Source organism: Anolis carolinensis, chromosome 4 (genome assembly GCF_035594765.1).
Source record: "Anolis carolinensis isolate JA03-04 chromosome 4, rAnoCar3.1.pri, whole genome shotgun sequence".
In the NCBI taxonomy this organism is placed as follows: Eukaryota; Metazoa; Chordata; class Lepidosauria; order Squamata; family Dactyloidae; genus Anolis; species Anolis carolinensis.
In genome coordinates this window covers 40,584,864-40,652,740 of record NC_085844.1, presented here as the reverse complement: position 1 = coordinate 40,652,740, position 67,877 = coordinate 40,584,864, and the positions used below count along the sequence as shown (strand labels likewise).

General features: G+C 39.0%; 1 long non-coding RNA gene across 1 annotated transcript; it reads right to left on the bottom strand.

Annotated features, from left to right (window-relative positions):
* Positions 1-8,574: 8,574 nt before the first annotated feature.
* LOC103278518 (uncharacterized) lies at positions 8,575-40,632 on the bottom strand. The gene is made up of 2 exons (XR_010005964.1): positions 39,553-40,632; positions 8,575-8,954 (listed from the first exon to the last, which is right to left on the bottom strand). It is a non-coding gene; the product is annotated as an uncharacterized LOC103278518 (long non-coding RNA).
* Positions 40,633-67,877: the final 27,245 nt, after the last annotated feature.

Sequence of the window (67,877 nt, the reverse complement as noted above, 5' to 3'; positions counted from 1 at the left end):
ACTACTAATACATTTATTTTTTACCCACTTCTCTCCATGGCTCAAGATGGGATACAACATATCACAATGGGAATAGGACTTTGTATGGGTACAAAGGCCGCTCCGAGCCCTAGGGGAGTGGCGGCATATAAGTCCGAAAAATAAATAAATAAATAAATAAATAAATAAATAAGTACATTTACTTAATTATCACAACAATCCCAGTACATTTTGATTTTTTTTTTTTTGCACAGAGCACCATGAGAAAGCAGGGGAGTGAGTGAGAGAGACACACACAGAGAGAATAGAGAATGAACTGGAATATTAGAGGGGAAATAGTTTTGAATACCAGAGAAAGAGTTAGAAAACGCGCTTTCAGAGTGTATCGAATCTAGAGTCTCTAATACCAAACACTGGAAATGCTACTTAAGACACTCCACAATTCCTGCACTTAACTAGTAGTGGCAAGAATTCCATATGCACACACAGGAGTCTCTCACAGCCCTATGCTCACCCATTCATTGTGACAGAGTGAGAAATGCTGAATGTAAACTGTCATGCAACCATATAGATTTCTTCCCTTTATCATGACGTATAAACTAATGGGGGATATCTGTTGTCTTTGTTCTTTCCTGAATGATTCTTGTCTGCCAATAGTGGAATGATCATTATGATAATTAGTGAATAACAGTAGGAACTGTAATTTTCAAAAGTCACTTCCTATTGCTTTATCTTTTAGAAGCCGCAGTTTTGAGACTTTGCATTGCAGACTGGACTTTTTGGGGAGAGAGCGATCCCATTTAAAGCAGCTTGACCTGTAACTTTCATGCTACTGTTCCACTGTCAGTTGAGCCGCATAACTCACCAAGGGAGACTGACAACCCCACCTATAAAATTATGTCTTCACCTCACCCCAGTTTTCTGGGATTAGTCTCCCTGCAAATGCTAACAAAAGCAAAGCATATCAGATCACTACCCAGGACACCAGCGGTGATGTTTGTGGAACCGTGCACTGTCTCAGAGCTAATCTCCAGGATAATTTAGATTAACCTTTACGGTCTCTGGAAACCACAGCGCTTCTCCCCCGCCCAGCATTGGCCGAGCCAGACTATAACCATTTTGGATCATAAAAGTTTATGTAAAGCTGACATCCAACTTGTCTAACAGACTCAAGACTCAATCAGAGAGATACCAGTTTGGACTGCCTTCTCCTAGATGTTCCTTTTTTAAAATGGCATTGGAAATCTAGCTTGTACTGTGAATAATCCTAACCAGAAAAGGGTAGGGGCTTCTTTGTGTCTTTTTTGTGTTTAGCTTTTTCACAAGATAGATAACTGTGGCAAATAGATGTTATGTATCAAAGGCCTGTGCCTTCTCAGGTTAGGAAGGGTTATAAGTTGAGCCACTTGAAGACGGCAGGAGGGTTCATTTTGTTAGGGGGTGGCAGATGTACCCGTCAAGAGACCCTCAAGAGAGGATATGCCTGCGGGGAGGGGAGGACAAAATTGATCTCTTTCAGTTGGTGAGCAATTCGCCCATTTGTTCCTGCTTTTCATGACTGTAATTCCTTAGAACTTCAAATTTATAGCACATGCCTAAAGGTCTCTAGATGCTTGGGCAGAATTTAACTGAATCCATGACTTCCCTGGCAGGGTAGCTGCGACTACTGTGGAAATGCTCCTGAATGTAGAGATAAACAGATTATCACAAGAATTGCTGTGTACTCTAAGAGGGAATGAAAGGAAACACAATATTTTTTCAGACAATAATAAATCTGTTAGTCTTAAAGATGCTACATGACCCTTGCTTGTATTGTTACCAAAACCACTGTGGCATTTATTATTTCATAATGTTATTATTTATCACTGTTATCAAGCATTTGAAAGCCACAAACAACTATTAAAATAGAATGGAAGGGAATAGATAGGCCTCTGCCAGAAAAGCTTCCAGGCACATAATAAAGGAAGAGAGCAGTATTGAGAGAAAAGGGTTTTAAAGGTATATTTGGATCACACAATGGCTAGAATTAATAGCCTCTAATTGTCATTCTGGGAGGGAACTAGCAGTAGGTCTCAAACAGGTTATTACTTGATGGTAAAAAGCTAGCAAATGGGTTTGTTGGGGTTGGGTTGGGGTATAACTTCAACAATATCCCTGCTGGGAAATTTACATTTTTGTACTTTCCCAATGTAAGTTTTCCAAACTCTGTTCCAAATACTCACCCTAGGCACTGAATTAAACATGTGATATGTGATAGTATGTGCAATACGTGGTAGGGATGAAAAACCTTTACTATTATCACATGAAGGAATAAATAGTTACAGTAGTTTTCTTCATGCTGTGGGAGAAAACAAACATTCTCTTGCAGTATTCTCACCACGTTCAAATCTCTTGAAGTGTTGCGGAGCAATTAATCTACAAAGAAAAACATGGAGGGGATTGTCAGTTTTGTTATTAGGACAGAAGTTTGGTTGTCACTTCCCACTATATGTTTTACTTTCATAATGTAGTCCTTTATTTTATCAAAGGCCATCTTAACAGCAGAAGATGTAGGTTGTGTGAGCATTTTCTTAGATCTTTGAGTGCTTGGTTACACCTGGCAGACTTTGGAATTGTTCATTAAGATAAATGCATATAAATCTTTAGCAGATATTTCAGGTGGCAATTATTGAGATATATCCAGACCTTCAAACAATTTGATTTATTTTGCAAAATTTTAATCCAAGTGTTATTAAAATGTTTTCAACAGCAATAAGAACCAAAAAATGTTTTTTTTGTTGTTGTTTATTCATTCATTCGCTTCCGACTCTTCATGACCTCATGGACTAACCCATGCCAGAGCATCCTGTCGGCCATCACCACCCCCAGCTCCTTCAAGATCAAGCCAGTCATTTCAAGGATACCATCCATCAGGGCCAGTTCATCATTGAAGCCGCCGCTTGGGGCGCAGCCCTTGGGGGGGACGCTCTCTAGGCAGCGGCAGTGGCAGCCCGACATGGAACGAGGAAGTCCTCACTCTGCTCATGAGATTTCGCAAGATTTCACGAAATCTCGCGAGAAAGCAAGGCCTTCCTGGAGGCCTTTGTAGTTCCACAGCTGGAGAGTGCGCCGCTGCTGGTAAGTTGAGGGGGCATAATTTCGGGGGGGGGGGGGTTGCTTGCATAGTGAAAAAACCTAGGGCCGCTCCTGCCATCCATCCATCTTGCCCTTGGTTGGCCCCTCTTCCTTTTTCCTTCCATTTCCCCCAGCATCATTCTCTTCTCCAAGCTTTCTTGTCTTCTCATGATGTGGCCAAAGTACTTCATCTTTGCCTCTAATATCCTTCCCTCCAGTGAGCAATTGGGTATTATTTCCTGGAGTATGGACTGTTTGGATCTTCTTGTGGTCCAAGGCACTCTCAGAATTTTCCTCCAAAATCAAATGTGTCTATCTTCCTTCGCTCAGCCTTCCCTATGGTCCAGCTCTCACATCCATAGGTTACTATGGGGAATACCATTGCTTTAACTATGTGGACCTTCGTTGCCAGTGTGATGTCTCTACTCTTCACTATTTTATCAAGATTGGTCATTGCTCTCCTCCCAAGAAGTAAATGTCTTCTGATTTGCTGGCCGCAGTCTGCAGTAATCTTTGCACCTAGATATATAAAGTCTGTCACTGCCTCTATGTTTTCACCCTCTATTTGCCAGTTATCAAGCCTAAATTCAGTATCTGAATATTGTGTCATCTTTGTGTTTTTTATTTAACACTCAGTAATATCAAAAGCCACTTGGATCTCCTGAGCCATGACAATTTCCATACATTAGCCTGTAGCTTCCAGAAGAAAGTGACTGCTAACAACAGCACATCTTGGCCTTGGTGGACCTTACCCAATGTAGGAAAACAACCTCTTCATGAACTGATACCATGATTTGGATAAACAGTGTTTCTAAAGATAAAAGTTTCTCTCTCTCTCATAATTAGAAGATATGGTGCAAAAGGTCTCTTTCTGTCTCCTTACAAATGTTCAGCAAGAAGGAAAAAAATCTAAGAAGTAGTGGCATGATACATTACAAGTGGAGAAGGATGTTACATGAGATCCACTTGAAATTCAATGAATTAAGCATAGTGATTTCTCTAAAAGCAAAAGATGTGTTCACATTGAAACCATGAACTATAGATGGCAAAATAGGACAATGATTTCTTTATCTGGACAGGAATTTTCAAGCTTCCTAGTTACCATGGATTTTTTTTTTTGGAGTGCACAGACCTTTCTACATGACTTGCCAGGCAGGTGGCAAACAGTAGTGGCTAGTGAGTTATTAGCAGTTATTGACATTTGTCAAGGTTTTGTAACAGGAAAACAGAAATGGCAGCAATCATGCCTAATTGAACTTCCCATGATGTCAGGGCTTTGTGGACTCCCACACCTATCAAGAAGCACCTAGAAAAGGTTACAGATGTGTAGGAGGCAGTCAACTATGACAGTGATGTTGCCAGTCTTGCACATGGATCAACTAACGATTAAGCTATCAAAAGCAATCACTAGAGCTTACTGACAGCTGGCTCAATTGTTTGCACCTGTTCCCCCCCTGCATTACACGTATGTCTGGAATGGATTACCCTGGCTTGTGTTGGACACATTTCACCTTTCTCTATCATGATGTGCCAGAACAACATCTTTACTTAAGATCACAAACCCCTCTTTAATACAGGGTCTTGGAAGTATGAGAGTGCACTGCCTTGTGTGCCTCCTTATGGCAATATCTTGCAGGCAGATATCAGGGGAAATAAAATAAATGGCAGTCTTCCCAGGATTTTCAGTTCTTCCTTGTAATATCTCTAAATGTATATTACCTAATTGGAACCAGCAAGCAAAATTGAAAAGATGGTCTCAGACTGGTTTTCAGCTTGAAGAGATAGGTAGAATTTCCCCCTGCCCCAGTATAATCTAAGCCAATGCAGAGTTTAGCAGAACTGGAATATGGGAAAGACAAAACATGGTGAATAAAAGCAAAGAGCTCTTTTCTGACTGGTATTGGCTAGTAATATTTGGATATTTTCATTAGATAACTGATAATGATGAAAAATTACAAGCTCAAAAATTAACTTTAACAAGTGGATATGTGCATTCAAGTTGTCTGTTGACTTACAGTGAATTCATGAGTTTTTCAAAGAGTTTTCTTAGGAAATAAATACTCAAAAGTTGTTTTGCCAATTATTTCTTTGGAAATATAGCCTACAGCAACTGATATTCATTGGTGGTCTCCTATCAAAGTACTAACCATGGCTGACCTTGCTTAGCTTCTAAGATCAATTGGATCTGGTGCCACTGGGATATTTAAGCCAATAAAAAGGAGAAAAGGACACCAGACATGTTTAAAAACTGTATAGAAAATCTGGACCTTGTGAATGCTGAAATTCCCTGCTTTTTATTTTTGGGCGATTTGATTTCCAAATAAACACACAAACCTTCCATTTCAGGACACACAGCAGCTGAGATATTACTCAGTATTGTGTAATATACATCTCTGCATGCAGTGATACAGTGGCATACATTAATTCTGCAAAAGCTTGGTGTTGAATGGCTATTAACGTGCAAGCTTTATTGCATGACAAAAGGAACACAACGATTTTGCAGTGTTTATCAACATGAATCCATACATCCATGCACAATAAGTGTGCACATTGATACACAACTTGCTTCAACACCCTTCAACTGAATATAGCCCTTGTGCATTGGACAAACCATGTATCAAAGGGAATATATGCATCAGATTCCTCTGTCTTCTTTTCTTATTATTCATAAAATGAGAACAGATATTTTAGGGTCAAATTAAATATTAAGAGGAATGTATGCTCCCTACTGTTAACCTGCTCCCTTGCCACAGTTGGATTCTTCAGAGAGACAAGAACCAGCATTTAGTCTAGCATATTAGCTAAATGTAAGATATGTAGGTGAGGAAAATCATATTCATCACTGGACAAGGTGAGTATCTACTTTGACCTTTTGCCAATTAGAAATCTTGTAGCTTGCTTTTTGACTACCTTTTGTCCATTTTTTAAGCTGATGTGAGATAAGGCTCCACTTCTTAGGAGTAGGAGTTGGTAGGTTATTGGGTGTTATTCAATAATATGCAAGCAGAAAAGGTACAGGAGTGGGACTGTTCTGTTAACCCCTGTTGAATTGTTATTGGAACAACTAGCACTAATTAACAGCCAGCCTAATGAAGTCCTAATCACTTGCACACCAGTGCACTGAAGTCCAGAACAATTTGTGAGATGACCTATGAAAATTACTCATGCAACGATTAGCACAATTGATTATGGAACAGTTTATGCAAAAGCTAAAGGAAGGATCTATGTTTTTACTGCTCAAGCAGGATCAGAGTATGAAAGAGTTTTTGAAAGTGATTGAAGCTTTGTACTACTGTAGGAATGGGAAACTCTTTGGAGCCCAAGGCTGAACTAACACCATCCATCAATTTCCATTTCAGGTTTCACTCCTGAAGCAAATAGCATGGGATTCTGAGCCCCTCTTTGTGTGTAGAAAGTTACTGATTCCTCTCTACCCTACTTATCCTACTTATTCTGCATTTTAATGAGTTGAACTAGACAGTTGGGATCCCAATGATTCTACTCTGTTCTACTCTGCTCTCCATCTCAGCGAGAATGATGGCAAAGAGAATTCACTTCCAAGATGAATCCAAGACACTGGTGAACTGCATTAGTCTCATAGGTCATGTGCCTCATCCCATGTGCAAGCTGACTGATGCTACTGGATACAAATCAGTGATCACTCACATTTCAGCAGCTATTGTATGTTGTGTTGTGTTTCTCTTGCAATATATTTCATCATGAAGACAGTGATTCAGACATGGTATAGATCATTCTGTGTGCAATTATTTTTTAAAAATTCATTGTTAATAAACAATGCATGACTTTAATTGTGTGCATAGCTATATGTGCATATATACTTGGAACCCATTTCTATTAATCTCAGTGGAACTGACTACTTAGGAGATGTATGTAGAATGGTAGCCTTGATTTGTTTCTTTTTATTAGGGTGTGGGTTTGTCTCCCCCCCCTTCCCCTCCAATCAGAGCCAGGCCTGTTTCAGATAAAGGAATTGAAGTATGCCAGCTAAATTCAAGCAGGCCAAAAATATGTTCAGAACTGGATAGCTCTTGGCAGACATTGATGTTTTAAGGAAGCCCTGATGACTTCTAGAAAACACAAAAAGACAGGCTGTTTAGAAATAATCTCCTTGTGTCATACTGAGTGAAATTTTAGCTCCTGTAACAGCAAAGGAAAGTGTGTAAGCCCGGGAAGGGGGGGGGGGGGGCACTGCCTGGGCATCTTAATTGAAGCCTGGAAAAATTACATTTTGGACCTCAGCTCTCAAAACCTTTAGCTAATATGGCTAGTTGGCTAAATTTCCAGTATCTTTTCCAATATCTCATCTTATTGCATATCATTTCAGTGAGAGATCATTCACACTTTAAAAACATGACCCATTAATTCCACTGTTTTGTTACATACTTACTTACTTTACTTAGGCGATCCCTTGTAGCTCGAGAATAATGGTCCTCCAGGTGGTGTCTTGGCGGTGGCTGTGAAGACCTGTTCTTAACCCGCATGTTCTTCTGGAGTGAATGGCTTTTGATAATGTTTTAAGTCTCTTGCAAGTCTCCTCCCATTGTTTTGTAGACATTGAATCATAATTGACAATGCAATCTGATGTTCCAGTCAGTCTGATGGGTGTTTGAGTGTTGTGTGCCTTCACATTGATTCTGATTTTGGCAATCCTACCCAAGGATTTTTTTGACAAGCTTTACTTAAAGGAGATTTGTCATTGCTTTCATCTGAGAGAATGTGATTTTCCTGCAATCACCCAGTGAAGTTTCATGATTGAGACAGGATTTGCAACATGATCTCCTGAAGCCTTAGCTAATCCAACAATCAAATCTCAATACCACATTAGATCTCCCATGAGTTTTGTTGTAGTTGTAGTTTATGAGTTATGGTTACCCTAAGTCAACCTATCATAAGGTGTTCTTGTTCAGAGGGGGTTTGCATTTGCCTTCCCCTGAAACTGAGGGAGTATGACATGGTAAGGGTCATCCAGCGGGTTTCCATGGTTGAGGAGAGATTCAAACTAGCATTATAGTCCAACGATCAAACCACTGCATGACTCTATAGCACCATGGCTGCCCTTTATGATGGGCTTTACTCTTAAATAAATGGCTACTGGAATTCCACCTTGGACTGCAATAGTATATACACATCCCTGGAAATCACTTTTTTTCAGTGAAATCTCATGATGTGTCAAAGCACCTTTTCCTCTAGCTCAACAAAACTGGTGAGTATTCCAACTTGCAGCCTTGAGGAACCCTGTTCTCCCTTCTCCCTTCCCCAAATGCGTATCTTTCCTGGCTTTAACAGTTTCTTTTTCCACTCTTTCTCTGACATGAATACATTTTATAGGCTCTTCTTTTTGTTAAACCTTGGCAACTTGCTCCTGTTCATAGATGTCATTATTTTTAAAACATGAGATAATAGCCTTTTAATGAACTCTCTGTATTAGCAAATGGATATACCTTTCAAAAAGAATAATAATAACTGTTTTCAATAATAAAATATTTATTATTGTGGAATGGATTATAATAAACATTGTACAAATCCAAAATTAAAACCACAGAGATACACAAAAAGACAACAAAACAGTAAAACTCAGCACTGCAAGAATATTACAAAACAAGAGCAAATATAGTCCGGAGAGCAAAGGCTAAAAGCACCATTAGACCCAAAAGGTAGAAATGAAACCACATAAACAAAAATAAGGGCTTCAATATTACAATACTCACATGCCTAAAATAGCTGATATATAAGTTTTACCCCAGTGCAGAAAAGATACATAGGGATGCAAGCGATCTTCCCTGGGAAGTGTTCTAACTCAGGATGGATGGTAACCCGGTCATTCATGGTTGTAGTTAAAGCTGGACAAAATGAGATAATAAAAATTATGTTCTTTCCATGGTATTTTCCCTCATCCCCCAACTTTCTAGCATTATAGTAACTTAAAACACCAGTTGAACTGAAATACAGTTTAGACATCCAAAGAAAAGGGGCAGGCAGAATTACCAAAGGAATGCAAACACAGCAAATGTAAGAGTTCTGGATGTGAACAATTTTCAGTGTCCCACTTTCTGCAGTGCTAGAAATTCAGGACAGGGGAAAAAGTAATTGTGGAGGCAGAACTCTTAGTGGGGGGGACAAAGCCCTTATTGTCTCTTCCCCTTACCGGCCCTAGCTACGTCCCCGATGCTACTAATGAAAAGCCCTTTCTCCAAACTTCAGATTAAGAGGGATCCCAAGGAAGTGTTCCTGCAGACTGGTTTGGGAAATTTGAGCAGGTCTGAGAATCTATGTTTCTTTTCTGTGCATACACTGAACAAATGCCAAATGACAACAACAGCAGCAACAACAACAGCAAAACAGAAGTCAGAAATACATTGAAAAGTGTTGACTTCTACTCAGTGGCCCTGTAACTTTATTTAAACAGCACCTGGAAAAATGGATAAGCATGGAGCCAAAACTAGTCAGTGATATGTTTGTCCAGCTTTGCCATAGATGATTTTAAGGAAAGGGTAGGCATGTATATGTGTGTGTATGCATGTGTTATTAGTCAGTATTCCACATCAGCTACTTAGTAAAATTACTTTAAAAAGTAACCTCTCCAGGCCTGAACTTCTCCTCTCTAAACCTAGTGGAAATGTTATTCGCTCATGCTCTGACTGCTGGCAAAATGGATCTCATTCCATGCAACTGATGCCCAGTAAAGTAGCTGTAGGGAGAGGATTACAGTTGTGGCATTAGTGTAACAATTGTGACTACATAGCCATTGACAACTGTTGAGTAGATTTACTCATCTGTAAATCTGTCTTCACAATAGTTACCTAGTTGTTGTTTTTTTCATGTCAGGAGCAACTGGAGTTACTTCTGGAGTGAGAGAATTGGCCGTCTGCGAGGACATTGCCCAGGGGACACTGGGATGTTTTGATGTTTTTACCATCCTTGTGGGAGGCTTCTCTCATGTCCCCACATGGAGCTGGAGCTGATAGAGGGAGCTCATCCGCACACTCCCCGGGTGAGATTTGAACCTGGCAGCCTTCAGGTCAGCAACCCAACCTTCAAGTCACAAAGCTTTTATCCTCTAGGCCATCGGAGGCTCCTAGTTACAATTGTGGCATCACAGCATTTGTGGAGGATATGTTCCAAGACCCTCTATTGGTACCCGAAACCAAACAGAACAGTGAGCTTCACATTTGGATTGTACTTGGGCTGGAAGCATACCATGGACTGCACTGGAGGACTTCCATGGCAGGGGTAGGAGGGGATTTCTTTTAGCATAAAGTGAAACCATGAATATTAAATCTGTGGATTACTACAATTGTAACTGACTTTCCCCTCAATTTACTATACCAGACATCAGTTGCATGAGAGAAAGAAGTCCATTCTGCTGGTGATCAGAACGTGATGTTTCTCATAGGTTTGGGTGGATAGAGCTGGACACATTACTGTGAAGTACACTTAACCATGTAGCTGATATAGAATAAATGTTGTTGTCATCCTGCATTTTAGTCTGCTCTAGGACTGAAGGCTGATTTTAAAAATTAAAACAAGCTCTGATAAAAGTTCACATTACTAAAATACACACAAAATAAAATATAAGCTAGCATCTTGTTATAGAATTATGATGCTGGAAGATAAACATAACCATCGCTGTTTGCTTTTTGGGCCATTGTGGATCTAAGAATACTTTTCTAACCACAAAACAATCAAAATCCCCCCTCCTAGGCCACCTTATGATAATGATTATGATTATTATTTATATCCACTTTATCTCTCCTGCAGGAGACTTAAAGTGGCTCCACATAAAAACATCAGTATACAATTTAAAATATACAAATATACAAATACTGAAACAGCACTAAATATCATTAGTATTAAAACAATTCAGATTAAATCCATAAAAACATTTAAAATTGTCAAAATACAGGGGCATTTGCAGGGATATTTCTACCTATTTTCTTGCAGCTGGATGCATTGCAGGGACATCATCTCTGTAGATGCCTTGAGAAAATAGCCACCTCCGTACTTGCAGGTTTAACTTTTACAGATTTGATTATTCATGGATTTGATTAATATGATGTCTCAAGGAACTTCTAGGTTCTTCAGTGCGACTATATGATGAATTTGTTCCCTAAATTGGCCATAGAGTTCTTCTGGAGGACCTAAAAATTCCTAGAGACAACACCCCTCCCCCTAGGAATCTCTAGGGGCATTTCCCCTCCAGCATTATGAAATGGAGGTTATTGTCTTCAGAATTCTGCTGCCAGTCTGCTACCAAGCACAATTCAAAGTGCTGCCTTTAGCCTATAAAGTCATAAACGGTTCCAGTCCAGCCTGTCCAAAACATCTTCTTCTATGAACCAGCTAGGAGATTAAGATCTTTGGAGGAAGCCCTGCTCTCGGTCCCACCTTCTTCGCAGGTGCAGTTGGTGGGGATGAGAGACAGAGCCTTCTCAATGGTGGCCCCTCAGCCTTGGAACTCCCTCTTTAGTGATATTAGATCAGTGCCCTCCCTCCTGGCCTTCAGAAAGAAAGCAAAGACATGGCTGTGGGACCAAGCCTTTGGTCAGTGAGCAGTGCAAGACATGAATAGGGTATTAAGTGCAATTGACAATTGGAATGGCTTTGGATAATGATTCTGGATTATGTGATTTCAATGTTTATACTAATATGTTTTAATTCTACCTTAATGTCTAAATGTTGACTATTTTTTATGGTTTATATGGTTTTAATAGTTTTACTTTATAGTTAAATGTTATTGTTTGATTTTTTTTTGTTCTGGTTTTTCACATGTATGTTCAGCATTGGATTTTGCCATACTTATGTTGGAAACTGTTTTGAGTCCCCCCAGGGGTGAAAAAGGTGGTATATAAATACAGTAAATAGAATCATAGAATCATATAGTTGGAAGAGACCTCATGGGCCATCCAGTTCAACCCCCTGTCAAGAAGCAGGAAAATCACATTCAAATAAATAAATAAATTCTGGGAAATGTAGTTTAGGGAAGACGAGGACCTCTCTAGCTGAGAATTCCAAAGATGCCACTCTGAATTACATTTTCCAGAATTCTGCAGAAGCACCTAAGACAATTGCCTCTGTTCTATAATGCTGGTGGGGAAATGTCCTAGGATTTCAGCATTTCTATTTGTTTTTTTCCCCACATTCATGGGGGTCTTGCACCTTAAATCTAGTAAATGTGGTGGGCTAACTATAACTAGATATGTCCCTACCGATCCTTCCTCTCTTTAACAACACAGAAACAGCTGTGTTGGGGGGCAGGGTGGACTTACAAAGATGGGTTTTGGGTGGTGGTATTGGGAGATGTAGCTACAGAGATTTAATTATGTGATACACATAATCTTCTGGAGCAAGATCTCAAGTATAATTAAATTATCAATAGAATTAAAAGCTATTTTGAAACATAGCCACAAAAAAACAGACAATGCCACACATTATTAAAAGCCCTTTCCCCACAAAGAGTCATTTCCCAAAGTCCTGTTGAGACAAAACAGTCTTAATTTGCTGCTGGAAGATGACAATAAAAGGAGTCAGTCTAGCCCTTCTAGGAAGAAGGTTCCAGAGAGATACAGACAAAAGGAAGGCTCCACACTGTGCAGAGGTTTTATAGGCAGAGAAGTAAAAATCCAACACTGAATTGTCCCCTGCAACATAATAGGAAGCTGCAAAGACAAGCAAGAATCAACATAAGTCTGGGCTGAAATCCAGTGTTAATGTTGACAAATGAAAAACTCCACTGGTTAGTGATGCCAAGTTGAGACCACATAAGGTCCTGAGGTTTCAGAGCCAAAATCTAGGAATGATCCATTGTGGTCTCATTGGAGGAAGACCTGGGTGATATTATAAGGATTACAAGGGACAGCCCCTGGTGAGGACATGAAGCACAGATGTATTTCCAAATATAAAAAGGGCAGTCACATAAAAGATGTGATGAACCAGAGAGTGGGACTCAATGGATCTAAATTGCAAGAAAAAAAATTCTGAATAAATAGAAGAATTCCATTCTTTTAAGAGGCATTTGATAACATTCAGTGTGATATAATGGTTTAAGTGTTGGACTAAAACACTGGGAAACCAGGGTTTGAATCCTTGCCTTACCATGGAAATCTGCTTGAGTAAACAGAACAGGTTAGATTGCTCCTCTAGATTTTTGTTCTACCAGGAAATCAGGCAAACCATAGATTTATTCTTTTCAAACTGATGTTGGATTTTGAGCTTGCCAGTTCCAAAGCATTACCGACAGCAAAAGAGTAAGCTGTGCCTATTGTTCTTCCGCCTTCGTCTCCTTGTTTAGAAACAGGTGGCACTTTTCTGAGCAGGTGGCTGATAGGCAACTCCAGCTGGATATCTTCTCTCCCTTTAGTGCTGTCACACCTGCTTTCTATGACAAACAAGAGCCTTTTACAAATCTAAAAGGTATGGTTCTCCCACTGTGTGTCTATGAGAGAGAGCATGAATGTGCATATACGCAGGGCAATTTATTCATTTATTAGTTTATTTTATACCCTGCCCTCTTTCCCTCATCGAGGGACTCAGGCCCCTTCCACGCAGCTGTATAAAATCTCACATTATCTGCTTTGAGCTGGAATATATGTTAGTCTGGACTCAGATAACCCAGTTCAAAGCAGATATTGTGGGATTTTCTCCCTTGGTATTCTGGATTATATGGCCGTGTAGATGGGCCCTTAGAGCGGCTAAACATAGGTGCAAACTCCCCTACTTTATTTTTCATGCATTTTCAGGTTTGAATTGGAATCTCAGCACTGAAAAAGAGCAAAACAAAATGAACAAACCCAAAGTGTATTTTCTCCATCCCCTTGCTTTTCCTCTTTCCTTTGTTACTTTATCTTTTTTTTAATACAACCATTTCATTATCTCTTCACTATCGCTTGATCAGATTTGTCTTGCCCTAAAACTTCCTTTCCCTTGAAGTGTACCCAGTGACATGAGTATGCGTGCCCTTCAGTGCCTTTTTTATTGTTTGGAATTAAGAAATGGCAGAACAGGCTCATGAAAGATTAATGACTTCCTGCAAACATCTTTGTACCTGAGGACAAGCAATTACAAAAAAATGTCCCACAGACAGCGGGTGGGGAGGGCAATGGAGGGGGAAGGGAAGCCAAACAAGAAAGGATGCTAAGAGCACATTGGCCAGGTATTTCCTAACTGTAGAGACACAGTGCCTGGCTTTGCTGTTGCTTTATTTAGTGAATTTGTCTTTTTTTCTTCAGCAAAATATTAGCCTATGCTGTGTACATAAAGTTGTCTTTGTAACTATATGTGTGACTGACATTGCATTGATAGACCCCTGTTCAGCCCCCCACCCATGGCTGTCGCCTGACTCTTCTTTGGACCTCTTTGCACAGCAGGATAGACCATGAGGTAGTACATGGCTGCAGTCCAGAGGATTGCACAATATAATAAGCTACTTGCAAACACACAGAGATTTACTGGTTTTTGGATAGCAATTTCTTAACATGACTGGGATGATTTCACACATTAGGCAGAAGCCAACGTAAGTTTGGTAAGGAGTAGAGATACAACAAGGAACTACTGTCAATCATTATTCCCAGAGAAAGGAGCCTGTGTGAAATGTGCATTCAACAAAGTACAGTACATGCTTGTTGCATTCCCATGTAAAATATGTCTTGTAAAATAGGGTGTTTAGGAGACCATTTGTAATGTAAAATAGCTTGGATTCCATAGGTAAGTTAGGACTTTAGTGATCAAATGTATTTCCTAAAGGTTCAGGATCTATGCTGGCTTTACAGACAAGGTAAGTAAACTATGATAATAAAGTTGCTGTTGCGTGCCTTCAATTCATTTCTGAGATTTAGAGATTCTAAGACATGCCCATCATGGGGTTTTCTAGGCAAGATTTGTTCAAGGGGAGTGCCTTTGCCTGCCTCTGTAGTCAAGAGGATGTGAATTGCTCAAGGTCACTCAATGGATCTCCATGGAAAAGTAGGGATTCAAACACTAGTCTTTAGATTCCAAATCAAATACTCAAAGCATAACATGAATAATCTCCCCTCCCCCAAACACATTTCAATGTTTATATAATTGCAAAAATAATAAATATATCAGTTCACTTAAACTTGATGTGTTAAGTCAACAAGGCTCATAACCAGGCCATGTTCAGAATGCAGATCATTGCCTGGAGATCAAGCTTTCAAGATGGAGACCTCTAACCCTCAGAAGGGTATGTGTCACAGTATGTAATATCAGAAGGATAGATCCCAGAAGGTCAGCTCTTGCTACTAGCAACAGCTCACTCACATGTCAGCATCTGCAGGAGCATGGCACTTATATCCTGGCATACAGACTTTGGAGCCTTCCTGTTATGACCATTCCTTGTGAGCTGTTGGGAAAAGAAAATCAACCTGGGGATCCAATGAGACATGATGAAAAGTGGCTGGTGGCCTTCATATTATTGGGGTGGAGAAGACAATCCAGGTGTTAGTCCAGGGTGCTGAATCTATTCTGAAAAAATAATTGGATAGCTCTATTAAAATTAACCCTAAAATCCAGAGGGGTTCCCTTCTTTGCCAACAAGGCATCCATCAGCATGGTACTTGTCTTTTTGTTTTCCCAAAAAGAATGAAAATAATCTCCAATTTGTAAGAATATTTCATATTTACGCAACAAAAGGATCCTGTAGAACCTTTGAGACTAATGCAAAATACTTGGGTATGGCGATCAGGTGACAAGTTCAGTTTGAATAGATGCAAGGAGTAGTTGAGGAACAAAGGTAGGCACTAAGGTGAATGGAAAAAAGCTCTTGATCTGTTGTATTGATATGGACTTGGGACCAGGAAAGAGATGTAATAAAGTGGGGATGAGAACCTGCAAGTGACTGGGGTATTAATTGGGGTTATGGTATGTCTGATATCCCAGAAAGCCATTGTCTTTGTTCAGCGGACTGGAGTTTGTGGATATATCCTAATTCAGATGTTTAGTTAGCTTTGTGTACTGATAAACACTGACACAGTTATTTCTTCAAAAATGGTTCATACCATGGGGAAGTATTAAAATTATGGCATATTAAGCAGGAGAAATTACTCTGGAGGTTTGCAGCAAGCTAACCTCCAGAGTAAAAAAAAAACACCAGTGGTCACCTAGAAAAATCAAGAGGATAGGTTTTCTAAACCTTCTTGGATTTTTGGCTGCCTGATGTTCACTTTCTCTGAGTAAGTTTTATATGCAGGGATGATTTTCACTTTTTATGCTATCTACATTTGGATCACAGCACAAGGAGAAGATAACTATGTGCATGCTTCCCTTATTGTGGCTAATTGGATCTCTGGAGTGATGATTTATGGTAATTAGGAAACTGGGCAAAGAGAAAGCTTTAATTCCTTCTCCAAAATGTGTATCACACAGTCCTTACTCAAATCACTTTAGCTTTGCAGCTGCTTTGGGAAAAACAGATAGTTGTTCAATCACAAATCTCACCCATGTCACGTAGAATCAAAACCCTTCGTTTCAGCCTCCCCACATTTTTTAAAAAAGATAGCTCAAAATATATTGTATCTTTCATTTTTATGGAACTCTCCTGTGTTCTTGTAAAGGTTCATTTTCTGCTTGATTTCCTAGCATTTGCTTTGGGTTCACAGAAAGAGTCAAGGTATGAGCCCGAGACGAAACCCTATATACTGAGTACTTTAAAGTGGACATCCATCATTTAACTTGCTTTCTGTCACTGCCTTGGAGGGAGGTGGGGGAACAAAAAACAATCTCCTGTTTCTCTCCAAAAAGCATCAACATTGTAGATAGACTCTACCCATTTAAATTCACAGGCAGCATACGTTTCTTATTTAGATTAGTTATTTTTTCTAAAAGTGTCATCAAAATGTCACGTTTAAAAACAAAATCCTTAGAATAAACCTAGGAACTCCCCCCCCCCCCATTGTATATTTCAATAATAAGCATTAGTGCATAAAGAGAAAATGACTGTGTGTTTGCAGAAGTTTTTAGTGGTTTTGCGTCTGCCATTTCACTTTTTACAAGAGAATGAACCTTAAATAAAAGTATTGTAGTCAGTATCCCATTGAAGCCATTTGGTAGGGAATTACACTCACCTAAAGAGCACTATAGTATTTTAAATATGACAGCATATATTTATATTTAAAATGCTGCAGTATGTTTCTTCACTAATATTACAAAATGATTTATTCACTATAAAGTAATTTCATCTAAATCCAACAGTTAGAATCAGCTAGAGTACTTGTACTCTTGAGGGTATAAGGGGCAATTTTTACTAACTATTTTGCCCCTTCCCTGGGCTATTTTAGGCACAGTAGAAGCTTTATTTTAAAGTGGGAAGTAAACATAAGCAAGCATGGAACAAGTGTGCATGCCATATCTCACAACTGGAAAACTCAACTGTTTGATATGATACATATGTGAAAAAATGTGTATAAAGGGACTGGATGTCCATCTGTCAGGAGTGCCTTAATTGTGTGTTCCTGCATAGTAGGGGGCTGGACTGGATAGCCCTTGCAGTCTCTTTCAACTCTATGATTTACAGAGAGAGAGGCTATATAAACTCACTGGTTGAACATCTCATGGTAGCCTATCTGGAAAATAAATCTCTTTTTGGTCCTGGGGAACTCTTGACAGCTGGAATGGACCACAGTGGGTTTGATGGTCATAGATTTGAGTCATATGGACTTAATGATTGGCTATTCAGCAAGGTAGCAAAGACAAGCATATGAGAACTATCCATGGTTCTCTGTCGTAGAGGACCGTGTCATTTCAATAACAGGAAATAGACCACTCATCTATACTTGAGAATCTCACTCTTATACTGCATTGGTCCAAAGGAGTATGTAATTGCAGATGATTGGAAGTGCTGACATGAAGAAAACAAACCTGTATCATGTGAATGAGTTTTCAGTACAACAAAATGGGACCAGAGTCTCTAACATTTCAAAGATGAGAACCAAGACATATGCAGCCAATCCTTATCAAAGTGTAGTTAAGACGGCAAGACTTGTTAATAAGGAATAACAATAAGCTAGGCCAGGTTGCAGCTGCTTCATTTGGCTGAGCCTACTGAGAAGAACACCATATTCTAGTCTATGTCCAAAATAAATCTATACATTCATTCAAACCACAATAGATTTGCATGAGAATAGGTCATCCCCACACAACACATTTCAGAAAGCTCTGTTCATGTTTGAGACACATATGAAGCTGCATCAGAAAAAGCATGCTGATCACAAGAGTGTATTTCCTCAAGGCAAGCTCTGCTTCCTTCCCTTGCCTCATCTATATCTTGCTGAATAGGGCTGTTACGTAAGTGTGAAAAAAATAATAAATCTGTGTTTTACAAGTAAGTGATACCCCATCTCACATTGTTAAATATGATCACTGGCCCAAAGGGAGAAACACATGGTTTAGTCTAAGGAATATTGCCTGGTGCCAAAAGTTGAAGACTTGAATAAGGCAAACCGAATAAACAAGATCCTTTTGGGAATGTTAATGAAACAAAGTTGTAATTAAGGTGGGAGAGACTCACCCCCCTTAACACACAAAAAGTGGAGGATATAAGCAGAGCCGGCCCCAGGTATCTTTCAAGTGTAGGCGAACAGAATTTTGGCGCGCCCCCCCTCCCCCCAAACCAATCACTGAAAAATAAAAGCGTTGGATAAGCAAAAATGTTGGATAATAAGGAAGGATAAAGGAAAAGCCTATAAAACATCAAATTACATTATGATTTTACAAATTAAGCACCAAAACATCATGTTTTACAACAAATAAATAGAAAAAGCAGTTCAATACATGGTAATGTTATGTAGGAATTACTATATTTGCGAATTTAGCACTAAACATTGAACAGGGATATAGGGCACTGTGGACTTAGATAACCCAGATAGCCCTCAGTATAAAAAAAACCCTCTAAAATCAGGACAATAAATAAAGAACAACACTCTGAAAACAGAAAAAAATCCAGACAGTAAACAATCAGGGACAGCTAACTCCTCCCAAAAAAAGATTCTCCCAGGCAAGAAGAAGCCAGGCCTTGAAGCCACAGGGCCATTAAATGCTAATCAAGGTGATTAATTACAACATTCACGCCTGCTTCAAAGAAAAGTTCTTTCTCCCACTCTGGACCTTCTACAGATATATAAACCCCACATACCTAGCTTCCAAGTTCCCACAGACCTCACAATCTCTGAAGGCCCCAAAGGTGGGCTCGTGTGGTGCGAAGGTGGGTCCGCGCCGGCCGGAAGGCCCAACATGGGCACCGGGAGGCCCAGCGCGGCTGCCGGAAGGCCCGAAAGAGAAGGAGGTGGAGAGTGGTGCCCTCCTCCCAGGACGATGGCGCCCCTGGGACGATGGCGCCACAGGCAAGTGCCTATTTCGCCTTATGGTTGGACCGCCTCTGGATATAAGTATGTGCTACCTAGAACAAGACTCCAGTAACACATGTTAACTTTGACTAATAACAATGCTTCTTCACATAAGAGAATCTAGTTAATACTGAATCTTCTGCATTGAAGGGCTAATAGAACTTATTTTCATCTCTCTCCTAGAGAGTGAATATTTATTGATTTTTGTCATAAGATGCCCATAAAACAAGTAGTCTAGGCAATTTTGAAATTGAATAATAATACAAAAAATGTCAACATTCCAAACAATGTGCAACAAAAAAGCAATACAGTAAAAATACAAAAGTAGTTATAAGGTCAGATAAATTTGCTAAGGATCTATCTATCTATCTATCTATCTATCTATCTATCTATCTATCTATCTATCTATCTAAAACAGAGAAGGAAAAGAACAGGGGTTCAAGGTGCCTGCACACAAGAGGAATAAAACAACCTGGGAAGACAACCAGTGAAAAGAAAAGAAAAATGAACTGAGCAATGCAAAGAAAACAATATTGATACCAGATGAGTTTCAATGGGGAGAACATTTCAAAATGGGGGGTGGGGGTGGGGTAAACACAAAAGTACCTAGTTCTAGCAACCATCCTTTGAACTTTAAAAGAAAATGGCAACTCAGAGGAGAACTTTTCTTGATGACCTCAGTGCATACATAGGCACATAGAGGCAGGAGATTCAGGTACCAAAGCCCTGATTCATGAATAGGGATGTCATGCTGGTATTTTATTAAGGAGGTTCACTATCAGAACCCAGCATGGCAGGGCAAAATTCAAGCCCACCTTTAGAGCTCTCTATGCATCTTGTCATAGTAACAAATTTTAGGATTCTATAGGATTGGAATAATAATAATAATAATAATAATAATAATAATAATAATAATAATAATAATAATTTTATTTCTTACCCGCCTCTCCTCATGGGGCAGGTCACAGTAGTCAAAAACACACAAATACTATAAAAATTCTACAAACACACATATTAAAATGCAGTTCCATAAAAGATACACATCAAAGCATTTCTATAAAATACACATTAATCACACAGAACAGAGACCAAAATACAGTACATGATTATATAGGTTATGATGATATCAAACTACTATATATATACATTCAAGTTGCACTCAGAGTTGAAGGTTTCTAGCCTTGGTAGCACTTGAAGTCATCAGAAGAACAATAAAATATAGAGAAAGGCTTTTAAAAGATTCAGATGTATTTCTCTCTTTGTGCACAAGAATATTGATATTTCCCAAATGTCAGTATCGCTATCTGTAGGGCTTCAACTAGAAATGGTGTAGGATTGGGCTTCAAGTTTAATCAATTATCTGCATCTCTTATATGTACAAGCTAGTAAGACATATCTTCATTCTTCTTAAGATATCTGTTTGGCTTTTATTTCTCTTTTTGTAAGTGCTTTTAATTGCATTGGTTTTAATAATTGTAAGGCATCTTGAAGTAATGAGTGCAGAAATACTGAAATAATAAGTGTAGATCTCTAAAGTCATTTCTCCATGACTTTATTTAGATAAAGTAGAAACAATCACTCCCAAATTATTTCATCATTATTCTACTTCACTGATTTAAGAAACTTCTTCTATAAATATACTCAGAATGTAATCTATTGTGAAAAACAGCATTTTAATTTTAATGAATGAATGGAAACAAGGTAGTCAATTTGTTAGCAGCCCAGTCTATGACCTGTTTAGATCAAAGGACAAGGATTTAAAATGATGGATGTTTCATTGACTTTAATGTGATCTCAGTATTTCAGGTGAGCTCAGGCTGTCAAACACATTTAATCAATGAACATTGCAATTCCTTTTATGTTACTAACTAAGGCCAACATCCAGTTCACAATAAAAATGTAATCTACTCAGTCTTGGGTGAAACACACAAGCCCCAAGGGCAATTCGACAATTGGGTTGATCCCATATAATTTACAGGAAGGTAAACCCGGGTATCCCCATTGAAGTCCCAGGACTGTAAGGGAAAGCAAACCCACAAGTAAGCCTCAAGAGTCGATTCCTTCACCACCCTCCAGGTCCTAAGACGTGGTTACAGAGCCCCACCCTTCATCAAAAAGATGTCAAGCTGAACACTGTAGTCATATATTTCCCCAAGCTACCTGTTAAAGACAGCCTATTTATGGGCACCACTCTTAGCTAATACAGTCAGTCAATGGGGCTAGGGGCACAGGATTGTTTAAAAAGTGGAAAAAACATGAATCGGAATATCTAGGTTGACCATAAAATTCCACTGGAGATCATATGAATGCCTAGAGAAGAGTTTTTTTTTCTAGGAACTTCCAGATTCCATCATGACATCTGATGGAAGTGGACCATACAGTTGCACTGGAGGACCTAGAAATTGCTAGAGAATATATATTCATCATATCTCTGAATAATCAAATCTGAAAAAGTCAAACCCACAAATGTGGAAAGTTGACTGTAATTGAAGTCTCCCAAATTCAGGAAAAAAACAAAACAAAGAACCCAGGTAAAGTAACCAGCCTGGAGACAAGAGGTTGGGCCACAAAGTGAAGTTTCTAAGAAGGTGCTCCATCCCTATCATGTGCAAAGTCTTGGCACACAGCACCACACACAATAATGTCTGCCCTGTATTCCTGGAGCCCAGCAAATGCATAGCTTTTCCCGCAGCACAATTCACTGCACGAGTCCAGGTAAGCATCATAAACAACAAATAAGCACAAAAGATGTTTAACTTCCTTTACTCATAGTTTATTAGTATTTCCTTATCCAACTATTATATAACTTTACAAGTTGAAACAAGTAGATTTTGTTTTGTTTTGCTTTGTTTAGGCACCACAAATACACAAGGAATTAATTTAATGTAAATTACCTGCCTGCATTAAGCCTTGACTTAGTGTGTGTAGATCTTTCAACAATGAGACTTAACATTCTGACCTAACATTTAATGCATTAATACTAATTTTATCCTTATACTAAGACTGTGCTTCATTAAATCAATCCAAGTAAATTCAGAATTATGTCTCTCCCACCCAGTATCAATAGAAGCACTGTTGCTTTCTCCAGAGCTGACCACCCACTTTTCTGAGAATCTGCAGCGAATTAGAAAATCTGTCATTGCAGGAGAAGCTGGACAGCTAGGATATGCCTTGTCATTCCACCTATACAATACTTGCTCTTTGTCTGCTATCTCTTAAACTAACCTGACATAGCCTAGCCCTCTTGGTCAATGGCAGCTTTATTCTCTTGGAAAGAATGCAGCACTCACCGGCATTATTAAGAAATTTCTGGACAATGTTTCGTGGCTGAGCAATAATCCAAGGTTCTATTAAAAAGCCATCTGGGTAATTAATAGCACATTTGTTCTCAGCCTCCTCCCAATTTGTCCATTAGTGGAATAAAAGCACGGGACAAAGGGTAATGTGGTTAAGTTATATTTTACAAGAATTCTTCAGGAAGTTAAAAACACATGATAGTTTTCCAAAGATGCATAAGTTTATGAGCACTCTGTGCGATCAGCAACATAGCAACCCCCCAGAGGCTTTTAATCAGCCTTTTCCACTGTCAATAGTTGATGAGCTGACATGCAGGGCAGGCTCTGTCCTCTTTTGCATTGACAGGACTCAACATGAGAGGGTGAGGAGGTGAGGATGATGGTAGTAGCGGCATGCAAATCATGAATATAGTCTTGGTTATTAAATTAGACCTGATTCCAAAATGTATGTCAAGCCTCCACATCAAAAGCGGTGCAGATGAATTTATACCCGCTAACCTGAAAGCTGAAGACTTTGTCGAGGTTTGTTTTTAATGTATTCTCTTGAAAGAAGGAATCCAGCCTTAGGCTGCATGTATATATTCTCTCTTTTAATTTTCCTGCTTCCGTTCTTCTTCTTTTTAAAAAGTATCTTAAGATATCTTGGAAATATGTAATTTCGTGTTGGAATGCAATATTCAAAGAGGTTGCGGGTTACCCTGCCAATCTTTCTACTCATCTTGAGCCAGATAATGAGGATCCTTCTGTTGAACATTGAACTCTGAAACTACTGTGCAAAATCTAGACTCAGAGAGAAGTTACCACAGCAAAATACCTAGTTAGAGTATGTGCTGTAAAGCCAGTTGTAAAGAAATGGAGATATGATCCCAGAGGGATGGAGCCTTGAATTAGTGCCCCCCCCCCCACTTCACTAAAAGATGATATACATCAGCTAAGGATTATAGTTATGGTTGATCTTCCTAGACCCAGCCAGCATAGGTTGTGGTCAGAGAGCTGTAGTCTGAAATCTCTGGTGCACATTTAGCTGGGAGACTCTTTTAAAAGACAGAGCATATATTCTACTTTAAAAGGTAGAGCACATAGTCCTTGGTCATGGACAGATCACTATGGCCCCTCCCACACAATTGTATAAAATCCACATTGAACTGGATTATATGGCAGTGTGGACTTGGATAATCCAGTTCAAAGCAGATATTATGGATTACCAGCCTTGATAATCTGGGTTATATGGCTGTGTGGAAGGGCCCCGAAACTCCACATTGAAGGTGGGGTCTGGGGAAGTAACTGAGGCAGGAACTCGTCCAGTTTTGATGGATACATTTCAGGTTGTTTAACATGACGACATGGGCAAGTTGCTTGGAGATCTGAGGACAACCATTGTTCTGTTAGACCCCAGCCATCTTGGCTAATCAAAGCTGCCAGAAGAGGACTGGCCAGTTGGATGGAGGCTACAAATGCTTCTTTGAAAGAGATATATGTTCCAACCTCATATAAGAAGCAATTATGAGAACTCTGTGGGGGGAAAAAATGATTGGACTCTACTTGCCTAGGTAACTGTTGGTCAGTCTCCAATTTCATTCTTTCTAAGGGTGGTTCTACATAGATCCAATGTCACAAGACTGATCCAGAGTGTCAAATTCTGGATTAACCTCCTTTTCTCCTCCCTTCTCCCCTGTTGTTCTAGTGCTGATGACATGCCTGTCGTCAATGGGGGACCATCAGCCATTTCACGGTTCCATTTTGTTTGGAGCCGGGTGATTATATGTTTGCTTGAAATGCTGAATATAGTCTCTTTAATTTCTTTCTTTTCTTTTTTTAAATTTCATTTATGTGATTTTTTTTCAAAAGAATACAATAAAAGTGGGGGAACATTGTGGTTTATAGTAAAGTAGGAAATAAGATAAAAGAGAGAAAGAATAAAACCAAAAAGGGAGAAAGAAGGGGAAAAAAGTGCAAAAAGTTTCATTGACTTCCGTCTTTATCTATATTGGATAAAGTCATTCAGGGAATCTTCCCCAATGTTTCTATTATTCCTTATTATCATAGCTTCCCTGTACTCCATATTATTTTTGTTGTTGTGTCACAACCTTTCTATGATTCTATTGTTTTAATATGCTTTTCCTTTACAAAAAAGTTCAGCAGAGGTTGCCAGTCAGTACTTTTCTTTGGTAATCTTTGTTGTTTAGTTAGTAAATATGAAAGTCTGTCCATATTCTTAATTTCCATTAATTTTAACAGCCATTGATCCACGTCCGGTATCTTTTCTTGTCTCCAGTTCCTTGCGTAGACCATTCTCGCTGCCGTCATCATATAGTTAATTAAGAGTTCATCATTTTCTTTTAAATTTTCTTCTGAAATTCCTAATAATAAATGTTCTGGTCTCATTTGATATTTGATATTCAATTTTTTTGTGATATCTCTTTGCTTTTTCACAAGTCCACCACATGTGAAAAAATGATCCTTGTTCTTTTTTGCATTTCTAGCAGGTGGTCTGTAGAGATTTGTTTATAAATCCTAATTTTTTTTGGAGTTATGTACCATCTATGGAACATTTTTATCCAGTTCTCTTTTAAGTCATATGAATACATTTGTTTTAATTTCTTGTTCCACATATTTTTCCATTGGTCCATACGAATTGTTTTCTTAATATTTATTGCCCATTTTGTCATGCATTCTTTCACAAATTCTTTCTCAGTTTGCCATTCAAGAATTTTTTTATATATCTTTGTTATCAATTTTTTTTCGGAATTCATAATTCTGTCCCAGAATGTTTCTTTAATATTCTCTTTAATTTCTAATAGAGATTGAGATATGGACTAGGACTCTGGAGACCAAAGTTCAAATACCGCTCAGCCATGGAAACCCATTGGATAACCTTAGGCAAGTCAAATTCTCTCACTCTCAGAAAAGGCAAAAGCAAACTCCTTCTGAACAAATCTTGCCACGAAAAGGTTCACCTTAGGGTTACCATAAATCAGAAATAATTTGAAGACAACAAAAATAATAAGAAATTATGTGTATACAGGGTTGCTGCTAATCAGATTCAGGCGGATGTGGGAGTCAATCCAATACATCCAGTGGAATTCACTTCCAAGTTAGATTCTCATCATGCTGGCTGCTGGAATTACCATGGATCATGGCAAATTTGGTGGTGCCTATGGGGGGCATGGGGAACCTGTCACTCCACATCGCTTGAATTCCATTCCACATGGGGAAGTGTTCATCACCTGGCTTTCCCCCATTGTTACCAATGTAATGTGGGAAGCCTCCCGTGTTGGTACTGTGGTGGCAAAGGTAAAGAGGAATCAGAGCAATACCCAGTCTGATGGGGTCATAAGTCTGCATAAGATTTCTACCTTAGGTTGTGATTTTTGCTGGCTGGCATAGATGTAATTAGTGTAGCAGGCAGCACCGTGACAGGAGTAGAATAGCTGCAGGGACCGTTATGATAAGGAGAGAGGAAGCAGTGCGTATGGAACTGTCAGGAGAGGGAGCTGCCTGGTGGATTGTCTACATTAGTGGTTCTCAACCTGTGGGTCCCACGTGTTATGGACTACAATTCCCAAAAATCCCAGCAAGTTGGCAGGTCTGCTCTCTCTGAATTTCACTACTATCCCTGCACCATCACCATGTGCCACTACAAAAAGTATCTTACATTGTGTTAACAGATCACCAGGCCAGTGAAAAGCACCAGCATATTATTATCTGTAATCTAACTTTTGCCAGAAAGATATTTATTTATTTATATACGACATTTCTACTCCGCCTTTCTCAATGTCGGAGGGGACGCAAGGCTGCTATATTAATATATTAATACATTATTATGTATTATATTAATACATGTGTATTAGATCATTATATGTATTACAGTGATTCGAGTGTTGGAACTAAGGCTCTGGGAGATCAGGTCTGAATCTGCTTTCAGCCATGGAAACACAGTGGGTGACCTTGGGCAAATCATACTCTCCAAGTATTAAAGTAAGGTGGTGACAAATCTTTTCTGAATAAATGTTGAATAAATCTGTCATGGTAATTTGGGGTTGACTTGAAGGCCAACAACAACAAAAAGTAACAATTCCATTATTGTAATAGAATCATAGAAACATCAAGTTGGAAGAAGCCATAAGTCCAACACTTTTGTCATAGAAGGAAGGCAACTGTCAAGTACAGTAGAGTCTCACTTATCCAACATTCGCTTATCCAATGTTCTGGATTATCCAACGCATTTTTGTAGTCAAAGTTTTCAATACATCGTGATACTTTGGTGTTAAATTCATAAATACAGTAATTACTACTTAGCATTATTGTGTATTGAACTACTTTTTCTGTCAAATTTGTTGTATAACATGATGTTTTGGTGTTTAATTTGTAAAATCATAACCTAATTTGATGTGTAATAGGCTTTTCCTTAATCTCTCCTTATTATCCAACATATTCGCTTATCCAACATTCTGCCAGCCCGTTTATGTTGGATAAGTGAAACTCTACTGTAATTGTTCCTATATTTGCACTGAAATGTATAGGATATATTTCAAGCTTTCTTTCAGAATTCTACAAAATTCCCCTCCTTACCAGCATATACCAAGTGGCTTGCTGTGGAAACAAGGATTGGTGGTAAAGCTTCAGTGGAGACAACTTTTTGCCATGATAACTCTTCCAGGAGTGAATTTCCTTTCCTTGGTGTAGATTTCTCTCACTTTCTGTTGTCTCAGCCCCATTCCTAACTATGAATTGTTTGTAAGTTGGACTGTTTCTATAGCCTGCAAAAGAATTATAGCACAATACTAGATAATCTACTCAGAAATATTCCTATAAAAACTTAATGTGGCTTACTTCCTGGTAAGTGGATATATGTCTCCATCCACATGTAATTTCAAGTACACTCATGTTGTATGGTTTTATGTGCTGTGTATAAATATATACATGCTCTTAGAAACATACATTTTAATTTATGGTTTAGTTTAATACAGCAGACTGGGATTTCAGTATGAGTCACAGCCAACGCAAATAATGTACAGACTTGAGGGACATTTCAAGATGCCCTATATCTAGGAACTAGACTGGCTATTCTACATTCATAATTTTCAACCAAATTTATGTGTGTTGGATGCTATTTTAAACATAAATATTTGTTGGTAAGTTTATAGTCAGTAAATACATTCCAATAACTGAGATTAAAAGCTCATTAAATTGTGCAAGTTTAGCTAGATGTAATATAAGTGTATGGACCCTAATATACCACAGTTTGCTATAACTTTCTTGATTTGAATATCTGCCAAGTACCAATGAGTTCAATCTTAAATACAACACTTCATATACTGGAGTTACAAATATTTTAATATATTGCAAATGTCTTCACTGTGGCACATTCCAGCTGTATACTTTTAATTGTTATACTGGGGTTTCTACTGATCCTTATGGATTGTTAGTACTTTGAGCAGTGATTACAATGAACCAGAACTAGAAATTCAAGAATCAGTTTGCACCCCATAATTGATCTTTGAAATATCTTTCACCATACGTCCCACTAGGTAGTTAAGTGGTAACGTGTCTCCATATATTGTTTACAAAGGTTCATAGCTGTAGAATTTATGGTCAAGAGTAGACATAATAGGAACATGATTTTAAGCAGGGATGTACAGTAGCTACAGAGAGGAAGCAAATAAGAATAATTTTTGGTGGTGGTAGCTGGAATTCTCTATTGCAGTCTATATTACATACCTTTACAGATAGTTTGCTACATAGCAGAAAAGTGAGGGAATTCTCTTGATGAATTGTGAAGATGCACAGTGGGACATTGACAGTAATGTCCTCTTGTGCCTTGGGTTCCATTGTGCATCAATCCTGATCAGAGCCAGCCCTAGGTATTTTTCAAGTGTAGGCGAACAGAATTTTGGCGCCACCCCCCAAACCAATCACTGAAAAATAAAAGTGTTGGATAAGCGAAAATGTTTGATAATAAGGAGGGATTAAGGAAAAGCCTATTAAACATCAAATTACATTACGATTTTACAAATTAAGCACTAAAACATCATGTTTTACAACAAATCAACAGAAAAAGCAATTCAATACCTTGCGGAGGCAGGCCACAGGAGACAGGAGTTGCCTTGATGGCGCCCCCAACAAGATGACACCACAGGCAACTGCCTAGTTGGCCTGGTGGTTGAACCGCCTCTGATCCTGATACGCAACAGTCCTTTTGCTGGATGTCCTATGTACAAATGTAACAGTGGCGCTTGCTGAATACAGATGTTCAGTCTGCTCAGTTCATTTGTTTGCAGACCATGATCATAATAATCATCATCATTATCTTCCATCTTTCCCCCCAGTCTGTGACTCAGGCCCCTTCTACACTGCCTTATATCCTAGAATCTGATCCCAGATTAACTGCTTTAAACTGGCTGAGTCTCCACTGCCAAATAATCTAGGATAAGCAGATAATATAGGATCAGACCCTGGGATATTGGTATATGTACTAATGTAACAGCATCCCCTTGCTGAATACAGATGTTCTATCTGCTCAGTTCATTTATTTTCAGATATAACCTGGTTTATGAAAACGTAAGTTCCCAGAACCATGATCATTGTAATTGTCATCATTAGCTTCCATCTTTCTTCCCAATCTGTGACTCAGGCCCCTTCTACACTGCCCTATATCCTAGGATCTGATCCCAGATTAATGTCCTGTTTTGCTCCAGAAACAGCCTTACAACATGAGCAAAGGTAATAAAAAAAGCTTTATTTCAGCAAAATAATAATAATGCAAACAGCAGTAAAGGAAACAGAAGGTATAGTTCAAAAGCAATGCAAGGTCTTAGAGCAGACGTGAAACAAAAGTCTTTGACACAAGTCTTCACAGCAGATAGGAGCAAGAATCTTTGGCAAAAAGGCTTACAATATGCAGGAACAAGAGTTTGTGGCAAGAAGTCTTTTGCAAAGCCAACACTGGAGCTGTTGCATGAAGACTGGAACACAAACACACCATGTTAGTCAGTTGCAGCCAGCACTGACTTCTGGCTTTGCTGCTAATTTAGAGAGCTGAGCTCCAAGCACAGATGTTCCTGATTGCTCAGCATTTTTGCTATGATTCTAGCTGACCTTCTCCTTTCTTCTTTTGCCCTTCGCTGTGCTAAAAATGTAGGGACTTGTAATATGTCCCCCTCCTCTCCTCCTTCTTTAACACTTGGCCCCAAATCCTCAAGTGTTACCTCTTCAGCCTCCTGTTCTACCTCCTCCTCAGAAGCAGAAGACTAGTTTACAACAATTAACTTCTTTAAACTGGATGAATCTCCAGATAATCTAGGATCAGACCCTGGGATATAGGGGCAGTGTGGAAGGGGCTTCAATGTGGCTTATAACACTTAAAACAAACATAGTTACATTTTTACCTCACAAAATGTAATTATTAATTAAATTAAAACCAATCAAAACATAGCCATTAAAATAAAATTACAAATAGACATTACAGCACTTTACGCAAGATCCTTTTATCTTGATCCATTACCTTTATAAAAATATGTTTTCACCTGCCTGCAGAAAGATAACTAGAACAGCATGTGTCTAATTCCTATAGGAACGGAGCTCAAGAGTCTGGGGACAGCCACTGAGAAGACCCTATCCCATTTTCTCACCAGAAATATCTGTGAAGATGGTGAAACAAAGAGAAGGGCCTCTCGGGGAGATCTTAACAGATGGGTAGGCTTATATGAGGATATTTCTCCCCCAAAAGAATTGACATTTTCCTGCAGTCCTTAAATTTCTAAGATTGCAGAGAGTTAGACATTAGAAATCTCTTTCATTTACTGTGTTCTCCTTTTGGTCACCTTTTCTGCTTCTTTCCTTTGGATGTCTAAACTGTATCTTTAAATGCTCAAAGGTAGTTTTAAGTTACTACAAAGTTAGAAATTTGGTATCTGAAGGAAAATTTCATTGGAGGACAGACTTCTTTAAGATTGTAGGGGGTGTTGCAGACATGAAGCACATCTGGGGACAATGTGAGATGAATGGACTAGGCACACCCACTACAAGCACATCACAAACACACCACCAACACACCTACAAATCACATATGCTATACACACACACACACACACACACACACACACACATACACACACACTCTGGAAATGGAGGGGAAATAACTCTAAGCATTGACTCAGTAGCAAAAATATAGTATGAACAGAAATAAATAAAAAATAGTGATTCTAGTAGAAAATGCTGCCATGTCTGGACACATTTGACCTGAATGGGAGATTTCTTAGCTAAACCTGCTTTCTTAAGCTATTCTTGTGTTCATTGGAAAGTATCTGTACTGTGGCCAAATCGGCTAAGACAATTTGGTTCATTTTTGGAAAAGGTTCCAGTTTTTGCCCACAACTCCCATACTCCCCCAGCTAGGATGGTCTCTAATTGTTGGCAGAAAGATTCTGGAAGTCATCATCCACAAAAGTAACTTTTCCAAATTCCAATTTTGCTAGAGAAGTCCTCCTCTTTTGGAGAAAAAAAAATCGTTTTGTGACTTTTGTGGTAAGACAACTAGGAGAAAAATCACTTGTGGCATTTGGAAAGACTGTGTTGATTACCCTCAAATTGTTTACACACTAAAGCCTTTTGCTTAGGCAATTTTCCAGCTCAATACCACAGTTGCCTTTGAAAGTATTTAAGGTGATGTAGATTGAATTGGAGATGACCCTTATTTTACCTTGTCAGCTTCATCAGTGCCTGATGATTTGTTTTCAACAGTGTGCTCGTTAAATTCTCAATTTTCATTCTCTAAAAGTCTAGAGAGAGCTTTGTTGAGATCTTGTTTGTTCCTTCTAGGCCAAAGCTCCAGGTCTGCATTGGAAATTAACATGCTTCTGTTTGGTGTGGTATGTGGTTCACTACATTTGTTTTTCTTTCTTTTATACCTAGTCATATGCTCCTTATTAGGAACTCCCTACACCAGGGCTATATATATTTTCTAGTCTGAACTTGGATATTAACCCTATAGCCAAAGATCTCAGGGTGGTGTATAATGAAATCAATTTAAGTAAAAATATAGAAAATTACTTATCACCAGAGAAGTTAAAACCAGTTAAAACAATTAAAAATAATGCTATTTGTATAAACTTGTGTAAACTAGATAAAAATCAATTAGGTCATGAAGGATTTATCAAAAAGGCATGTTTTGAGATGGGGCCAGAATAACACTAGTGTTGTCCCCAACTGAGTCTCCATAACTAGGGTGCCACAGTGGAGTCTTACAGAATAATATATGATATATGGCATTCGGCTACTTTCTGAAGAACTGTCAACATAATAGAGGAAACTATTATGATGGAGAGAAGGTACAAAAACCACAATGTTGAAAAAGAATTCAGTAGCCAGTCCACTTGGCTTTCAGAGGTGGAATGAAGGAGTGCCCTCATGTCTTTTTCCCCAGGCAGCCAAAAAGTAGTAGCAATAGTAGTAGAAGTAATTTTGTATTCATTGCCCACTTCTTCTTGGGGCTCTAGGTGATAACATCTGTATACTATAATGAAATAGATGAATAAATAGTCTGACTTGATATAAGAGAATTTTCTATGTTCCTGAGACAGCAGACCACCTCTTACACACACACACACACACACACACACACACACACACACACACACACTCTCTCTCTCTCTCTGAATGAGGATTTGTCTGAATGGCTTCTTCTTCTTAAGTAGCTATTTTTTCTTAGGCACACAGAAGCACCACCTATTTCCCTTTGTCTTGGGAGTTATCTACACGAATCCTGTGAACATTAAGTGTTGGACTAGTACATACTCATGAAACTTATGGCTCTTCTACACATGCTGTAAAACCTGGAAGTAACCGGGGTAAAATGGAGTGGTGGTCATGGCTAAATGAAATTTAGCCAAGGTGTGGGAGGGATCAGGTTAAAAAGATGCACTTAAAACCCAATTCAGCCTGAAAAAGTGCACCTTTGCATGACTGTGTATCCCTGCAGTCATGCAAAACACATGCTTTCCTTCCCTCCCCCTGTGTAGACTGCTACAGCACACGTGTACTTTTAAACAGCTGATCAGGCTATCAAAAGGACACAGAGGTGGTTCAAAGGAAGTACAAAAGGAGAGCAATTAGAACTTTCTGACAGTCTTTCTTTTACACTTTATAATCTTTGAATTAAAAATTGGGGGAATAGAGAGATGAGACAGATTTTTTTAAAAAAAATCTCTGTATATGTGCACATGTGAATGTGCTTGTGTTTATATTAAGATATTCACATGTGCATATATATGGTTCAGTGCATAACAAAGGGTATTTTTTTTAAAAAAACTTCCACTGGATGTCTCTCGTCTGCCCTCTATCTTTATCTACTTCAAAAGAAGGCTGTGATGATGGTGGGGGACCATATCTTGGGAATGACAGGTCTGTGTGCGGACCTGTTGTCAGGTGATTTTTTTACTTAGTTCTAAAATGCAGATTTTGGCACTGTCTGGAAGCACCCTTTGAGGTATGGAGCTGTTTCTTTTTTTTTTTTTTAAACAACCATGATTGTCATACTATTACAAGGAAGATATAAGTCCTTTGCTGAACCAGCTTTACTGGCAACCATTTGAAAGACTGAAACTTCCAGTACAGGCCATTCCCATCCCCACCAGCTGCTCCCACACTGTGCACCCCTGCTCTGGGAGATTAAATTGGCTTTTTCTAATATCTTTTGGGGGAGGTAAAGACCTTTTTATTTAAACAGGACCTTGAACTGTGTGTGACAGAAGGGTCTTTTCATGAGGTGCACTGGAACTCAACTTTATGTTTTATATGTATTCTACACTGGGATACTTTTTTTTTAATGACAATTTATTTAATGTTTTAAAAACGTTTTTGTACTATTGTTTGTTCCTCCCAGACTCCTAGTCAAGTGCTCAAAATTGACATGGCAGTTTTTTCATTTTTTTGTTTTGATTTTATATTGTAGCCCACCTTAATTTGTGTATTGGGGAAACAAACAAACAAATGACTACATTTCCATTTTTATGCTAAGCAGTACTTTCCATGACTATTTACATTGCAGGGATACTGGCTACCATCAGAACTCCATCTTTTCTATTTTTGCTAATGGTGGCCTAGATCTTGCTGGTTTTGTGTCTGTTTAAGATTATTAGCAGGTCTGTTTGTACTTGGAGGAATAAGCTTGTGGGTGTAGGATAAGGCTATGAATGTGGTGGTAGGAAGAGAACTGAGAAGACCTCAGTTTAAATATCACTCCGAACATAAGCTCTGAAAGAGGCCCAAGGGCAACACAAGAAATGAGGAACAACTAGCACAGCATGTCTTTTTGCCTTCTGTTCTGTATAGTGTGAACTGCAACTGATCATGGAATATGATGACACTAGCAAAAAGCATTTGGCTTTGCATGAATTAGAATAGCCCTTAGAATAAGAACATTTAGTGTATGTGATTATACCTGCTCTCTCAACCACCATGCCACCCTGACACATTCTTCAAGCAGGGCCAGGTCTGGTAATATCAAGGAAAGATTCCTGCTTAAAACTCTGGAGACCCACTTCCAGTTGACAACAGAATTGATGATACTGAGTATGATTCACAGATAAGTAATATCAGAATGTGGTCATGATGACAAAAGTTATTAATGAGTAACAATACACAAGCTAGGAGAGTTTGCTTTTGCCTGAGTCTACTGGGAAGGGTAAGATTCTGCCAGCTTGTCTCCCACCCATGGTTGAGTTAATTGAGTGCAAATTCTTTTTAAAGAAGAAAGTAAGCTGAGGAAAAAGAAAGAAACGCAAGGAGAGATAAAGTGGGATACTCTTAAAGCAATTGAGAAATGGGGCTGTAGATATTAATTGGGATTGTCCCTGTCAAACGCCCATAATTGGAGGCTCTATGGCTTTGACTCAGCTTCCCATGTTTCTTTGCTTCTAAGGAGAAGTTGGAGACTGGGGTTAGAATAGGCAGAAGATAGGCTTCATCAAGGGATGAAAGACATGTTTTCTACTCAGCCATATATTAGAACATCATTGCATTCAAGTCCTCAAGCCGGGGGACAGTGGGGGCATCCGTGGATACTCTTTAAAAGACTTGAATAAATAAATAATGCAGTATCATAGTCTCAGCCATCTTAAAAAAGAAAACTCCAAGAATTGTCACAAGCAGACGGTAACAAATAGTCACATTTCCTGTTACAGGATTATGATCAGCAAAAGGATGTTATGTGTTTTCACGGGTGTTTCATTCTGAATGCCCTAAGGGAGTCCAAGTTAGTCTTCAAAATGATCCTACTTCTGAGCCATGTGATATATGGACAAAAGACAGTGGATGTCAAAACAATAACTTCAGCCTTCCGCTGAACTCTGTTTTTAACTCATCTGCTAAAACTGAACAGAGCTTGCTGTTTTCTAGGCTGCAGCTTCTTGAGTAAAGCAACTATGATTTATCAAGTCAGTATTCTGAATAAAGACAAAAAATGTTAGCACAAGTAATTTTGCTTGGAATTTAGGTTTACAGTCACAAATGGGAAAGACCAAAGGAATTCTGACCAGCTTCAAAGTATTGTTCATAAAGATATAGAGGCAGTTGGTTGGTTGCCTGTGGGACTCGGTTGCGGCAGCACAGGGAAATGGAGGTTGCCTGTGGGACTTGGTTATGGCAGCACAGGGAAACAGAGGGAAGACTCCATTCTCAGGAGTTGGGTGCTACCTGACTCCCAATGACACAAGCAAGAGAGAAGCCAGCTGGAAATGGGGAAAAAGACAAGGGATGGCTGCCATCCCTGAAGACAGAATGGAATGGTATGGAATGAAAGGAGACAACTCCCTCTGTTTTCCCCACTTTCATGTGATGAGGTCCTTAAAAAGGAGATTTAAAGTGGCTACAACTATACAAACAATATGATCCACAATTTAAAACCTACAATTTACATAGTGATTCCACCCGATGTGACAACTGATCGTTTAGGGATGGGTATTTAGAATTCTCAACCATAGTGATCCACAGCTCCACCAAACTACAAGCCTCTGGATTCCATAGGACAGAACCATGGGAGTTAAACTGGAATCATAGCACTATATGGTACCACCTTAAACCCCCAGGATCAGTACCCATAGTTCCATGCATTCATGTCTGACAAAATATATCCTCTCTAGGCATTTTCTTGTCCTCCAGCACAACTCTATGGTATTCTTGGAACTGAAATATTTAATTTTAGTAGGCTTCTCCATTATTCATGAATCTGCATATTCATGCAAATTCCAGGAATGTATTCCCCTATGGGGTCCCATTGTGTGGAGTTTGAAGAGCCTCTGCCTGGCTGAACAGATAGGTACCCTAACAGACTTCTCTGAGCATGTTTCAGAGCTCAAGAGCCATTTCATTATTTTATTTTTAGGTACATGTTTTTTTTCATTCTGACTACTTGAAAGAAGTTTATATAAAGGGCATGCACTTACAGGCCATGTAATGTTAAAAGGCAAAACTAACCAAGGATAAACAGCAAACAGCCACCACACTACAGTCACCTCATTTTGATCTCACCTCCTGAATCAATTGAAAACAATGCTGTGCTGAGGAACAGAGGGGATGAGATATATGAAACCTATTTTGCAATATGTCTAATGTATTCTGCAGTGAGGCAGAATGAGCCAGGTTTGTAGTGCTAGACTGAATTGCAGTTTCTCAGTTTGAGTGTAATAGCTAACTGAGGTGTAAGAAATCTTAAGACACTTTGACTTATGGTGCATAAGAGCAGGAAAAAGGGAGGAGTATCCAGACACAATGGTTACCTCTAATCTAATAAAAAGAGCAAAAATTGGAGAGTAGCCAACAAAATCCACAAGAGAAAAAAGAAACACTCTCAAAATGCTGACTAGTGTTAAGAGGCTCAACACATTATGCCCTGCGAACACTTTACATTTCTTCGGGGTGGGGGGTGGAAGTACAGAAAGTCCAAACTGGAGAAATGTCTTAGGCAGGTGTTCCAAAATCACTGGCAAAATGATAGCATGAAGAAAGCAAGTAATACTAAAATGTATTGGGATTTTGTGTTACTCAAATATCCTTTTCAGAATTTTTAGATGTGTCTTTTATTTTGTGGATCACAATATAATTAGACATTGTTTATTAGGCTGAGGTTGTTATTCTAAAGGTTACTCCTGTGTAACAAGCACAATCCAAAACAACTATTTATAGGCACTAATTGTGGTCTTCCAAAGCTATTTTTTTTACCCATCCCTTCTTTTTTGGATTATTAGAAAAGTTGGATTTCCTTTCTTGAAAGGAGCAATTCAGCGGAGCAATTCAACTTGTAAATAAACAGTACTCCCACTGCACTGTTTAACATAAAAATCCCAATTTCTCTAAATAAAAATGGACTTCTGACTACTTCTATTTGAAAAAACCATTGGAAGTTGTGTGTGGCCTCTGGAGAGTAGTAGACAACAGTGGGCTGGTGAATTCACTCCAGATTTTATTCTAAGGTGTAAAGGAACTCTCCAAGATCTCCTAAATTGATCCAGCACCTTGGATAGTTCCTTTAATTGTTCCCCAGATCCCTCTAAAGTTAAAAAAGGAAGCTTACTCTGGATTTCTTCTGTGCAAACTTTTGCTGGCTAATTCTATCCAGTCAGAAAGGCAAATCATTTTGCAACTGAAGAGAGGCTTGTCTGTTCAAGGATGGGTGCTACTGTGGGTACATTCGTTCACACATAAATTGTCTCTTTGGATTTCAATTTATTGCTTTGGATTGCAAAGAAATTGAGCAATAGTAATCATAGACCTGCAGTATCTTTCATAGACTGCCTTGCTCTCTTTCAGAATGATCTGTTGTATAAAACAGATGTGGCTTGACTTTAAAAATCTAAAGCAACAATGAAAAGAAACCCTTCAGATTCAAATAAATTAGGAAAAAAGCAGGCCGTGCAATTACTATAAAGACTGTGTCCAATTGTGTTTGAACAGAACCATCTGGGTTGCTTCAGACTATATTGCTGCAGAAATCTCCTTGTGAAACCACCATCAGCCATAAGGAGAGAAAAAAGCATCTGATGATGTGTTAATGGAGACAGTTATCACTCCTACATTTAAAGAATGAGTTATACATTGCTTGCTTTGCAGCAAAACAAATAAATTCAAACATGTTGTCACCATTTTCCATCATATGTTTCCGTATGAATGGAGTTGTCAATTAGAATTCACATCCCCTGAAAAATATCTGCATCTAAAGAAAATGAGACCATTATTTGAGCTAGAGTTACTTTTTTGGCCATCTAAAGCTACCAAAACAAATATATATTTTTTCCTGATCCTTTCCAAATTATCACTTGGAAAATGTCTGAAAGAGTCTCGTTTCCCAAATGAGAGTAGTGATCACCTGCTAAAACTCAGCATCTTTCTAATCAGACATGGGCTATAGAACAAAGAAAGGAAGCAGGTTTTCTGTGGTGGTGCTTTGATTATTAAATGGCTATTCTGAAGAATGGTGGTGACACCTGACAACCTATATTATATATTTTAATTTTCTCAGACATTTTAATCCGAGAAATGTCTTAGGCTGTAGTACTTTTATGTTCCAATTTTATTGTTAATATTTCGGGGTTTTAAAAAATGATTTGGGATATATTTTCTGTTTATTGTCTTGGAATCTATTGGATGAAAGGACATATACATATCTGCCATATAGATTTAAAAATGAAAATCAAAGGCATGTGGTAACACAATCATATTGGAGACAAAAGAACACTAGAAAAGCCATGATGTACCAGATCAAAGGCTTAGCTAGTTCATGTTTAGCTAGTTCAGCTGCAATGGCCTTCCAGATGTCTACAGAAGGGGCTCTGGCTGAACAAAATGAAACAGCATCCTCCTGCTCTCCTGGTCTAGCAAAACTTGTTAAGAGACAAAGAATGAGATCCAATGTAATAATAGCAGAGTGAAAAGCCCAACTGGCATCCTTACGAGGGATTTGAGACTGGGGAGAAGAAGGAAAGTATTAGTTAATAGGAGTGATTGTTAAAGGATAGTAATAATATAAACACGTTTCACCTTAAGTATGTTATACTTTGCTTCTTTTCCTCTTTCCAGCCCCCCTCCATGCTTTATCTCTTGTTTTTTTTCTTATCTCATAAGGCTGGGTGACCAACTGTCCCATTGTGCCATGCAAAATTAGTAAGTTTACAAAAAGAAATATTGAATACTTTCTTGTGCAGGTTTTAAAAGATGCAACTGCCTGCACAACCAGAAGATGCCTGGGCATATTGCCAAAGGTGGATTCTGGCCATGCTAGAGATCATATGTCTCAATCATTATTACTTGTCATTAACCTTCAATGCATTGTTCTAATATTCTTTTAAAGCTATTCAGGTTAGTGACCATGATTGCATCCTGTGGCAGTAAGTTCCACAATTTAATGATGTGTTTTGTAAAGAACAAAATCTAATTGTTACTTCCAGCTAGTGTACCAATCAATGAGGACCTAGTAAATCAACACTTAACTAAGGAATTAATCCCATGGGATAAGTAAAGCATTTGGGATCGTTATATTCCCCTTAAGCTTCACAAAGTCCTGTTTTGAGATGAAATGGATGATTTTCCTACTCCCACCACATGGTTTCCCTCTTTCTGCTTTTCCCCCCAAATATCCGTTTATCTTCTCATCACACAGGATACATTTTTCTCCTCCCATTGTCTCCTTTCCCATTTCCTTTGGATATTACAATTTCTCTTTACAAGTACAGATAACTCTAAATTCTAAAGGTAAGTCTATTTATTTTATGTTTAAGAGAATATATAAATGACCGTACCTTCCTCCTTGGTCCCAAAACGGTAATGGCGGAAGAAAGGAATCAGTAATGCCCATCTTGGCTTTTCCATCCATGATGACATCGTCATTATCTTTACAAGCAGGCAAGGCGGAATTCCCATTACATGGTAAATTAGGTGATTTTACACACCTCTAGGTGGGGAATCGCAAAACATGTCAGTTACCAAATGACTTAGGAAGCATAGGAAAGAACCACATTTTAGAAATGATGAAATACCTGGAACTCACTGTATGAGCTTGCATCAGGTGATGGGCTCAGTTGGTAGCTGTTTCTTAAATGTGTAGAAACATTGATTTGACATTGATATAATTTTGTCATATTGTTTTATCTGTTGATTTGGGCTTGGTCCCCATTTGAATTGCTTTGAGTCCCCTGGTATCATCATCATCATCATCATCATCATCATCATCATCATCATCATTATTTTATTGAATGTGATGAAGTCCTAAGTGTTATTGACTTAATGGTTTTATTCTAAGTGGGCTAGAAATCTTGATTTAGGTCACAAGTTATTATAAGTACATATACAATAATGAGAGAACAGAATTTCATTAGCTCTTTCCTTTTACTATAGTAATACTTCAAAATTCCATGGTTAATACTTCAAGGAAACAAAGAAGGCTAGCTACACAATTTACAACATAATAATAAAACAACCAAATAAGTTAACAATATTTTCCTTAGCTACAAGAAAAATCCTCTTGGCTTCTTCCTAGCTCACAATTAACGTGATGCTACATTGGAATCTCCTATAAGTCATGTCTTGCTGGCCTACAATTTCCACTCCATTATTATGCAATACCAACAGTAGCGGGAATGCCTGTTAATATATTTTATTGGTCTAACATAAAAGGGAATTTACACGAGCAATTGGGGCACCCTAGCTTCCCTCCTGCTCCAGGTGTGAAAGGCGAATGCAAAGCATATGGGTCTTTATGGGCAGGGCAGGCTCTACTACACAAAGTCTCTCTTTGTTGCAAACCAGAGAGTTATTGGATCCTGAAAATCTGCCATCTATATGATCTTAATCAAACCAACAGATGTTAATCAGCTGCCATCACTTTGTTCGCTCCGTGTGTTATGTTTTGCTTCTGTGGAAAAGGATTTAAAGGAGAAAGCTGAATGCAGATGTCTCCTGCTTAAGATCCCCAGACCAGATGATAAACTATGCCTGCTGCTTCTGTGTCACTTTACAAATCTTTCAGGGTCGAATGTGTTTCTGTTCTGCTCCTTATTGTCATTCATGCTTCCAGTGCACTGTTGTCCCTCTGGCCCAATTCAGCCCCAAAGCCTCCTTTCTTCAAATGTGGTTTCCATTTTCACCTGCAGGACTGCTGCTGACATAAATCTGCAGAGGGCTCTGGTAAAAGGCTGTAAATACTTTGCTTAGCAAATCAACAGGGCAAGGGAGACTGGACTGGACAACCAGTACTTTGCATATATTTAAGCTGGTAGCTTCTCATTAGATTTGCTATGATATAGGTGCAAACTCATAATTAAAATGGCAACACTTGTGGCTACTTCAGAGCCACAGGAGGAAACAGGTGATATAATCTACTGTTCTTCCTTCACACCATCACCCTTGTTGGTCTAGAGCAGTGGTTCTCAACCTGGAGTACCCAGATGTTTTTGGCCTTCAATTCCCAGAAATCCTAACAGCTGGCTAACTGGCTGGGATTTCTGGGAGTTGTAGGCCAAAAACATCTGGGGGTTCACAAGTTGAGAACCACTGCTCTAGAGCATGAGAAAAAGAAGAGTAGTTCCAGGGGACTCTAGCAATGGACCCCCTACTATGATGGGGGCCTTTGGCAGTTGCCCATCCAGGACAACCTTCATACTGACCCTGACCATGTCCCAGAAGAAAAGAATAACTCACATGGATGTGACTGCACCTCCTTCTCTTCTTCACCTTTCCATATCCTCCGCTAATTGATACACACAGGGCCAAATTATTAATGAGGAAGAAAATAAGCGAGAAGGGGCTGCAGCAGTTTGCTTTTTTCCTGAATATCAAAGGAGGGGGGAAATCCTGTCTTCTCACTCATCTCCTCCCCTCTCCCAATCCTTTTGCTGAATTAATTGAGTGCAAGCTATTTTTGTACTTTGAATACAGTTTGCAGAAACTAGAGCAAACTGAGGGCAAAGGAGGAAAGAGGGAGAGTGACACTGGGACATCTTTAAAACAGTTGAAAAAGTGGAATAACAGGATAAATTGGAATTATCCTTGCCAAATGGGGACAGTTCAGGGGCATGGTTTCCTCATTGCGCCTGCACTTGTAGAGGGCAGTTGAACAGGAGGCAATGGTAAAAAGGAGTAGCAGAAAGGTCAAGATACTCCTAGGATTGTTGAGTGGGCCTCAGGACTCAGTAGGTGGGCCTATTCTTATGCCAGGGTCCCAGAACTTGGCAGGTGGGCCTATGGTTATGCCAGTGATTCTAAGGAATAAAAGAAGCAAAACCATTTTGTTTATCTGTAAGAGTTGCACAGTCCAAGTTAAGTTTCTTACTTGAATCATTTGCAAATTTGTGGCAGCTGTTTTTTACATCTTTCATTCTGGCCTATTATAGACAATTCCCACATCAAGAGAACAAAACACATATATCACATGCTGCTTCACCCCCCCCCCCCCCAAACATGGACAAACTCCAATATGAACAATCATAGAAATTATGAATGGGTCGCCACCCTAATTTACAGACTCAGTTCATGACGTATGAAATATTTCAACAACTAGGGTCCAGTTTTCTGTAGTATATGCCAAATTTTGCAGCCAAAAAGAAAACACGAATTCTACGCATTCGGAATGAATTATGCACACTACACAGCAGTACTTAATGTACTTAACCCTCTAATTCAATCCTGATGCACAACCTGAGCTTTGGAAAAATAAAGGCAAGATTTTTATTAGGAGGAGTGAATTAGGATATCATGGATCCCTGGATAAGCTGGACGAGAGTAGTTAAGTACCAGGAGTAGGTAAAGCAGGTGTGTAAGTTTCATCCAAACCACACTTGCATAGACTTTTTCATTTTAAATATCCATTTACCCTAGTGTGCATGCATGTAAACACACACTAGTTTAATGGTCATTGCTTTCTCTAAAGAATCCAAAAAATGATTGGTATTTGCTGAGAATGTAGCAAATTTCATCATTCAAGGTGCTTCACATAGATTGTGTCATAATGATAGTATTCTGCAAACTAGTTAATAATAGTTTCCTAGTAAGTTCATTTGAAAGCTGCACTCAGGGACATTGGGAGAAATAAATTACCAGGAACAGATGACATACCAATAAAGCTGCTCCAAGCTACAAAGGCAGAATCTACTTCTGTTCTAACTAAAATATGTAAATAAATATGGAATACACACAATATACATTTCAATCCCCAAGAAATAGGACACCAGTACTGCAGTAACCACAGGACCATTGCATTAATTGCCCATGAAAGCAAAGTGATTCTCAAAATTCTACAACAAAAGCTTTTTACCATATATAGAACAAGAGTCCAAGCTGAATTTAGGAAAGGAAGCAATACGACAGATTATATTGCAAACAGAAGAAGAAAATCAGTCTGTGCTTTATAATTTACAGCAAAGCCTTTGATTGTGTGGATAAGTGGTTCTCAACCTGTGGGTCCCCAGGTGTTTTTGGCCTACAACTCCCAGAAATCCCAGCCAGTTTATCAGCTGTTAGGATTTCTGGGAGTTGAAGGCCAAAACATCTAAGGACCCCCAGGTTGAGAACCACTGGTGTAGATCATGAAAAAAACTTCAGATTGCTCTTAAAGAAATGGGTGTGCTACAACATTAGATTATCCTGATGCATAAATTATACTCATAACAAGAGGCTACTATCAAAACAGAACATGGAGCAATGGTATGGTTTCCAATTGTCTTTTTGACTTGTATACTGAACATATCATGCACAAAGCAGGATTAGATTCAGATGAAAGACTTGAGAAGGGCTGTTGATGCTAGGGTGACTTGAAGGTTTCTCATTCATAGGATTGACATAAGTAGAAGTCAACTTGATGGCAGTTAATAAAAAGAAGCAAGTTTGTTGATGGATTTAGATTTATACCAGGGAAGTCAATGGGCTCTCAGCACTATCTCTATTCTTCTATATTACACAACCGCTAATGTGAAAATGATGGTGGTGACTGGAACTGAAGAAAGAGAGTAAGAGCTGAGCTGAGACTAAATATATAAGCACTAGTGATTAAACAAATCCATTCAGCGTTGCCAGGAAGTCTAACATCAACATCCCGCAAGTGACTATACTATTGTACTAGCAGTATTAAGGGATGTGAAGTTGCCCGAAGGCGTGTTTTTGATCTGCTCTATGAAAAACCTTTAGCTTGTGGCTGTGTGATGTATGGTTATTATTAGACTGCCATTCTCAGTAAGGCAGCTATCAGCCATTCAGATCACTTAAATTATGCCCCCTTTTCTTTTATATTTATTCTTGTATTGGAATTGTTTGCTTATCAGATAGTTATCCTACAAAAATGAACAGAGGTCTTGATCTCCCACTTATTTTACCTTTATTTACTACAGAGAGCTGCTTGTCCCCTCATATTCACCATTACCTTTAAGTAAGATAGAAAGATGAGGAAAATATGGAAATTCTTGATCTTTACAGACGGGTGATTATTTTATTTTGTTTATTTTGTTTATTTATATCCTGCTTTTTCTCTCCATATAGAGACTCAAAGTGGCTCACAACTAAAAGCATTTCAGTACAACTTAAAATATACAAATATTAAAATAGTATTTAACAACATTAATATTAAAACAATCTAGGTTAAAATCATATAAAATCACAGCAGCCTTTGATGGTCTTAAACACTTTCTTCTTTAAAAGCCTGCCTGAATAAATAGGTTTTAGTCTGCTGCCTGAAGAATAGCAGGGAGCGGGCCATTCTGGGTTCCCTGGGCAGAGAGTTTCAGACTCGAGGGGCAGCCTCCGAGAAGGCCCACTCTCTCATTCCCACCAACCGAGCTTGAGATGGAGGTGGGACCAAGAGAAGGGCCTCTCCTGAAGATCTCTGGGCCCAGTCAGGTTCATAAAAGGGGATGCGGTCAGCCAAATAGCCTGGACCTGAACCAGGGCTTTAAAGGTAATAACTGGCACATTGAATTGTGCCCGGTAACAGGCTGGTATTCAGTGGAGTAGCTGCAACAAGGGGGCTATCTGCTCCCTGTATCAAACCCCAGTGAGCAACCTGGCTGCAGTTCTTTGGATCAGCTGAAGTTTCCGAGCACTCGTCAGAGGCAGTCCCACATAGCATGTTACAGTAATCCAGAAGGGATGTAAGTAAGGCATGTACCACCACAGCCAGATCTAACTTCTCAAGGAATTGATACAGCTGACACACATGTTTTAATTGTGCAAAGGCCCTCCTGGCCATGTCTGACATCTGGGCCTCAAGATTAAGTGCTGAGTCCAGGAGGACCCCCAAACTGGGAACCTGTCTATTCAGAGGGGAGTGTGACCCCATCCAGCACATCCCCATTCCCTGACCTGCCTTCTGACTGACCAGGAGTACCTCTACATGGGAAGGACAAGACACCGCTTGGGACAGACTCATGGTTGTCATGGAGGCCACTTCCGATGGCATGGATGTTGAAATCTTCCAGCACTATTAGCCACTGAGACTTCAACGCCAACCCTGAGACCACCCCGGCTAGCTCAGACAGAGAGACCGTTGAGCAGCAGGATAGGCAATACAGCAACAGAATCCCTATTCTGTCCCAATCATCCAACGTTAGATAAATATACTCGAACGCTGTTGACTGTGGGATGAGGAACCTGGTCAGGGGGATGGAATCACAATAGACCACTGCAACTCTACCTCCCTCCCCCCTTCCAGGTCTTGCTTGCTGCTGCTCAGAAAATCCTGGTGGCCATGGATTTCCACTTCTGAGCAGGAATTGGAATTCTACTTTCCCAGAGTCTTAGTTTGAACACTCAAACTATTATATCTACACTGGTGGATGTCTTGTTATTCAAACATTAAGAAAATTCAATGATCTTAAACATGAGCAGTTTTGTATGGGAGGATGTATCTTCTAAATAGACATAGGGAAATGCTGGAGGACCTTGATATTCATGGCAAAATGTTATCTCAGGTAAAAAAAATCATCATGATTTTTCTACTTTTGTGAAGGTTCTGTGCCCAACCCTATGAATGTGGAAGATCTACTATACAGCCAAAAAGAAATTAGGTGTCAGAACTGAAACCAGGAATCCACCCACCCCTGTTGCACAGCTCAAGAGGAAGGGGTGATAGAGAAGCAGTCAATATGCTAGCAGACACTCCACCAGAATGCTTATTAGATCTAGTCCAAAAAAAGGTGACTTCATCTGTAGAACTAGAGGAATTTCTCGTCAATACCTGTTAATTTAATTTTTAAGAGTGCAATTGTTCAATACAATGTTCTGCCAGCAAAGAGGAAAGAAGGAATCAAAGTTCTCCTGTCTCCATTTTCAGCACAGGAATCTCCAGATTAAGGCTTCTTCCACACAGCTGAATAAAATCCCACATTATTTGCTTTGAACTGGAATATATGGCAGGATAGAATCTGGGCCCTTCCACACAGTCATATAACCCAGAATATCAAGGCAGATAATTCACAATGTCTGCTTTGAATTGGATTATCTGAGTCCACACTGCCATATAATGCGGTTCAATGTGGATTTTATCCCGCTATGTGGAAGGGGCGTCCAATAACCCAGTTCAATGGGGCCGGGCTGTGGCGCAGGCTGTTGAGCAGCTGCAATAAATCACTCTGACCATGAGGTATGAGTTCGAGGCCAGCCCGTGGCGGGGTGAGCACCCGTCAATTAAAAATAAAAAATAGCCCCTGCTCGTTGCTGACCTAGCAACCCGAAAGATAGTTGCATCTATCAAGTAGGAAATAAGGTACCACTTATAAAAGTGGGGAGGCAAGTTTAACTAATTTACGACCTGGAATGAGGAAGTGCCGTCAGAGTGGATGAAGAAGCAGCTGCTCCCCCCTGTGGCCGGAATCGAACATCCCCTCAGAAGAAGGTTTAACTTGCCTCTGCGTCTGTCTGTCTCGGTCTCTGTTTGATGTGTTTATGGGCATTGAATGTTTGCCCTATGTGTGTATAATGTGATCCGCCCTGAGTCCCCTTCGGGGTGAGAAGGGCGGAATATAAATACTGTAAATAAATAAAATAAATAAATATTGTGGGATTTTCTGCTTTGATATTCTGGGTTATATGGGTGTGTGGAAGGGACTTAGAACAAATTAAGAGTTTGACATCAAGCACAACTGAATTGAAAGAAACCTAAGAGCTGGTCTAAATGAAAAGGCAAGGATGAAGCTACTAATTAAACTGACAGGTGTAGAGAAGGAAAGACACTGGTCAACAAAGCTGACTTTTGAGAACTTGGCTCCAAAATAGTATGGTGCTTTAGTATAGAACCATCTGTGTGTGCATTTTGCCTTGCTTTCATGATAGCATGCAATGAATCTCAGGTGTGATGGAAGTTTCAGATCCCAGATTCTCTGCATATCGAAGGGAGGAGGCATAGTGTCATTGCCCGAGGCCATGTCCCCCCAGAACTTTGTAGCTGTTTTTCAGTTTGACTTTGAAAGGGGAGCTGGTTTTCTTCACATAATCTGTTGAGGTTTCCATTGTTTTTCCTCTAGGGAGAAAAGCATCTTGTCTAGATTTACAGTATTGGATACTTGAAGACATGAGGCTCTGCTCATTGTCTGTAAGATTACCCTGCCAAGAAGATGGAGCAAACTACATGGATATAGAGACCAGTATTATAGTATAAGTACAAATTGATAATACAGTCTAGGCCTTCTTTCATACTGAAGAAATAGAAGTTTATGATTCCATTACAACTGCCATGGTTTTATCCTATGGAATTCTAGTATTTGCAGTTTTGGGAGAAGTACTTAGAGTTCTCAGCCTCACCAAAGTGCAAACCTCAGATGGAGCCACTACAGTTAAAGTGGAATCCTAGTACTATAATTCTGCTGTGCAAAATGAACCACCCCAAACTGTTCTCAGCCTCTGAAAGAGCCACATGCCTCTTTACCTTCTTGTTTCTCATGTTTGAGTTTGAGAAACACAGGTCTAACTCAATCAGCAACAGATGTCCATTCCAATCTGCATATGAGTTCAGTTAGCCTGCAAGCCATCATCACTTATGATTTAAGTAAAATCTAGATGAAAACCTCCCAATGGTCCTGTTTGTACGAAGATCCACCCACCCGGATACCTGCCCTCATGTCTACATAAGCAAACTTCAAAGAAAGGGTGTGATTTGAATGTCAGGATTCAACTTTATGTTTAATTTTTGTAGTTCTTGTATTTATTCTGAACCTGGATGACTGGTAGCTATTATGGCCAAAATGTTGAAAATGTACATGGAGGACAGTGGCACTAAAGAGACTGATAGGTGGTCTGGGTTTGATCAATGTGATCAAAGCCCTTCGTCAGCATGGTCTCGCTAGAATGCAATCTGGCTCTCATGTACAAAATGCAATTTATGTAGCAAAAAGCTTTTTAAAAAAAAGAAATAAAAGAAAGTCAAATAAGTCAAATAAATAAAAAGACTGAGTCTGTATTTTGCCTATGTTTAAAAACTATTTTCACATATGACAGTGGTTCTCAACCTGTGGGTCCCCAGATGTTTTGATCTTCAACTCCCAGAAATCCTAACAGCTGGTAAACTGGCTGGGATTTCTGAGAGTTGTAGGCCAGAACACATGGGGACCCACAGGTTGAGAACCACTGACATAGGACCTCATCCCATGAGAGGGCACAACCTTCAAAGGGAGATTAGAAAGAGAAACAGCTAAACTGGACATATTTACAAACTCTAGTCCACTGAAACTGGCTTGAAGAGAAACAATGGTTTCCCTGTTATGCTACACATATTAGCACCCCAGTTGATATCTTAGCAATTGACAATTTCTCATGCCAACTTTCTTACATTTCTTTCCTAGTTCTTATCCAATATCAACATAGAAGAACACTATGGTGGAACCTCTACTTAAGAGCATCTCAACTTAAGAGCATTACGAGTTAAGGGCTGTTGCTCAGTCCAGGTTTTGCTTTGACATAAGAGCAGCATAGGACTTTAGGACTGCAAGGGAGCAGCCTCCGTGCCTTGTGCCCCTGTGCCTCGTTCTCTTGTCTGCTTTGAGAGATTGCAGTCTGCTTGCTGTTGTCCACTTTGAGGAACTTTGGCTTAGTTGATTTTGTGTGGTTTTTATTCCTGGTATGTTTGGCTTCATGACAAGAGAGAAGGAGAAAGAGCAAAAGAGGGAGGGAGGCTGGAATGAGTACAGTATGAAAAAATGATGCTCCTGTCTCTTTGCTTTGTGTTTCCTTTCCACAACTTTGTGCTTCTACCCCTTTAAAGTTGATCTTTCTTTTTATTATTCCATGTGAATGTGTATTATATTAAATTATTTGTTATTTATAAAGTACTTTTTCTTATTTGACAGCATATTACACAAAATGGGGGAGGGGTCCAATGGGAAATTTTGCTTTAAGAAAAGAGCATTTGAGTTAAGAGCTCAGGCACAGAACGAATTAAACTCTTAGGTCAAGGTATCATTGTATTTATATGCTTATCTACTCATCTTCACCCCCACCTTTGTCTCATAACTACGCTTTAAAATGGTTGATGAAACTGAACTTGTCATGTCATACCCTCAAGTTTTGCATTTCTGTTACTATTCACACTCCCCCAATCAATTAATTTGTATAAATGTCTATTCACAGGTGCCTCATTCAATGGACCTGATGTAGTAGACTGAACCTACAAACACTTATGCGCTTTCTTTTGGTCTCAAAGATGCTACAAAATCACTCTGAATGATCATACTGATTATTATTATTGAACCCTGTCACTTATGCTGTTCACTCATGCTATAATCCTTTGGCATCTACTGGGGGCCATGGGATTAGAAATATCCCCTTGGGATCAGAGGCAAAGTTCCATTTTTTCTTTGAATATAGCTCTATGTTGTCCACTGTGATTGACAAAAACTGTCCAGGGTCTTGGGTAGAGATAATCAATCAATTCCATTATTTTTGATTATGCGCCTGATAATAGCTGCAGACAATGTCATACTTTGAACATGGGGCCTTCTATATGCACAATAGTTAACTACCCAAAGTTTAAGAAAACATTTTTGATCCACAACTTCCTGAATCCTCCAGATACCATGTAATCTATAAAAGTTATTCTTCCATTAAAAATGATGGCCCTTCCTGTCCAAATGCAAGATTCAGGTTTCAGAGTTTTTACTTTCCAGATTTGACTCAGATACTTTTATAGGAGATATTAACTGGAGAAAAGGAAACAAGAACTACAACTATAGAAACTCACATAAGAAAGTTTTAAAAACACACACACACTGTAATATAAAATTTGCAAAACAGCTGTGTCTCTCCAGAACTGCAGGAAACAGGCATCATTGCAATTCCTAAAATTACACTGAGTCATGCTGTTCATCATGTCATAAAAATATACATATAACTTAAGGATGAGGAAATAAATTAATATTCATAAACAGAAAAATATTCAATGGAATATAATTTCCAAAATTATACTAACAAAATGGTCACTAGAGTTTGTATGTATGTGATTTAGATTACAATTGTTTTGGTTATAGCTGGGGTCATAGAACTAGAAATCTCCTGAAATCAGAGAGAGTTCTCTATTTAGAAAAGGAGATCTAATTTGGAACCTCTCTTCTCTCTCTGCAAATCGTTTAAGACTATTTACTATTTGATGTCAGCAGGGTGATTTGGAAGATCTGGCTGGACAGGCAGATATCTCTTTTTCCCTCACTGCACTCTGTGTGTCCCTTTTGATGCTGTGTAGTTATTGGAAGTGAATCACTATCCACGGTAGAAGGAGCATAACATGGAAACTTCGGAGAGCTGGTTCACAAATTTAGAATAATTTCTAGGGTGGTCATATGTTCTACTTTATCAAGGATGGACAGGTCCTCTGAAGAGTTGCTAGAGGACAATATTTTGTTGAGAAATGTATCCCCTTTGAAGACTTGTACAGTCCAAGTCCACTTTAAAAAGACTTGAAAATGCTCACCAACAGTTAAGGATCCAGAAACAGACTGACCAACAGGCACACAAGTTTCATGGTCACACAGTCTTTTCTGGTGTAGCAAGGTGTACAATAGGCCCTCCATATTCACTGGAGTTAAGGGCACAGGTAGAAAAATCATGAATGAAAAATGCAATTTTTAACCTGAGAGAATATCTTTCTGGGAATCTTTAGGTCCTCCAGCATGACTTGATGGAAATTGACCATATAATTGTGCTGGAAGATTTACAAATGCCCAGAGAAGTGTTCTCTTTAGGAATGTGAAATTGACTACAGAGTTGCACTGGAGGACCTTAGATATTCCTGGGGAGAGCATTTTAATCAAATCCCCTAATAATCAAATCTGCAAAAGTTAAATGTGAAGGGCCAACTGTATTGTACATCTTACATTATAGTAGCCATTTCTATAATGCCACCTCTGGAAAGAAATTAGCAATTTTGTGTCTCTTTTTACAATAATGTGTTTCCCTCTCATTTTCATGTATGATCACATCATTATATTCAGAACTGTTGATAATAAAATTAAAGAAGCAAAATAAAATCTGTTATGTCTCATGAAATTGTATATAACAGAATGGACCTCTTCACATGGGGCAAATTTCAGCAGCAACTCCAGGTCTGCACCAGCTTTGCCATGGAGCCTGCTGGTTCCCAACACGCAAGGCAGAAATATTTCCAGGGTGGCTCCAGGGCAAAACTGGTTCAGAATCGGAATCGCTGTCAAAAAAAGGTTGCTGGCGGCAACATGGGAGGCTTCCCATGTTGCATTGCCCTCAGTGGGGCAAACCAGTCAATGGACACTTCCTCCCATGTGATGAGGTAGGGAGGAAGCCAGGACAGTGCAGGGCGCAGAGTGATAGGTCCCCACGTCTCCTGGGTGGGCACTTCCAGGATCGCCACAATCTGCAGCAACCTACGGCGATTCTGGTGCCACATGTGACAAAGTAGAATGAGAGCTTGGTATCAATATGAGAAGATTACAGGTTATATTCTCTTCCACTCATGATTTTTGGTGTTTAACCAAACCTCATCTCTATTCCAGAATCATATATTATTTACTAGAGGACAGTTATCATTTGATCATCTGGAATGGGTTGATTAGTGGCAGCCATAGTTTTTTTTGGTTTTTTTTTTGCTTGTTGTATTTAATGGTATGCTACTCCAGATTATTAGTTCTTCACCAAACCCTTCCAGATGTTATATAGCTTTCTCTTTCGGAATACCTCAAATCTTGCCTGATAAAGATATATGGACATTTTAAAAAGTTGCCATATTTCTGTACTTTTTTAGTTGTTCTAATAAAAGTTTTGCAATAATAGACCTTTTGGAAGGCAAAAATCAATAGACTGTTACCAGACCCTCCAGGAATTTTATGACTTTTTTCAGGTCAGGGATCATGATGTACTTCAAACACTAGAAGGGTGGCTATTGAATGTTGGGGTGGTTGGGTGCATCTGAGACAGGCTGAGGCTGGTCTTTCTCACCTAGGTGAGCTGGAACAGGAAAAGGGAAGAGGAATAAGTGGAATTTCATACTTTGAGAACATAGGGCTTGAGGTTTGATATCTGCACACCAACCCCAAAGAGGCAAAGTGGAGAAGGGGTTTCTCTTGCTTACTGAGAAATGTATTTGCATGATGACTTGGATCTTCTTAAAACTTAATGACATTGCAGTTGTGAGAAGTATGCTTCTCCTTGCCCTTCCCATATCATATATCTGAATAGAAATTATATTTATAGATAAAGGTTAAGTATGCCTTATCTGAAATGCTTGACACCAGGTGTTCTTTATTTCAGATCCCGCCCCCCTGGAGTTTGAAGTACTTGCATGTATATAATGAGAGATCTTGGAGATGAGGCCCAAGACAAAACATGATAATCATTTACATTTCATATACACTTATACACACACCTTGAAGGTAATTTTATACATAACATTTCAAAGGTTTGTGCATGAGACAAAGTTTATGTACAATGAACTATTGGAAAGCAAAGGTGTCACTGTCTCAGCCACTCATCTGGTCAATTTTGGAGGATTTTTAATTCTGGATCAGAGAAGCTCTACCTGTGTACATTGTTTAGATGACCCTGGAAGCACCTCAACTAAAAGGTTTCCAAGGTGTTTCAGGTTAAATACACCAAACGTAACATAAAGAGACTCACTTCTGAGTTGACACATATACATTTGAGCTTTAAATGTCAGTTTTATAGATAACTTCATTTGTCTACAGAGGGTGGCCTTGCAAGAACCAATGTTTCATGTTTTTGTCCCAGAATCCTTGATGTTGGCAGAGAGGATGCTGCTTGCTCTGCTTCACAATACAGAGTTGCAGGCTGTGTAAAGAAGGAACACAGAGTGACATACCGAAGAAGATGGAACATGCCAGTGGGTTAGCAGCAATTAGTATATTTTAACATTCTGTCCTGATTAAAGCTTAATTGGCTGAAATGCTGAATCCACAGACTCCCTGTCTGCAATGAATACAAATATTTAAAATACACTATTCTTGAAAAAAACAGTTCTATGCATGAGTCTAACTGCCAGCCTTAAATATAGAAACAACAAAGGAACAGAGTAAAAATACAAAGCATTCCCTCACAGCAAAAATAGAATGCTAGAAAATCTGAGGTTACCTTTACCAGAAGGTACGCAAGCCTTTTTGCCTTTAATGTCTTTATTTAGTTTTTATAAAATCTGCCTTGGTACAAAAGCTTGGGATAGATTACAGTATTTCCAGTTCAACTAAATACAGAGATATCAGGTTAAAATTTCCGAGAAGGAGCCCCCACCATGAATTAGCTCCTTCTTCTAGTGCTTCATGTCTTTTTTGGCCATTTCTATCTAGTCTTTTCAGTTCTTTCTCCATCTCAGTCTTCCAGAACTTGGGAAAAGTTACCTTTTAAAACATCAGCTCCCTGAATCCACCAGGCGGCATGATGGCTAGAGGATTGTGGGATCTGTAATCCAGAAAAGAGGCTTTTTTGAGCACTGTCCTTGACTTTGTCCTTAAGAAGCTACATTTCTGCCTGAGTCATCTCACACTCAAGCTCATGTTCTTAGAATTAGCAATTTTGCATGTCTATACTACTAGTTTGCAGTGTTTTTGTTTGTAACATCCACTCTTTTCCTACAGTCCTGATGATCTGAAGTAACTGTACTCTGGACTGGCCAGAAGGGTGTCTAACTCCATCATGCGGGATGAAGTCCATTGCCAGGAACCTTTATGATTATGTATACCTTAAATCAGTGGTTCCCAAACTTATTTGGCCTGCCGCCCCCTTTCCAGAAAAAATATAACTCAGCGCCCCCTGGAAAGGAAGGCGTGGCTTAGGGGTGGGCGTGGCTCCTGCTCAAGATGGCAGGGCTGAGCCTCTCCCCTAGTCCAAGATGCAGAGCTGTGAGGGGAGGTGGGTGGGGCCACAAATGGGCGGCCAGGACTGGGATGGGTGGAGTTACGAGCTCTAAGGCAGGGTTGCGCTTTTATCCCTGTCCTGCTGCGCCTGACAGGACACAGGAGGCAGGGCTAGAGGAGGGGGCGGGGCCTCTTTCCAAGTGCCTGACGGGGCTGAACCTCGATACCCCACCCCCGTGTTATAACAAGCTCCTCAGGGAAGGTATAGAGAGGCTCAGCCCTGTCTCGTGCTCTTGGGAAGTGGCCCCGCCCCCACCCCTAGCCCCACCCTTTAGTCCTAAAAGGCCTCTCAGGAGAGGTATAGAGGCTCAGCCCTGTCTCGGGCTCTTGGAAGGAGGCCACGCCCCCTTTCCTAACTCCGCCTTCTGTGTCCCAACAAGCGCCTCAGGAGAGGTATAGATTCTCAGCCCTGTCTCAGGCTCTTGGGAAGAAGCCATGCCCACTCCTCTAACTCTGCCCCCTGTGTGTCCTAACAGGTGCCTCAGGTGCTCAGCCCTGTCATCGGCACTTGGGAAGAGGCCCCGCCCCTCTTCTGGCCCTGCTTCCATGTCCTAATAGGTGCCATCACTGCCCCCCTGGATTGCTCCAGTGCCCACCGGTGGTCAGTAGCACCCACTTTGGGAATCACTGCCTTAAATGAAGATGTTGGATCAGAACAAAGCTTATTCATAATAAAAGTGGAACCATCAAAAACCAATGGTATTTAAGTTATTCTTATTTCAAGTCCCACTGATTGCAATTGACTTAGGCCCCATCTACACTGACCATGTATAGAAGAAAGTGATTTTGCTGTGCATGCCATTACGTAGATAATTCTGGAACCAGTTTGAGGCCTGGATGGTGATTACACAAAACACTGAGCACTGATGTGCATTAAGGGCTTTCTTTTGTGCACTTTTGTGGGAGTTTGCTGTTTGTTACCTTCAAACTGAATTAAATGGTCAGTGTAAATGGGTCCGTAGTCTGGATACAAGCTGATATCCATATCTGTCCATGTCTTCTTATGTTTCCCGTTCTGCCCTGGTATGTTGTGTAAAGCCTTGGGAAAAAGCTTTGATACACATTTCTATAAAGCCAACAGTCCATTTTCAAAGCACTTAGGCTTTGAAGGCACTTTAATATGGCCTCATTACTTGTAAGGCTATTCATGTAACCACCTTTTCATCTTCTTTCTTTCTTTTTTAAAGTTTGCCTAAATTTGTGGACAGGATTTTTCTGTTAAAGTAATACCTGACAACTTCTGTATAAAACCCACTTATGGTCACATGCAGCCATCTGTTTACAAGATCAAGAATGCAAAAAGTCTGTATTTTTACTGGAAGAATGTTTATTTTAACAAGCTAGCCAGAAGAGATTCCACACGCAACCCTTCCCTACCACTCTGGGCCAAGAGGAAACTCTTTGCTAGATGCCTCTTCTGGCTCATTTCTTAGCTGATTGGCTTCAGAACCCTTCACTTTGTGATCATTTCTCGTGCATAAATGCAACACTAAAAGGGCAAAATAAAGTATTCTGTTTAGATCAGTATTAAGTGCTAAGTCCTCATGCAATTAAAAAATTGGACAGAAAGCAGCATTTTTGGGCAACAAATTTAATAATAATAATAATAATAATAATAATAATAATAATAATAATAATAATAACTTTATTTTTGTACCATGCCTCCATCTCCCCAAGGGATTCAGGCCAGCTTACAAATGGCACAAGGTGCCTAAAACAACGCATAAAATAAACACACAGTACAATACAAAGTAAAACCACTAGTATATAAAACAACATTTTGAACTCAGAACAGTGCCTAATAACCTATAGTGTCATAAAAGGTAAATTTAACCTTTATATGTTATCGTGTCCAGGTGCTGTTGTTGGAGGTAAAGAAAAGTCTTCACTGCAAGATAGACTAAGCTATACACACCTGGATGTGCATGAGCTAAACATCTGGAGCCACTTTTGTTTCCTCAATCAGGGCCTTCAAATTGTCCCTAAACAGGCATGGCACCAGAGATTTGTAAATCCAAGACCCCCTGCCAAATTTAGTTTGATATTAAGCACAGCTCTTCTTTTAGGACAAAATACTATGCTGATTATCATATCCCAGTAGTATATTTTAATTAAGAAAATTTCCCAATAATTTATTGAGACTCTTTCAACCAGCAGTTATATATCTTGTAATTATATGAGCAGACCTTCCAAGACTTTGTAGATATGTTGCTGGAAAGCATCTTATGTGTCAGGGAAGGTTTTTCATGACTGATGCCATTGCCTACAGATCATGAGTTGTTACTGTGATTCACCAATGCATTCTTCTTCCTTCTTCAGAGGAAAAGGCAAAGCCTGAACTTTGAAAGAACAGCTTAAGAGAAAAATGTTTTTTGCTACATATCTAGTAGCAAAATGCTATTAGGAGCTACTAAGGCATGCTTGCTCAATCCAGCCCTCTCTGAAAGAGTTGACTATAACCTCCATTGGGTGGTTGTATGTATTCCAGGCTGTATGGCCATGTTCCAGAAGTATTCTCTCCTGACGTTTTGCCCACATCTATGGCAGGCATCCTCAGATCCCGACCCTGTGATCCCGGCCATGAAAGCCTTCGACAACACATATAACCTCCATTATTGCCAGTCCATTCACCATGGGCAATAGCAACTGGAATCCAATACTTCTAGAGATACTAAATAAGACATTCCTAGATGGAGCAGCCTGTCAAAAATATAGACAAATATTCAGAGGTCAAATTCTTTTTAGAAGTACATAAAGTGGATTCAGATGTATGAAGCTATGTCCCCCTGAGTTTGTGTGCTTTTAAATTGCCTGTTAACTGCTCCATCATAGGCTGAATCCCCATGCCCTGGTCTGCCTTTTGATTGACTAGAAGTAATTTTGTCTTGGCTAGAATAAGTTTCAATTTGTTTCTCTTATCTAATCCATTACTAATGGGAGGCACTGGTTTAATACCAAAATAGCTTCCTTGACATTTGATGCAGAGGAAAGGAAAAGTTGGATGGAAAAAAAAACCTCCATTCAATTATTCATTCAGTAGTCCCACTAGCAACAGGGATAATAAGCAGAGCACTATTTGATAACTAGGTGTCCCAAAACAGATAACTTTGTGTGGCTCTGTAGACCCTTCTTTACACCAAGTGATTCTTAGGGGTGTCATTCTTTCTCAATTTCATTCTTACTGACAAAAATGAATAATTTTACTATTTTTTTTCTTCCTGAGAGAAAGTAGTTGAAATTTGCCCTGCTTTCAAAGTACTTTATCACACAAAGCTGCTGTTCTGTCCATAGTTACATATCTGGATGAACACTTTCAATATCTCACCTCTATTCATTTGCACAATTGCACCGATTTGACAATCTATAATGCTGTGTTTACACTTCTACATTTTTTCACAATTCTGCCTATCCAGACTTCTGTTGTTCCATAATTTTTATTTTTAGAGCAATTTTGCAATTTCAGCTATGAAAATCAAAAAGAGAAATAAAAATGTAAAATATAAAATACAGACAGTCCCCAAGTTACAAGCAAGATAGGTTCTTTAGGTTTTCTCTTAAGTTGAATTTGTGTGTAAGTCAGAACAGGTATATTTTAAAAGTGTAATGCCAGCTGTGTGAATGTGTGTGTGTGTGTGTATGTATGTATGTATTAAATAGCATAGGGAATGGTTAATACTCCTGTGGATTTTGTTTTGCTGTCTATACCCCTGTTCAGAAGATTTCACCTCAGTTTCTGTCCCTGTGAGAATTTGATTTTGAAAACTTTAGGTTGTTGTTGGAACAAGGCTTGGTGATATAAGCTTCAGTTGAGTCACCTTTTCCCCATGATAATTCTTTCAGGAGGAAATTTCCCTTCTGAGGGGTAGATTTCTCTGACTTCCAGTTGTTTCATTCCCCATTCTTAACTGTGAGTCATTTGTAAGTCAGATGTTTGTAACTCAGGGACTGCCTCTAAACAGAAAACAGAAAATTTGGATCCAAACTGCAAATATTCTCATTCATCACATTTCCTCAGCTCAGTTTAGCCGAAAACTCAAAAACCCATTTTTAATCTTTTTTTCAAACATTTTCCAACATGATTTTTTTTGGGAGTCAGTGATATTTCTACTTTACATCCGGAAAGCAAGCAATGTGTATGTCATAATAAATTAAGGTGAAACATCCCACATACGCAATAAACAAAGACTGTCTATCTGAATGTAGTATTGCATGATTTAGCAATTCTCTGAGAATGTTTTTAGGGGAGGCATTTGCCAAGGTTCTCTGGATATTCTTTAAGGTTGTTCAGGGAAAGCTAAACAGTAATAGGAAGTAGGAAATTATGGTTAAAAGGGGGTTATTGTAAAATACTTTTTTGTGTGAGCGGCTTACTCCAAAAACTACCAGCCACTAAGGGATATTCAGCAGTGCTTTAGACTTAAGTTGTCTTCTTTATATGCTCATGGAGATTAAGGCTCTTCCTACACAGGTCTGCAGTTTTGATTAAGTCTGCTGAGCCACAATATGGTATAGAAAGTGTTTCCTGATAGTCATATTTGTAACTATGATTAGATTATCAGATATAATTCTTGTAAAGATCAAGAGATGGGGCCTTCCAGCCTTCCAGATGCTGTATTTCATTTTATTCTAGTATGTGGGACAGGCACAAACAATTTCACCTACCCATATCTGACAAAATACATCCAGTGTATGAATTTTCTAAGTGATTCTATGGCATTTTCCTGCTGCCATAGAGTCACCCTGGAAGACCAAGTAATTTAATAATAATAATAATAATAATAATAATAATAATAATAATAATAATAATAATTTATTTTTGTACCCCGCCTCCATCTCCCCGAAGGGACTCGGAGCGGCTTACATGGGGCCAAGCCTGGATAAAACAAGAGAACACATAAAAACATCAGAATGCAGACACAGCTATTAAAATCCAACACTCTAAACATAACAAAAATTAAAATAAAATAATAAACCTATGAAGAACATATTAAAACATGGATTTGGCACCAAAGTAAAAAGGATAAAAAATGAACTGGGTAAAGTGCACTGAGTAAACATTATATCACAAGGTAGTTGAATAAATTCAACCATCAATGAAAGAGCAATTTGGGAGGGGTGGACCCTGTGACTATAAACAGATAGGGCAAGATAAGGTGCAGTAAAGGCCTGTTGGAAGATCCAAGTTTTTAGGGTGGGGGCTTGCCTAATCTCCCCGGGGAGCGGGTTCCAGAACCAGGGGGCCACCACAGAGAAGGCTCAATTTCTAGAGTATTTCTATTTAACAGGTCAGTAATGATAGTGAAAAAGATTTTCCTTAATTTAGTTACAGGGTTGTTGTATGTTTTCCGGGCTGTATGGCCATGTTCCAGAAGTATTCTCTCCTGATGTTTCACCCACATCTATGGCAAGCATCCTTAGAGGTTGTTAATTTCATAGAATCATAGAATCATAGAATAGTAGAGTTGGAAGAGACCTCATGGGCCATCTAGTCCAACCCCCTGCTAAGAAGCAGGAAATCGCATTCAAAGCACCCCCGACAGATGGCCATCCAGCCTCTGCTTAAAAGTCTCCAAAGAAGGAGCCTCCACCACGACCCGGGGGAGACAGTTCCACTGTCGAACAGCTCTCACAGTGAGGAAGTTCTTCCTGATGTTCAGGTGGAATCTCCTTTCCTGTAGTTTGAAGCCATTGTTCCGTGTCCTAGTCTGCAGGGCAGCAGAAAACAAGCTTGCTCCCTCCTCCCTATGACTTCCCTTCACGTATTTGTACATGGCTATCATGTCTCCTCTCAGCCTTCTCTTCTGCAGGCTAAACATGCCCAGCTCTTTAAGCCGCTCCTCATAGGGCTTGTTCTCCAGACCCTTAATCATTTTAGTCGCCCTCCTCTGGACGCTTTCCAGCTTGTCAACATCTCCCTTCAACTGCGGTGCCCAGAATTGGACACAGTATTCCAGGTGTGGCCTGACCAAGGCAGAATAGAGGGGGAGCAGGACTTCCCTGGATCTAGACACTATACCCCTATTTATGCAGGCCAGAATTCCATTGGCTTTTTTAGCTGCCACATCACATTGTTGGCTCATGTTTAACTTGTTGTCCATTTAGGTTACTTTAGGTTAATTTAGTTACTTTAGGTTCCCCCCTTACATGAGATTTCTCTTTCCCTTCCAGCTGTCTGTGTCTGACCCAATAAATATGGAAAAACAAACAGAGGTGACATGTATATCTGAATTTCATGTGATATATAGGAAATGTTTTCAAGACAACAACAACAACAATAGTGTAAACTCTTTGATCTGAAGCTAATGTAGTACTTGAGGAACAGCCACGTAGTCTGTGAATACCATATTTGAATATTAGTGTGTGGGTGGAAGGCTGGAATTGTAACATATGGAATCCCATCAGAAAAGGAAAGAAAAGGAAACATTCCAAGAGATGAATGGAAACCCAATGTTAACATCTGAAGTTTTAGTTATGTGGTTACTTGATGGATGTTGATCTAATACTTGCTGTATTCCATTCCTTTACAGACCTCATCCGTCTCACATATTTATTGAACATGGCAGCAGTAAGGCTGGTGGGAAGGTTCTTACTGGAGAATTGCACTCTGAATCTATTACAAGATTTGGTGTTATGCAGACAGTATGAGCCAACAAGAAAACAAGGAATAGTTTTTGTAGGCAGACTCTTGGGGTTTGTGGGATCTACTTTGTTTCGCAACTCCTTAGAAACTGAGATTTATCAACTGCCGCCAGGTGAAATATAAAGGCTCGGATATGCAGGGTTAAGCTAAGCATTCAGAAACATGCTTCGCCCTTCTCTCCATTCTTCTACCCTCATAGGTACTTCTGGGGATAACGTTGGGGAGGACCTTCTCAATGGTTGCTGCCAGGCTATGAAACTCCTTTCTTAGGGAGGTTAGACAGATGCACTTCCTAATATTCTTTCCTAAGCAATAAAAGACCTTTGGGGGCTGCTTGATGTGGGGAAAGGGCTTACCGTATTTGTTATTAATTTAATAATTTGTTTTTAACTGCTTATTGATAGTTTAATTATAATTTAAATTATTATTTTTAGTCAAATCTGTTTTAACTTCTGCAAGCTGCTTTAAGTCAGACTGGAGAAAAAGCAGAATATACCCATCATCACACACTCTGATTACTTTGTATAGCCTACCACGATGTGTTCTTTTGTTTGAATTCTCAGATGATGGAGGTAAGGAATTTGACAAAATAACCTTTATCCCTTATTTATTTATGTAGCAATCTTTAATAACATTACGTACCATCTATCATTAAAGAACATCACTAAGCAGTTTAAAATAAAATAAAATTAAATGAAACTAAGTGCTAAAAATAATAAATTAATAAAATGGTAGAACTTTGTTAAATAACAATACATTTAAATCGGATTTGAAACATGAATAATCTGGTAGATGAACCAGAAAATGAAACAGCAAATACATGAGGTGGCAATGGAAGTAGCTAACTTTGGTAGCTTGCCTAATCTCAATAGGAGGTCCTTTCCCATAGTGAGTGTCCTACCAGAAGTGACGTAATGCACGTCTGTGATACAGTGGATCTGCTCTAGATTTAAAGTTGCTGTCCAATGTACTGGAATTATTTTGGAGAGATAATTTAGTGGCTGGCATAAAGCCAGGTGCAGATTCACCACACTATTGAAATGAAAGCCACTGGATCCCCACGGCCATGCCAGAGAATGCCTTTCATGATCTGCATATAATAAGGTAAATGTATAGATAAAGGTAAAGGTCTTCCCCTGACATTAAGTCTAGTCATGTCCAACTCTGGGGGCGGTACCTAGTGATCTCCTCACATTTGCATGTTTTTGAACTGCTAGGTTGGCCGAAGCTGGGGCTAACAACGGGAGCTCACCTTGCTCCCTGAATTCGAACCATCAACCTTTTGATTAGCAAGTTCAGACAGAGGAAGTTCAGCCAAGCTCAGCGGTTTAATCTGCTGCACCACTGGAGGCTCCTTTAGGAAAATGTATGCAGGAGAGAAATCTTAAACCCTTTGGGCATGTCAACTGCAGAAGTGGAATGGGACTGAGGGTCACAGACAAATGCTCTGCCAAATTGTCTGCAATACATCACATTTTCTGTCTCTATATAGGCAAAACTAAAATCCCATTTCACAACTTCCTTCTGTGAACATACTGAACAAATATAGGGGGTCAGTATGAATGCATCTTTTGGCCCCATACTGAAGCTCCTATGTGTTCAGAAGAAGATGTGAAGGTACTTGGATATCAATAGTCTTGGAAGTATCGGCTTTTTTCTCCTTTGCTTCCTGCTGGCAGATAATTATTGGTGCCAATGAGACAATAGCAGCTTAAATGAAATGGTTTTCATTGTGTGTGTACACGTGTGTGTGTGTGTGTGTGTGTGTGTGTGAAATTGCTTCCCCTGTTCTGTGCACTGGAGTGCTGCTCAGAGGACTCCCAAGGGCAGGTATTTAAACATTTAAAAATAAGCATGCTAATTGCTTTCATGCAATTGACCTTTTGTTGGTAGCAAATAACATTTGCAACAAGCACCAGCTGTTGGATCAGGCAGGGAAATATCCCATGTGCAGCACCCATTTGCATACATGATTCATCATCTAGTTAGGCATGGAGAGAGTTTAGAAAGATTACTTTTGGGAACTACAACTTTCAGAATTCACATACTGGCTGTGGGATTTTGGAAGTTGCAGTGCCCGAATTCTAATTTTCCCATACTCTGGGTGTGCAGAACAATCCCAGCAGGTTTTGCAAATGCCTCCCAACTAGGAGAGAAAGAGGCACATGGGAAATCTCATATTCACGATGACTTATTCAGTGACTGAAATGTACTGGAAACAGAAAATCTCCTGTGGGCTAGATCTTAACTTCCCCTGGTTGGATCAGGAAATGCCCTGAATTCTATTGGTAGTGAATTATTAAATGGTGAGTCCAGGCTTATATAAATCCTACTGATTCTGTAGTTGCCACCAATAATAGATTCGCATTTTGAAGTCCAATTAACCTTTGGAACAATGAATAGAAGACAGTCTCCTTGGAAGGACTAGGATAAATATGGTGAACTCTTTTGAAGGAAGAAAGTCACAATCCAATTGCATTTTACAAGATTATTCTGGAGCAAAATCTGGTCACTGCACATCCTAAAACACTCCATATGTACAATTCTCAAGCCCTTGTATCAAGCTATTTGAGAGCTATATGCTTTTCTGAATGTGTGGCTTTAAGCATTATGTGCCACGGCCAGTATCTTCAAACCTGTGTATCATTAATTCTCTAGGTATTGCAGGAATATGCTACAAATTTAAATGTATTTATCTCTCCCCTGCCCACCCCACATGCACTGGCCTAGGGAGTAATGGTATATTCTCCTAATTCCTGCATCAAGAATGAGAATTCCTTTTCAATTAAGAATTCATCTGCACACATGGTACTGGAGTTAAGGGCAGCACGTTTATCCAAAACATCAATTGAGATATTTCAGGAATTACCTTATAAATCAACCAAGGACTGCCAGATTTTGAATTACAACAGCAAGCTCAAATGAAAAGGACAAGAATTTGGCCCATCTGGAATATTTATTGTCTTTTGGCAGTATCAGTTTCAATATCCCTTTGGAGTGCTTTCAAACCAGAACTTGTGGGGGGAAATGTTGCATAGTTATTGTATGTAAATATGTTGCCCAAAACATTAAAATCACAAAGGTGACAATGGGAAATGGCTGAAAAACATGAAGACATTCTGTTATTCAAGAGAATTAAAGAAACAATTTATTCAATAGGATGGATTTCTTCCAAGCCTTGGTGTTTGGAAAGCATGCAAGGCGTGTATAATTCATCTAGAAATTCTATAGTGAAGTTGTATCAGTTTCCACAGTAAAACCTGGACTGCAAAGGAGGGAAAATACATCAACATCTGTGACAGGCCTTATGAAGAGACAGTTACAAAGCCTTTCAGGCACCAGAAGCAAAGCAAAATATAATAAATTTTCCAAGTGTCAAATTTGTGTCGGCTGAATAATGATGCCATATGGCCCAGTTGCTGTGTCACTGTATGATCTATAAAAATATATATCTTAGTATGTCTCCCCACCCAGCACTTACCACCGCATGTAAAGCAAATAAAGAACTCACCTTTATAACTTCAGTGTCCTTAAACATAATCTTAAATGATAGACAAAACCTTACATGTTTCCTGAAATGGTGGTAGAATGGGACAAAATGATGTTTTTGGAAATGTATTTGATACACTCAGTCTATTGCAAACTTATAAGAGTTTTTGAAAGGTTACTAAAACTTCTAGTCAGGAGCCATTAGCCATGCTGTCTAGTGGATTATGGGAGTTTTAATGAAAAAGCAAATATTCCAGTTTCTGATATTCAAAATATACTATAATAATTCATCTAGAATAATTCATCTAAAAAGATAAAAAACATATAAGAATCATGGTTTACATTGAAGAATGCTAGGAACAATCATTTTAAGAAGGTCCTTATGACAAATTTCATTAACAGAACTGCAATCCGCAACGTTTCTGTGCAATAATGTTTTTACTGAGTGCCATGTTTAAATTTATTGTTTTTTCTAATTTGGAATTTTTATTATAATGAGTATGTTATCGTCTTTTTATACTTTTGATATTAAGTGAAGTAGTTGTGGCATTAAATGTTTGCCGTTTATATGTATGTTATACATATACAGAGTCCCTCTGGGGAGAGAGGGTGGTCTAGAAATAAAGTTGTCGTTGTTATTGTTGTTGTTGTTGTTGTTATTTATTAGGAAATCAAGGCAGTTAAACAAACCTGAAATTTGTTTTACATGTGAACTGGAGAAAAGCTTACAGAGACAGGAGGGGCATGGAAACACATTCTGGGGTTGAGCATAATCAGCGTTCTGACCTGGGTCCAGTGCTGTTCAATGCCTTTATAAATGACTTGGGCGACAGAATAAAGGGCATGCTTATCAGCTTTGTAAATGATACCAAATTAGGAAGAGTAACTAGTACCCCCAAAAGATTGGGTCAGAATTAAAAATGACAGTAACAGATTGGAGAGCTGGGCCATATTTATCAAAATGAATTTTGATAGGTCTAAATATATGGTACTACATTTAAGCAAAGAAAATGAAATGCAGAAATAAGTATGGAAAGCCACACTGACTTGACAATAGTATATGTGTAAAGGAACTAGCGATGTTAGTTTTAAAAAGCAAGCTAAATGTGAGTCAGCAGTGTGTTTTGGCAAAAAAAAAAAAAAAATGCCCCAGCTCCCCTTGATTTTCCAAGTCCCTCATTGTACATTAGTTATGTTTATCTTCTTTTCAGTGGGGCATTTGGTACTGCTGCAGAGAATTGTGTAGTCTTGATTGCCAATAGGATATTCGATCTTACAACACAGTAGATATCCCTTTACTGCAAATACAGAGGCTCTGAAATTAGGGTTAGGAAAGAATCTTCGATGATCCTAGCTCAGCTTGGCCATCGGCCTTAAGAATATTCGATCTTCACCATTGTTGTTTTGCTTTCTTTATCAATTTTGGCTCCAATCTGGATTACCTCAACTGACTTGAGGTGTAATTCCAATCTCTAGTCCTTGCTATAGCATTGATAAAATTTGCATTAGTGTTGATCCACCATTCAGAAAAAATGATTCAATGGGGAAAGTAATTAGATTTCTAACATAAGATATTACATATCTTGTGTGTGCAAACAGGCTCATCTAGTAGTAGAAGTTAGAATAGCTAGGTATTATGTAATTTTCCAGATGTTGTGAATATATTGCACAAGATTTCCCTAGCCTAAAATGATGCATTTTAATATATTGGGTTTATGGTTCCCGTCCCCTTGATCTGGTCATGTAAGTGTTATTTATTGTTATAATTGTATTATTTTACTTTGTTTAATAATGTGTTATTATGTTGATATGTAATGTTTGTGTTGCTTTTATGACTGTAAACCGCCCTGAGTCCCATCTGGGAGATAAGGCGGTATATAAATAAAGTTTTATTATTATTATTATTATTATTATTATTATTATTATTATTATTATTACCTCCAAACATTCCCACTATTAATCACTATTCATTATACTTGCTAGGGCTGCTGGGACTTGCAGTCCAACATCTGAAAGGCTATATGATATCCATCCCTAGAAAAGATGTGATTTCAGATTGCAATCCCATGTGTGTCTACACAGATGTCAATGCCATTTCATTCAAAGTGAACATGTATTAACAAATCTGCTGTTATCTTATGAACACTTAGGGATATATCACACTGAACTCAAAAGAGGACTCACTATGTGGTATGTGCAGGCTGTCTCTACGTTAAGCACAAGATAGTTCCTGTAGGTTTGTTCTTAAGTTGAATTTTTTTGTTAGTCAGAACAGGTACATTTTAAGTGTAACTCCAGCCAAATATTAGCTTTGGATAGCATAGGGAAGGGTGAACACCCCTGTGATGTTTCTTTTGCTGTCTGTGCCCATTTGGAAGATTTCACCTCACTTTCGGTCCCTGGGATCATTGGATTTTGAAAAATTTGGCTTGTTGTCGAAACAAAGATTGTTGAGAATGATTCAGGGGAGAGACACCTTTCCCCTTGATAACTCTTTCAGGAGTGAATTTCCCTTCCAAGGGGTAGATTTCTCTTACTTTCTGTTATCTCACCCATGTTCTTAACTATGATACATTTGGAATTCAGATGTTTGTAACTTGGGGACAGCCTTTAGAGGAATGTATTGTACGTTTTTGCAGTTCAAGATTCTGCATTTTTCAAATATGTGGATAAACGATTGGAGATGTAAAACACCTTATGGACAAATGTATTCATGTTGTTTTCATGGGATGAAAAGCACTTTTAATTCTTATTTGAACCAATTTTTGTAATAAAATTTGACAATGTAGATAGAAAAATATTACAGCAATGACGTTTTACTTTTTTTGGCAACTTATTATAGGTAGTACATATCTTAATGATATTTTTCCTCCATAGAGTTTACTCAAATTAATTTCTTATTATGTTCCTTTTATTGTTTATTCTATAGGAAAATGAAGGGATCAAATGAAAAAAAGTCAAAATAATGCTATTTAAAAAGTAATAGTGGGTGGGTAGCTATGATATAAAGATGGATAGAAAAGCAGCCACTTTGGTTTTATTCTCTTGGGAGGATAAATATTGTAATAATGAAGCAGGCCCACATGAAGAAAAGGAACAGAAGCATGAAATAGACCAAGTCATCTTCACGTCTTAGGTTATATACTACCAGAGGCATCTCTTTGTCATCACATCTTTTATGTACTAATGACAGGTCCATCCATTAAAAAATGGAGAAATTGAAACCACGACTTTGAAATGCATAGGAAATGCAAGAGGTATAAATGTTTCTGCAAGATGTCAAGCTCAAACTTAAAAGAAATCGGGGGAGGGAAGAATGTTGTAGTATCCAAGTGTAGCTCTCACAACTGCTGAATATTATTCATTCACCATTTGAGTTGGCCAACATGAACGGATAATTTAAAGTCACAGGGACACTTCTCTATTTAATACAAACTATATTCAAAGAAGGCACACCAGTGAATTATGTGACACGAGGGGCAGGTTAAAGAAAAGTGAAGATTAATGTGGGAAATGGGGAAAGGGGTAAAGCCTGAACTTTAATTCCAGGTTCTTGCATTATGGCATATACCTTTTTAAAGATGCATTTTTGAAAAAAGTTTTGATGTTGATTGGTTTGTCATTTCAGAGA